The sequence below is a fragment of the Papaver somniferum genome, chromosome 8 (genome assembly GCF_003573695.1).
Source record: "Papaver somniferum cultivar HN1 chromosome 8, ASM357369v1, whole genome shotgun sequence".
Classification (NCBI taxonomy): domain Eukaryota; kingdom Viridiplantae; phylum Streptophyta; class Magnoliopsida; order Ranunculales; family Papaveraceae; genus Papaver; species Papaver somniferum.
The window spans coordinates 33,240,410-33,312,498 of record NC_039365.1 but is presented as its reverse complement, the minus strand read 5'-3'; the positions used below and the strand labels follow the sequence as shown (position 1 = coordinate 33,312,498).

The following is a 72,089-nucleotide window of genomic DNA, read 5'->3' as shown; positions in this document are numbered from 1 at the left end:
TTTCATCTAACAATGATTACTGAATGCTTTGTTACTAAGGTAACTTGGATTGCAAACCCTGATTTGAAAACTATATAAAGGAAAACACTAAAAACTGGGAAACCTAATCCCCAAACCTCCTGTGTGATACTAGTTGTATTGTTAGAGTCGATTCTCCTTTAACCTTAGGTTTCTTCTCGAGACCCTGTAGGTTAACGACTTGAAGACTTCATTGGGATTGTGAAACCAGACAGATACTACTTCTCTTGTAGTTGTGTGATCTGATCTTGTTGTTTCTATCGTACGAGTATAATTGTAAAATTGTCTTGAGATTTATTTTTCCGATAGGCAAGATAGAAAAGTAGTCACAAACATCTTCGTCTCATCGTTTGTTATTCCACAATATCTAGTTTCGCCATCATACGATTTAGATTATTGTGAGGTGATTGATAATACTAGGCTGTTCTTCGGGGATATAAGTCGTGTTTATCAATTGGTTCCTGTTCAGCTTGATTTATCAAAATACGGAACAAAAAATCTTGGGTATTTCTGTGGGAGACAGATTTATTCAATACGATAGACTTTTCTGTGTGAGACAGATTTGTTTATCAAGTCTTCGACTCTGGATCGTAGAAACTCTTGGTTGTGGGTGAGATCAACTAAGGGAATCAAGTGCGTAGTATCATGCAGGGATCAGAGACGTAAGGAGCGCAACTGTACCTTGAATCAGTGTGAGATTGATTAGGGTTCAACTATAGTCCAGTCCAAAGTTAATTGGTAGTAGGCCAATGTCTGTAATGGCTTAATACAATGTGGTGTTCAAACTGGACTAGGTCCCGAGGGTTTTCTGCATTTGCGGTTTCCTCGTTAACAAAATTATGGTGTCTGTGTTATTTCTTTTCCGCATTATATTTTGTTATATAATTGAGATATCACAGGTTGTGTGTTATATCGATCAATTAGGAAATCTAGCCTTTCGTTGTTGATTGAGATTGATTGATCCTTGAACATTGGTCTTTGGTACCGTTCAAGTTTACTCCTCTTATATTCAATCGGGCTCGCAGATTTCTATTTGCTGATTGCGGATTGAATTAAGAGTTAGAGATATTAAAATCTTTGATATACTTTATTCTAGATTGAGTCTCACTGTCTAGTTGATTCTCTATAAAGTATATTGGAGTAAGTCCTCTCAGATTTCCAAACGAATTGTTGGGTGCGGTTCATAGACCTCCGCATTTTCAACTGTCATAGGTACGAAGCCGCAGTACATGTACCCAGTACACGTATCGACGTAGCTATATGTCCATTGAAACTTTCCGGTACGCATGCCCGGTATACATACCATAAAAAGTATCTTGCTCGTGAACCAGGGATGGTACGCATACCTAGTATGCATACTGTAAAGGAATTGTTGGTTTTGAAATCGGTGTGGTATCCATACCCAGTACGCAAACCGAAAAAGTTATGTGAGTTTCTGAACTCGTTATTGTCATAAGGGTACACATATACGGTACATGTACCATGACAAAAATATTCACGAATAAGGTAGAGTACACGTACCTGGAACACGTACTTACCCCGTCGAATATATTTACATGCATAAAAAATATTTCTGTGAGATAATTGGCATTTGAATGAATCTCTAAAAAAGTACTATGTAGATATGATTGACACATTATAACCTATGGTTGTGATTTAAACTTAAAGTCTTAAGTGTTACATGAAAATGGTTAAGCTTATGGTTTAATCGGCTAGTTTCGGCTAACCGTCCGTGAATAATTTCTTTGTACACTGTTCGATTACGGTTCATCCTAACCAGAGTGTATATATTGTTATGTTAATTTGATTTCAAAGTATCATATAATGATAGATATTGTTTGCATGGTTCCAAAGCTATCTAATATTAAACCTAAAGCAACTTATACTTTGAAAGTATATATAAGGGAGAAGCTCAAGCATCTGGGATCTTTGAATCCCTGACACTATTATTGTGTGTCCTAGTTGCAAAACTAGAGTCATCATGTCCTTCAAAACCTTCTAGGGTTTAACGACTAAAAAGACTTCCCCTAGGGATTTGTGAAGCCAGGTCCAATTATCTTTTATCTTAATAGTCTGTGTATCCTGATCTTGTTTTGATTGTTGAGCTACTCACTCAAACAAGATAAATAGAAATCACAAAGTTCTCTTCGTCTCAGACTTTGTGATTCCACGGGTTTAATACATGTGAGGTGAACAGTAATCTAGGATAATCTTCGAGAAGCATAAGTATGGATTTTGAGGTTATCTAGACTTTGTATATTGCTATCGATTTCCATCTCACCTTGATTTATCGATCAAAAAGCAAATCACACATGTAATCTTATCTGTGGGAGGAAAATTGGTTTAAAGTCTACAATTGATTTGAAGCAATTCTTAGGATGTAAAGGACGTCATCTAAGGGAATTATTTTCGCGGAGTCCTGCTAGGATTCAAGAGGCGTAACGATTACGACTGTAACTGAATTGCTACGAGGGTTAATTCGGTTTCAACTACATTCCAGTCTGAATTTAATTGGTAGTAGGCTAGTGTCTTTAGCGATTTAATATAATTTGGTGTTTAAAATCCCGGGGTTTTTCTGCGTTTGCGGTTTCCTCGTTAACAAAATTTCTAGTGTCTGTGTTATTTCTTTTCTGCGTTATATTGTTTATCTTATAATTGAAATTTGACAGGTTATACATAAATCAATAAAAGTAAATACATTCATCCTTATTTGTTGGATGCGACTGGATTTATTCTTGGATATTGATCTTTGGAATCGTCCAAGTACTTTCACACGTAAATTAGGTTCACAGACTTGTCTCTGTAAACTTTCTGATTGTGAAAGAAAGAGATATAACTCTAAATATTATTCCTTGATTGAGATTTATTAAGTTGAACTCTCTGAATTGTATTTAAGTTTTCCATACAAGTTGCCTAACAAAACGTTTGTGGTGTATTTTGATACCCCCGCGTTTTCACTATCTATTCATATTATGTACCACTATATTTGTTGAGACAAGTCGTATGACTTTAGTATAATGATGAACATTGAAAAGAAGAATTCAAGCAATAAGGATTAGTCAAGTTAGTTCTTAAATTTCAAAAATTACTTTAGCAGTACACGAACTTGAACTTATAAGAATAAAGACTTGATTAATAAATCTCAATTAACTCGCGCATGCGAACTGATTTGCTCAGTTCGCGAACATATCAATTTTGAGATGGTCTTATATATTATTTAGTTTAACAGTTGACTAACTGATTTATGCAGTTCACGAACTAGTTTATTTTTAATGTTCCTTGTACACATTTTATTTTCAAGTACACAAACTGTTTTAGGCAGTTCACAAACTTGTCAATTCAAAAGGCTCATGAATTACGAGACGTCATTAAGTTCACAAACTGGTTTGATTGTTCACGAATGGATTTAGTATTGTGATAGTTAAACTCTAATTTAATCTTTTATTCTCCAGAACTACTTAACATTGTTCTCAGCAAACCACTTGGTGTGTAATATATATTTACGGTTTCACATACCTCCCTTGTGATTCAAAGCAAACTTTTCGTATGCCTACATGTAGAAATCTATATGGAGAAGTTTAGCTTGCTTAGTTACAAAGAAATTCGTAAGCATGGAAACTAGTTCATGAACCTAGATTTTTTTGTAAGATACCATGAGTTGTCCATCAATGTAGATAAAGGATTCCCTGCACACTAGAATCTCAATCCCGTCACTTCAACATCCTAGTTGCTGCTAGAGTTATCCTCTAAATACCTAAGTTTCCTATGGTGAAACTATATGAGGTTACGACTTTGAAAGACTTCACTAAGGGATTCGTGAATCCCGATTAGACTATCTTTTACCTGATAGTTCTTAGTATCCAAATCTTGTTACTATTGATCTTTGTGGTTTCCGAACTATAGATCAGGAACGATATAAATATAAATCACAAAGTACTCTTTGTCTCGGACTTTGTGATTTTGGTTTGTTTAGATTTTTCTTGTGAGGTTGAATTGATTAGGCATCTCTATAATTTTTGAAGAGAATAACATTATCTTAATTAGTCGTTGAATTTTCTTGATATCTTCTTTTCTTGAAGATCCCTTATAAGAACTTACATTTTCATACCTTGATTGAATATATTTCTTAAAGGAAGCCAAATAGGCTTTATGTTAAAGGAATAATAGTTAAAACGTATTCATTTAGATTGAAGCAACTCCTATGCCTATAAAGGGCGTTAGATAGGAGAATCGTGTTGCATAGGGTCTTGCGAGATCCAAGAGACGTAAAGGATCAAAACTAAATTGAATTACTCTTAAGGGTCAATTCAGTCTCAACAATAGTCCAGTCTGAATTCTGATAATAGGCTAGTATCTGTCGAGGCTTAATGCAGTATGGTGTTCGAGTTCTTGACTAGGTACCGGATTTTTCTGCACATTGGAAGTTTCCTCGTTAACAAAATTTCTGGCGTCGTGTCTTGTTTTTTTTCTCCACATTATATTTGTTGGAGAATTGCTTGGTTGAACACCACAAATTTTTCCATATCAATCTTGTTGTCAATGTTAGGTGATCAAAATTATATCTTGATTTATAATCTACTAAGTCAATTCTGAGACTAGGTTAGAATTGTAGTTGATTATCAGAGATCACCTTTGAAGACTGAAGATCGACGAAGACATTTGGAGAACTTCTGTATCAGGTATGTGAATACTGACCCAATCTATTTTACTCATTATACCATCATTCTATCTGTTAAGACTATGTCATATGACTTCTAGAAAAATTACAAAAAAAAAAAAAGTTTCGAGTCAAGCTTGTCTTGTGAAAAATCTCGAAATATGATTTAGCAAATAAGATGTTCAAAGAATCTTAACAATATTAGTTATATGAATTAATTTGTGGATCAATTGAAAATTTCCCATGCAAATGATTGTACCACTTGTGAATGTTTCAAACATCATAAGTGAGAAATATTAAATTGTTGATATTTGTACTCAGAGTAGTTGGCGAATCAGTTCGTAAACCATAGATATCTAAGTTACAGAAATGCAGGAAGGTCGGCGAACCAGTTCGCAATCCGCATGTTCAGTTGGGAACAGTTCACAAACCCGGTTGGCGAACTGCGGTGAACTGAATTTTATTTTGGATAAATAGGCTAGCAGTTGGCGTACCCAGTTCACGAACTGTGGTCAACTAAGTTCGATAGACTATTAGGGTTGGCGAAGCCAGTTCATGAACCGTAGCATCCTGACTCTTGAACAAACCCTACGGTTCACGAATCATTGTACCAATTCTCCCAAAAAAGTTTAACATATGCTTAAAGACTTATTATTTTAATATGTCTAGCATTGCTAGAACTCTCCTAAACACTTCTAAGACTTCATTGATCACTTAAACACTTATGGTGTGTGCATCATGATTAAATTGTTAGGTGATTAAATGAACATCAAATAGCTTTCAGTTCTTTGGTTAACTTGCCAAACCGAATAATCATTATACACGGTTTTGTAACTGAACCTATGTGTATACTCTTCTATTGTATTTTGAAGACCTAAAGTTTTTTCTTGATTCTCAAGTTATCTTAGCTTGAATTCTAAGCAACCCATGGTCTTTGAAAACTATAAATAGAGATGCTCTTTAAACTGGGAAAAACAATCCCTGACACTTTGTGTCCTAGTTGATTCTAGATTCGTCCTCTATCGACATAGGTTTACTCTGAGAAACATAATTAGGTCTACGAATAAAAGATTTCTCTTTGAGGATTCGCGAATCCAGTTCAGACTATCTTTATCTTGGTAGTTTGGGAATCCTGATCTTGCTTTTCTGTTATCGAGGTTTTCGTAATCTCTTTCAGAAAAGATAAATAGTAATCGCAAATTTCTCCTCGTCTCAGACTTTGTGATTCCTCAAGATAGATATCTAAATACTGATGTTAGTTTGTCTTTCGAAGATTGTTCTTGAAAGGTGGTTAAGATCTAGGATGTTCTTCGGGAATCGTAAGTTCCGGATTTGTGATGTTTACTAGCTTTGTCTATTGTAAACATATTTTCACACCTTGATCTTTGATCTAAACGAAAATCAAATAGGCTTATCTGTTAGAGGCAGATTGGTGTCAAAAGTCTTCACTTCGGATGAAACAATTCTTAGGCTGTAAAAGACGTCAGCTAAGGGAATCAAGTGCGAGAGCCTTGCAAGGTTCAAGATACGTAACGAGAGCGAATGTAACTGAATCGCTTGGAGGGTGGGTTCGCTCTCAACTAAATTCCAATAAGAAATATGATAATAGACTAGTGTCTGTAAAGGCTTAATACAGTTTGGTGTCCAATCTGGACGAGGTCCCGGTGTTTTTCTTTTATTGTGGTTTCCTCGTTAACAAAATCTCTAGTGTCTTATATTTTTCCTTTTCTGCATTATATTGTGTATCTTTATAATTGGATTTACACATATTTGTACGTATTTAATCTAATTATATACGTCCGTTTAATTGTAACTGATTTCTTATAGAATTAATATCTTGAAAGATAGATAACAAGTTTAATCACTTGGCAGAATTCCGATTAGATTATTTGGATACGATTAGATTGATCTTGGATATTGATTTTTGAGATCGTCCAAGTACTCTGCTTAACAATCAGGTTCACGGACTCTAAGTCTATATACATACTGATAGAGTAGAGGTTGAGATATAAACTCTATATACATATTGTTAAGGATCATTCAGTTGGTCTATTTTCTATTGTATTAAGTTTTGTCTATACAGGTTGACAGAAGAAAAAGTTGGGTGTATTTGGTATCCCCTGCATTTTCAATATTGTTTTATCTTTCTAATAGAAATATCATATATAGTACATTAAATAAATTACAAAGTTTTTGAGACTGTTTAGAACCTACAAGATTTATTCTTGAGAATTTGTATCCCCAAAGAAAGATTACAAGACTTGTTTGTTAGAATTCGGTTCTGTAACAGTTCAGGTACATACTAGGTTATTAGTTGGATATTGATTTTTGTGATCGTGCAAGTAAAACGTGTTTATATCTCAGGTATTGGATCTTTACTGTTGATCAGTGACACTGATTGTAACAAGTTTTTCCATACAAGTTTCCGAACAAAAAGCTGAGGGTATATCTGGTACCCTCTCTTTTTCAGATACAACAATGTATAAGCACTATAACTACTTTTATACTCTTGAATAGCTCTCCATGTAATGCATTTGTTCCATAAAGAGGTTTTGGATCTCTTCATGCTCTGCATGGATTCTATATTCAGAGCTTTGATTAAAGATGAACAAAACAATAATGTCCATGCTACAAAAGATTGTCCAATTGTTTTTTTTTTTTTTTTTTGTGTGTGTGTGTGGAGATGACTCCTTCCTTTTCCGTATAATTAATATGAGGAGGATAGGAATCTTTCTAATGCATCATATCAATTCAGACTGATTCCTTGTCAAGTTGTTAATCATGAAAAGTCATGTTCTTTTCGTCCAAAATACCCTAATGACGTTGCCAATGTAATTGATATTAAGAGGATGGCTCTAATGATAACGTTAGAGCATAGCTCGGTTGAACCCACCAAATGTTGGTATATCAAGGTTGGCTGTCATATTTTAGTATCAAATACTAGAGTCATAGCTCGGTTGAACCCGCCAAATGTTGGTATATCAAGGTTGGCTGTCATATTTTAGTATCTAGAGTCGCTTGATTAGATACTAGAGTCAAGTTCGTTTAGGTTAGACTAGAAATTCTAGGAATGTTGAGACATACAAATATTACTCCGAAGACCTGAAGAATGAGAAGAAGTAATAACTACAACGACGACGTCATCCATCCACTTGAGGTTAGTAATATTGACTTGAACTTGTTTCCATTCCTAACGTATCTTTCAAGTCGTGCTATATTGAAAACATAACATAAGAAGCTGTATATAAATAATACTTTGGTGGATAGACATGTTCATAATAGTATGATCATAGTATTAAGAAACTATATTACGAATAACGCTTATCTTTTGAACTTCGTAGATATGACATCAGCATAATCCTGTATATAGTTTTATGATTATGTGTATGGGTTAATGGTGAAGATTTCATCCTAGGAAACAATGTTTTATATTAGTTTAAAGGAAGTAGGTTCGTGAACTTGTTTCATGAATTGAAATGGAAATCAATAGGTATATTGGTTCGTCTATTCATTATATATTATCTGGATGACCAATATGTGTGAGTTGGTAGAACTGATATTAACTCAGGTTATGTATCTTGGTATAACCGATCACAATACCTACACTTATGATTTGGTATGACCGGTCCTGGTAATTGGTGTAACCGATCCTAAGTAATCACCATGAGATGGTATCATTGATCCTTGTAATTGGTGTGACCGATTATGGTAATTGGTGTGACCGATCCTTGTAATTGGTATGACCGATCCTAGTGACTAGTATGACCTATCACAAGTAGGTACCATGTTTAGGTAGAACCGATCCATGTGATTGGTATACCCAATACAAACCCATGTATGTGACTTGATAGTACCGATCACAAATAACCATTGTGACTTGGTATGACCGATCACATAATAGTCTTGGAATTCTGGTAGAACAAATTTTAAACTTGTTTGGAAGTGTGGTAGGACCGACTCCAAGATACAAATCCGATTTTTCATGAATTACATATTTTCTTCATGAACTTGTGTAGATTCAGAATTAGGATTTGATGTGTAAAGATGTCAACATACTTCGAACATGAGCATTAGCTCTTATCATTTATTGTTCAAAAATATTCTTTGGTATTCAAGGTGATCCTGTACCGAAATGAATTGAGAATCTTTCAATTAAGGTTTTTGGTTTTATATGCTTTAATTATCAGCAATTAATGCATATCTTTAGAGAATAAAAATTAGTAATGTGCATTTACTAATTGAATATTTTCTATACATTTATTGGAATTAGGAAAACCAAATTTAGGTACTTTAATGCATATCTAGAGAATATTTTTGGTTTTGGAAATTCCTTGGTGTCCAGACAACCTTGGTCTATAAATACCTAAGTTTGCATCTCTAGCAAACTATCCTAAGAGCCAGGCAAACTTCATTCTTGTAGTTTCTAGTGGAGCCGTATATTCGGAGAGGATAGTATCCTAATTAGGTGAAATCTCTTATGACCGCTTGTTTAAAGACTTCTGTGGGATCAAGAAGCTCTACGAGTACCTTTGGTGGGAAACTAGATAATTGCATTGTTATTGTGGTTTTCGATTATTGATTTGATTGACTAACGGTTGTTGAAACTTTGGTTGCACCTAGTTTGTTTATTCTTGAGAACCTTGTCTTCTGATATAGGGCTCACTCAAACTAGATCTAAGTATTGACGAGATCTTTAGAACCGTTGTTAGATCTAAAGACATCTTGTGATGATCCATTGTAAACAGACTCTATTATGTGTGCGATTGATCACAAGAAGATTCAAGTGTTGTTGTGCAGGTATTTGAAGGAAATAGAAGATTTGAAGACGAAAAAGAATTCTTATTAGTTTTCGTATTTTGTGGATTTAGTGCACAAACCTTGATCATCTGGGATCCAACTAGATACGATTTATCTTTGATAAACTTGAGTGATTAGTTGCTTGTGATCGGCAATTATCATTTGGTGGGATTCTTCAATATCCGAATCTGATAATTGTAAATCTAAAATCTAAATTATTGATTCGGATTGATCTAAACCCAACAAAGGAGTTTATTAGATTAAACATAAGAGATTTTGTCAAACTCATATCACAAAGATTGAATAGAGTTTTTACCAAACATATTTTGAACCATCACTATTTGGAATAAGATCCAAAGGAATTTGCATTCACGTGCGTGACTATAGAAGTCGAAGGCGCAAGGATACTGAGGGAAATAAATAGGTAGGGGTAGTCTGTTTGGTCTCAACTATATGAAGTTGGTAATTTATTTTTTATAGCGGTTTAATTATGAGAATATTCAAAACTGTACTAGGTCCGGGAGTTTTTCTGCATTTGCGGTTTCCTCGTTAACAAAATATTGTTGTGTCATTTACTTTACTATTCCAAAATTATATCTGTTTTATATAATTTAAAGTAAATGCACTTGTATGTTAACTAGGCACTTGATATTGATCCTATAAGGTTTCGGTTATTACCGTACCTATTATCAAGTGAACACTTTGTTTTTGTATTGTACAGATTTCATATCCATAGACGATCACGCAAAGTGTATTGGATTTTTCCACTTGACTTTTATATTTGGACTAACCATGTTTCAAGTGGACACCGTGTTGAAATATTCCTTTAGTGGTTGTTGCTTCAAGAGGTTTATACATGGTGGATCTTGGATGAGTTGTGATCAAAATAAAAGATTGTGGTGTATTTGGGTACCCTTGTCTTTTCAGATAAGTATTTTGGAGTGCCTCTTTTGATACCAAAATAATATTTCTCGTACTCTCTCAAGTTTCATGAAAGGTTTGAAGGTTCGAAATCAATTTTTTAGCCAACCTGAAAGAATTGTTTTGTCTCATCCTGTTCTTAGCATCTTTTATTTTCATCACAAGTTTGTCTTTTATATGCCTTCTACTCTTTCAAACCAAATGGATTATATTCAAACCATATATATTTTTGCTAGAATATAGAAAAAGATGGGAAAATACTGTATCAGAGAAAATAAAAAAATATAGTTTAACCTAAATAGTTATCAGGTGGAATTGGATAAGACAATCTGTTGTAATGAATAATGCTCTCCTTACCAAACTGGCTTGGAGTATGATTACCGGTCTTAAAGACTCGTGGATTAAAATTCTGAACGAAAAATAATTTCTTTTCCGAAAACCGACCCTGTAAATGATGAATAATCAAGGAATGACTCTTGAGATCGGAAAAATATCTTACAAGGTTTATACTATGCTAAAAAATTCATTTCTTGGGAGTTAGAAATAGAGAGGATGTTTGTATCTGGAAGGATAGATGGAAGCAGGAGTAACATTTTAGATAATAGATTTTCTTCTTCTAATCTGATTACTTTTAATTAGCTCATTATATACTAAAAATTGGGATATTAACATTATAAACACTCTTTTTTATAACAATATTATTAGAGAAATATGTAACATTACATGTGATATGGTTGCATGAAGAAAGGTTGTTCTTAGACATATCTCCACGAGATTTTCTTTCTAATCATATGCAGAGAACATGCGATTAAACAAGATTTGATATGAAGAGTATTTTGATGACATTGTTATTAGATGAATGAGTACTGAGTGTTAAATAAATTTTTAACAACTTATGTGAATACTCTTCAAGTGTACATGGAAGATTAGGTTGTCGGCAAGAAAGAATCGGCCTACTCACACAGGTGATTCGCCTTGGCGCTTAGTCTAGCGAGTGAGATGATACAAAAGAAGAGACAGTTTTCGGAAGATATGTTTTTCGGAAACCACGTTCTTTTATAGCAGACTTTTCTATACAATTATAAGTCACCTTAATATGTTTAAGATGATATCTCACAGAAAGATCGATCATTAAATGAGACCACCATTTACGAAGCCTGTTATAAGGCCATATGTGATTTTCTGAACAGTCACTATGTGATGACTGTTGGATCAGAATTTCAAGTTAGGAGGTTAAATAGAGACTAGACTAAGATCTGTATGGTGCATGCTTTTTATGCTGGACATGCCCATTTGAGTTGGAGAAACGCCATAGCATACACTTTGTGATGTATGTGCTAAGTCGGCCGATTGCGAGAGCGATGAATGATTCCCTTCTTTGTTGTTGTGTGAGCCACTGAATTGATATCCAATTCATTTACTCCTTTGACTTGAGTTTATGTCATGAAGAGGATACTTAATGATGCTACTTTAGCATGTTTTCTAATACGATGCAACTTCCCGTATGATGATATATGTCTAGGAAAGATATTAAGTTGAATTGGAACAATATGAATTTCTTGGAATAAAATTTGATGATACACCATGAATTATGACTCATAGCTGACCAATGTTTTTCATCTGTCGAAAATCATGAGTACAATTGATAAAATGTACATGGGTGTAATACTGCTTGCTAGAGGGATTAAGAGTGTTACATCAGGTGTAGTCAAATTTTCTGAGGTAATGAGATACGTACATTTCTTTGTGAAAGGTTGATGTCTCCACGCTGACTCGTAATGAGGTACTAGTATGGATCTCCCAGAATGAAGGTATCTCGGCGATCGCACAAACTATTTACTGATATGAACATTTTTCTCTTAGGACTGTGATTGAGAAGCATGTTGGCGCTACATACACTATGTGTGAGTAGGAGATGTTAGAAATTGGGCACCCATTGTGTGTGTACTTTCCCAAAGTCCATCTTGAGTAGTTAAGTAAAGTCATGTGCTTGACTTTGTCAAAGGAAAATTCCTTCTCCAACTAACTAAGCCATGGTCAAACAAGTGTCTTGTTTCTTGCCTCCATGTGGCTACTTAAAGATAACAAGTGTTTAATCACTTACTCCATGCTAACAAGTGTTAGAAATTTCTCCAAGTGTTTGGTTCTTCCCTGACACTTGCCAAGAGAGGATACTTGAAGTTTAAGTATAAATGGGATTCTAGTTTCATTTGTTGAAACATAACAAGAAGTAGAAAACACAACAACTCAATAGTAGTGAGTTTAGCAAGAGATAAACCATGTATGAAGATTGATCTAGAGAGTTCTAAGAGATCATTCAAAGCTAGAGAATTCTAAGTGAACATTCAAGTTAGTGAGATAGTCTTCAAGTATACAACATTAATTGTGAAGGATCACTCAAATCCCTTAGTGTCCTTTGGTGAGAAAGTTATGGTTTTATACGGTACTTAGCTTGTGGAAATAAATTTTGTGCTCGTTATCATGGCACCTATTCACCGTCGAGTTTGAAGGTTCAAGAGCATGAAATGCAAGTGATCCACCGGTTTCAATTCATCCGCATTTGGAGCGATTACAAGGTATGAATTAATAACCTGCTTCCGCATTTGATTTGTTCAACCTTCATATATATTCGTTATATGCCACTAACAAGAAGAAAAAAGTGTCGAATATTGGAGTATGATTTTTGAACATGGTTGATTGTTACATGTACTGTTTTATCGTATCAATATTAGCTTCTATTTACTCAGCTTATCAACTCTTCAAAGGAGTATGTGACATTGCACATAGAGCACGTTTTATCTCCGACAAGATGTCAGACTACTCCAGCTTCATTCTCGATCAGGTGAGGGTAATTCAAACTCTCTGCAAGCTCAAAATCATGGTCCAAGGATGGATCCGTGCCTGGCTATGTGTTGCTGAAAATTTCCTTCATTACACCATATGGTTTTGATATTTTCTTGGTTTCTTGCAGTTGATGGCATACCTTCTCATTTCATCATCTTTCATATTGATTCTCATTATACATCGAATTATACCTACAACATCAGCTTGGAAATCTTCGATTGTATCTGCGAGTATGTCGTGCATCACTTTCATTATCATCGCCATTTCTACACTTCAGTCAGGTTACAAAATTTGTAAAAGACTTATCTGGTGATTTATTCCTCCATTTCAAGAGGTTGGAATGAGTATACCTTAAAACCCATTCCTTTTTGCTGTGTATTGTATCAATCAACAGTTTTATCCATCACAATTACACTATAGTTGGAAATTTCTTAGCGGATAGTTGATATATACAGAAAATGATAAGAGAAAATATATTAAATTTGGTAGAAATCACCATTTTTATTTTATATCGGTAATTTATTCTAATAATAATGGTCGCCCCAAAACCCATCGTTTGAGTTATCCGATTGTCCAAGCATTGGCAACTGATGATAAACTGATACGTTCTTCGATCCCCTTCCCGCTGCAGTACAATTTGCCGAGACTTGATAATCACTACTAATTCGCCGAGACTTGATAATCCCCTATCGTCGGTAAAATAGTTTTGTCGGTCGGAGTTACTATTATAGCCGTACTTTACTTAGCCGTACTCCTCTATTTATTTCTGAAGAAGAAGAAGGAAGCATTGGAGAATCAAACCGGCAAAGACATGACTACATTTTGTAACATATAATCCAACTGTATGTACTCCCTCCGTTTCAAAAAGACCGTCCGCTTTGACTTTGTCAGAATATTAAGGAGACTATAGTATTTTACTTGACTACCCTTAGTTACTTACCTATTTTATTTTAATAAAAATGCTAACAATAAGTGTACCTAAAATTGTTAGGAGGATTATAAATATGAAATATAAAAGGAAAACCAAAATATATCGAATTTATGAAGTATAAACTTTATAAGGAATTCAATTTTTAGAGTGAAATATATATTTACTTAAAAGGAATGAAGAATAAATTTGTTTCGTTAATGATACATATTTCTTTAATATTTTAGATTGGGTCCCGTTAAAAATGAATTTATGAATATAATAAATTTAAGGGTATATTAGAGAATTTATTGGAAAAATATGACTATAAACAGAAATTGGACACAATATTGAAACATACGAAAATGGAATAGAGGACGGTCTTTTTGAAACAGAGGGAGTAGTACATTTTGCTTCAAAACTGATTTTCTTTTTGTGCACAACTTAATACGAATGTTTTGTAATCATTTGATTTCATTTGTCAATTTTCGATGTGATAATTGTGATGTATGTGAATTCTTTTATTACAAATTTTGTATATACATAAATATAAAAAAAAATATCATTTAAATAGTGTTTGTATATACTTATATACATTTTTGTGTTTCCAATGCATATGCATGAAAATGCCCAGAAGTAAATTGTACACCAGCAGCAAGGATGCAGTTATACTCCCTCCGTGAATGCACCCGAAGTAAATTGTTGATACAGGTGTATCCGTACTCCTTTAGGGAACTTAGTTAACCTCAAGCTAAGTTGAGGGAAGAATATTATTCTAGGAAGGAATCCTATAAGGTGATTCTACATTTACCACACAGAATGTTATACCACCGTCTCCAGAGTTCCTGCAGGGGTGAGCATGGTAATCTCACCCTTGGGTTTTGACGCGGCACTATTGAATCTATATATTGTGTATGTGGAAGGAATCAAATATGAGTCATCGTACCCCATGGCTTTGAAGGCGTGATAAAACAAGATATCGACCGAACTTCCTGTGTCTATTAAGATTTTGTTTATCACCCAAGGTAACTTATTTTTCTTTTCGTCCTCTTCCCATCTAGAGTGCAGCTGCATAGTCATGGAGATGACCAATGGATCTGTATGCATGCCCCCCTCCTATAGGAACATCTTCTTCTGTGAATGAAATCTTCCGCTTCTGCCATTCTTCTAGTGGTAAGTTTTTCATTAGATGCACTTCCTTACCATAGCAATCTCTTTTATGTACTCAGCTTAACACATTGTCATGAAAATCAGCTATATTCTTGGCAGAATGGATGATTGAATTTATTTGCCTCACACCTTGATCTATTTCAACGCGATGTACCGTTGTTGGATATTGTGGTTGGTTTTGATGGGATGAATGAAGTGATGGTTCCTATGGTAACTCATTACCAAAAATTGGTTTAACTTCCCCTTTTCAATCAGTTGTAACAAGAGCCTTCGCAAATTCGTGCAATGAGTGGTGCTATGACAATGAAATCTATGGTACAAGCAATATTCACCATTCCCCTTCCTGGTAAAGGTTCTCGCCCCATATTCCATGGTAACGGTATTTCTTCAGTCAGTACAATTTCTTCCCAAACTTTTTCTATTGAAGTGTTCAGTCTGGGGAGTTTTATATCTTCAAAGGGGGGGGGGGGGGGGGGGGGGGTTGTACGAACTTCTTTCAAACCTTTGATTGTTGTGGTATCCTGTTCTTCGATCATTGTTGAACCTTCCTCCTTGATTATTATATCTCCTTGATGGGTAATTGTAGGCATGAAGCCGATCTCCGTATTCTTTTCCGAACCATTCTTCATCGTGTCCAGACAAAGCTACTTCTATCACAGTATTTTCTTTCACCGGTCTTCCATGTCTAGTGCACTCTACACTGCCTTCCACTCGCGGTATCTATCTCGCGCTTCCCTCTTTCGTAGCTGTGATGACGGTCATGTTGATTTCCATTTACCTCTTCTTTTCTTTCAATGCAATGTATTCCTCCTGATATTCTCTCAGTTCTTGTATTATGATCTTATCTTTGAGTCAGAATATTTCTATGTATAGGAGGTCGGCTGCGTACATATAATTTATGAAGATGAGGATCAAATATCATTCTGAAAATCGTCCAGCTAATTCTCCGTATTTGGTTCTCCAGCGCGCAGTTAAACTTCACAAACTTTATCCATGTGCCTTCTTCAAATCGAATGCAGTTTCAATTCCCGTAATTAATAGGTTGTTGCTTATGTAACTTTTCAGGAATAGCCTTTGTAATTGTGTGAATGAGGTTATATATCCTTCGCGCAGATTGTCAAACCATGATAGGGCCTCTCCCGTTAAACTCGCAGGAACGTATTTACACATTACCGCCTTATACTGGATCCATTGCATTAATGTAAGGTTATAGGACTTCGTTTGTTGTATCGCGTTCCCTATCCCATCAAAGATGCAGGAGAATATGGGTAAGGTACACTTAGTGTGAATGGGTGCTTGTAATATCTCATGAGAAAATGGTGATCCTTCTGCTTCTTCTATCGCCTCCACCAACTTCATTCTTCCTCCTCCTCTTCTATTACTGTCATTCATCGTTGCTCTAAGTTCTTCAAGCTGTCTTAATATGGATTGGTTTGTATCAGTCTGCCTTATCTCCCTATGCCTTGGTTCTACTTCCTCCTCCAATCCTCTTGTTCCATCATGTTCCTTTTGAAAAAGCGGGGGTCTAACAACCACACCCAATATTTCGCTTAGCAATCTGTATGGACAAACTCCAATATACTTTCAAGAGAATCAACTAGACATCCAGAATCAATCTTTAGAAAAGTATATCAAAGAGTAATATCTCAATTCAATCCGCAATCAAACAAATAGGAATTTGCAAGTCCGATTAAATAAGATAAATAACTTGTACGGTATCACAAACCAATATCCAAGTGTCAATCAATTCAATCAACAACCCAAAGGAAGGATTCAAGAACTGATTGAGTTTAACGTACAACCTGTGATATTTCTGTAAACAAATATAATACGGAAAAGAAATAACACAGACACCAGAAATTTTGTTAACGAGGAAACTGCAAATGCAGAAAAACCCTAGGACCTAGTTCAGCTTTTAACGCCACACTGTATTAAGCCGCTACAAACACTAGCCCACTACCAATGAACTTCGGGATGGAATGTAGTTGAGTCCTAAGCAATATCACCTGATCAAGGTACAATTTCTCTCCTTACGTCTCTGAACCCCAACAAGATTCTACGCACTTGATTCCCTTAGCTTATCTCACCCAAGAGTTGTTACGACCCAAAGTGGAAGACTTGATAAACCAATCTATCTCACGAATAAAAGTCTAATTAGATAGATAAATCTATCTCCTACAGAAATACCTATGAGTTTTGTTCCGTCTTATGATAAATCAAGGTTCACAGGAACCAATTGATAAACCAGACTTATATTCCCGAAGAACCTCTTAGTATTATCAATCACCTCACAATAATCTTAATCGTATGGTAACGAAACAAGATATTGTGGAATCACAAACGATGAGACAAAGATGTTTGTGACTAATTTTTATCTTGCCTATCGAAGATTAAATCTTGAGAAAATCTTAGAGAAGATAGTACTCAATCACGATAGAAAACAGCAAGATCAGAACACGCAACCACAAAGAAAATAGTTGGGTCTGGCTTCACAATCCCAATGAATTCTTCAAGTCGTTAACCTACAGGGTTTTGGAATAAACCTAAGGTTAAAGGAGAATCGACTCTAGTCGCAACTAGTATCACATAGGAGATGTGGGGATTAGGTTTCCCAGTTGCTAGAGCTCTCCATTATATAGTCTTCAAATGAGGGTTTGCAATCAATGATACCTTGGTAACAAAGCATTCAATATTCACCGTTATATGAAAACCTGATTAGACTCAAGCTAATATATTTCAAACGTTAAATCAAACTTAGCTTGTTACACACAAATGAAATGTACCTTCATTTAGATATGGGTAACCGTACCTAAACGTATACACTATGTTGGCTCAACAATAGTTCACATGAACACTTTCATATCAACCTTATTCATCTTAATCACAACTAGTTCAAAAGACTCAAATGAAACTAGTTCATGAGTTGCTCAATTTTTTATATTCTCATAGAAGTATACAAGACACAGTTGAAGCAAAATCAGTTTGGTTCACTCGAGTCGATTCATGAACATTATAGCCACGGTTTGCAAAATATTGCATTCCTTATTACATTAATGTATTGGTTCATGACATAACCGATTTTAGAACATAACTCACTCACGTACGAAAACGGGTACGCACACCTAAGTAGCCGAACTTGGACTGTGTTCGACAGTACACAAACGGGTACGCATATTGTCACACATCCAAACAACAGTTAAAATCAGTACGCGTACGGGTACGCATACCAAAGTTTCTGGACTTCGACTGAGTTTGCCAGTACGCATAAGGGTACGCATACTCTAGCTCCCGGACTTCACCTGACCTTGACAGTATGCATACGGGTATGCATACTGCACCGGTCTTGGATCAACATATATGCAAGTACGCATACTATGTCTATAATCCAATTAAGGTTAAGTGTTCTAAACTCCATTTTAATCATTGAAACATTCTTAGAAGACAACAACAACTGTCTCACACAAACTATTAGCTTCAAAGCAATTTTCAAGTGATTGAATGATCAATACGAAATGTTCCGAGTCTACATCAAATGACTGTATCACCAAATCATGTAGAAGTTACCAGGAGATTTTTACATGATCATCTTTTGACTTTCGTGAAATATGTAATCGAGTTAAACTCAGCTCGAAATATCAAATGTGTATAATCGAATACTATATAGCTATAGGACTTTTGTCTCAAATAGGAGATAGAATAGAAATAGACTTTCCGAGTGATAGATGAGTTTCAGTCTCCACATACCTTTTGTTGATGAAGTTCCACAAGCTCTTCATAGTAGTTCTTCGTCTTTAATTGATGAACACCGTGAAGTCTAATGCTCAATTACACAATCTAACCTAGTCCGAGACATAGCTATAAGTAGACTAGAAATTAATACTTATAGTTTTGATCACTAAATTTGACAAACAAGCTCGAGATAGAAACACTTGCGAGTTCGACCGAGCAGTGCTCTAACAATCTCCCCCTTGTCAATTTTAGTGACAAAACTATCAATACATATGGATTACAAAATAAATAAAACTTTGTAGCTTCTCATCCAAATACTTGATCTCCTTGGTTCTTCAACATTACTCTAAATCTTCGTCACTTCCAAGTACTCCAGTGATTCTAAACGTGTTCAACTCATCATCATAGTTGTTGAAGATCCGTAGCTATAACAATGAGAAACCAGTAGCTCCCAGTCATTGTTATACAATGTCATAGTATTATTACACATCATCAAAGTTCAATTATATCAAAACTTTGACAACAATACTTTGGTGATATGTATCACTCCCCCTTAGTCAATACTTCATCTCACAATGAAAACCACTCCCCTTACATAATGATCTGTAACCACATGTATTTGTAGTATGAACTACACATTAATTCTCCCCCTTTTTGTCAATATAAATTGGAAAAGGTACGAAAACTAGTGGGATCATAATGAAATCTCCATAGAGATACGTCATGAACAACAGAGAACATATCAACTTTGTTTAGATGCAATCATATAGTCGAAACTAAATGCATTCATCAACGAGTTTATAAAGATACAAGAAAAATCCTACAATATTCCGCAGCCGCACTCCCCACAAAGATTTAGCAATTAAGCAAAAGTTCAATTAAGAACTATGCACCCTACCCCCCCCCCCCACCCCCCCCCCCCCCCAAATAAAATGTCATTCCCGAAAGAACAACAAGAGCGACCTCACTTTTACAACAAAAGAAGGATTTCATCGGACATAATCAAATCACATGAAACATGAATTTGTATCCAAAAAACTCGATTGAACTAACCGCAAAAGAAATGATTAATACAATTGTCCATGCTTAACATAAGAAAACTTACGGAGCAACACAATACTTTCTCAAAGATGTGGATCAGGGAAAGACCAATACTGCGGAATAATCAAAGATTCGTTCTATTTTTCATCACTATTTGCACAGTGACATATAATAGACTTAATCTTTGGTGCCAGAAATTCATTCTATGTCTCATCAATATTTGCATAAAGAAATATGATAGACTTAACTTTTGAGCATATATGGGACAATCACAGTTCAAGGACCTAAACACACATATCCCGTAACAATTTGCAATATATAAAACCAATAAAGATTAATACTGCAAAATCATCTTCCAAATAAACTTTAGAATTTATATAAATAAATCTAAAAACATTGCAAGATGAAAATCGTTGGCAATAGCTATGTGTACTCACAATAATTGCTATTCAAAACCCTAGTTATCCTTCTTAAAACACAAGAATAAATTCTCATAAGAAGTTTCCGAGACAAAATAGATAATACAAAAGTATTAATGATCATCATCAAAGTTACTTGAACTTATCCATATCCTCCTTGATTTTGGGAAACTTGGTAGCAACCACACAAAGTTGCTCTTGCACACATTTTACCTTGGAATTAATCTTACACACATCCCTTGGAATTTGATGAAGAAGACTCAAGGTTGTAGGATCACAAGAACCATCAATGAAAATACATCTTTGTCTTTTGCAATCATTTTCCTTTATACGTTTAAAGGCATAAGGACGAACAAGTTTGGGAGTTCCAATAGAGTTTCCAATGGGATCAATGGAATAGGTGCGACAAATTCGCTCAATCAAACAAAGATAGCTTAAATTCTTGTTGGAAGACGTCATTGAAACCATTTGAAGAAAGATGAATCCACAAATGTCGAGACTTGGAGTACCCAACTCAAGGAAATAGACCAACTCCGCAAACTCACGACTCCACCGAGAGTTCTCAATTGTGGAGGGACAAAGATTAGATATACCAAGTATTCCAAAAGACATCAAGGCAAGACTAAGATAATTAATAGGAAATTTTCCTTCAATCCAGTCAACACTTTTACCACAAAGACCATTAAAAATGGTTTCATATGATGGTCTTTCTCTACTTGGTCTCGGGAGGCGAAAAATTGCCCAATGGGATTTTAGTAATCCTTGAAATCAACTCTCTATTAACAAGAATTCTTTCTCTATTTATCATGGTCTTGAATTCCATGTCATCAAGATCAACATCATGGATGTTAGAATTGAAGATTCTTGTTAGAGTGTCAAAACCTTCACCAAGACCATTAAAGATGTTCCTAAGATTAAATTTTTCAAAACAAACCAAATCTTCTTTATGACCACTAACCATATCCAGTTTCTTTTCTAGAATGAAACCACTAGAAGAAATCCTTTCAAAGATCTTACTACTAGAATCATTGACAAATCTAATTCTAATAGAATCTTGATTTTGAGGTATAGTCATGCTAGAAGATGATGAATCCAAGTTTTTTTAAACCTTCTTTGAAACCTTGAAATTTCCCATGAGACCTAGAAATTGAGAGTACAAGGAGAAGGAAGAACTTACTTGATTTTCTCCTTGAAGAAGAATAAAGCCCTTAGTCACTTTTGAGTCTCCAAAGATGAATTTTAATGGAGATGATACATGAACCCTAGAAAAGTTCACGTACGCGGACTAGACAAGGAAGAAGAAGGGTAAGCATACCATACTTCTTATATACCCAAAAATGGGCTTGGACCCGTTCATGAATGATTAAAGATTTTTTGATGGTTGTAGTAATGAAGGTTCGAACTCTAAGACTTGTGAAGGTGAAGGATTTTTAGATTTATAAAAATTATATACAAAAATATTGACAAATTGGTAGAGAGGTACTGGGACTAATGATTCGGCCAATCTTCATAACATAGGGCTCAATGATTTATTCTCAAAAATAATCGCTCAAAACATATATGGACTCTTATTTTGCCAAAGTAGATTCTCAAAACATTGATTGTAAATGTTAAGCATGGAACATCAAAACACCTAAGCTAAGCATGACCCATCTAATCAAATAACACCCAATTTAATCAAATCATATTTCAATTAATTTTTAATGCAAAAGTCTTAAAAAGAATTAATAAAATTACCCATGTATGAAGCTCGGCCTCCTCCGTCGTCCCAGTGTTGGGGTTTAACTCATCATTTGCTCTCAAAATAATTTATTATGGATCAAAAATGGTTTACAAATGATGAGAATATGAGAAATACAATAAAACCAGAGAACTACGACCCTCAGTGATAAAATAAGACTGCTGAACCTCTGTCGCAAACTCTGTGTAAAATAAGACTGCCTGATTACGACCCACAGGTGTTAGTCGTTACTACTGTAGAAAAACGACTGCTGTTGCAGGTCCGTTCTTCGTGTTCTTCATGTTCATCATCAGCAGCAGCATCAGAAACCGAGTTTAGGAAAACTCGAATTTCTTCTTCTCTGGCTCTCCTCAGCCCCCCAGACTCTCGACACCCTCTCTGCTCAACCCCAGCAACCTATTTATAGCCAACATACCCATCGAATCTCGCTCATTCACTCCATACAATTCTCCATTACTCAGAAAATATTTTTTTCCATTTTCTTCACTGTCAGTCGAGATATGATCTTCTCCATCCCCTCTGCCTGCGCATATGAGATGTAATGCTTCCATAGTTGCATAATCACTTAAGAAGATCAGATATCTTCCCCATTTAGTCCACAAAACTTCCCAAAAATTCCTCTCACAGAGAACTCGAGCGTATCTTCCCTGTTTAACTCTCGATTGAAAGTTAGCGGATTATAGCCAAATTTAACTCATTCAAACGCTCAGAATAATCTTGTTATACTCAATAGATATGACCCAATTAATTCCAGCCATTTAGTTTCTCCACAAATCCATTGAAAAATCAATTTGAAAATCTGCCAGGGAGAGAATATATTTTCTCGCCAAAAATAAAATTTGAATTATGAGAAGAAAAGTGTCCTCCCCCTAATCCTGTACGGGTGTCCCTTTAGCAATTAGGGTGGAAATAGTAATTTTGGGGTGGAAATAGTAATTTTTCTGGGTTCTTCTCGTACATTTCTGGACGCTTCCGGTGCATTTCTGAGGTGCCACCGGTACATTATCCTGGGGTATAAAACACTACTTTTCGAGCTCATTTCGCCGCAAAGGCTTATTTCTCTAAAAACATCTACAAAAACACAAAATAACACAATAAGTACTTAATCGATTCTAACAATACAGAATATTGAGAATCAACTAGACAGTCAGACTCAATCTTTAGAAAAGTATACCAAAGAGTAATATCTCAATTTCTCAATTCAATCCGCAATCAAACAAATAGGAATTTGCGAGCCCGATTGAATAAGAGAAATAACTTGGACGGTATCACAAACCAATATCCAAGTGTCAATCAATTCAATCAACAACCTAAAGGCCGGATTCAAGAACTGATTGAACTTAATGCACAAGCTATGATATTTCAGTTATATAAACAAATATAATGCGGAAAAGAAATAACACAGACACCAGAAATTTTGTTAACGAGGAAACCGCAAATGCAGAAAAACTCCGGATTATATTTAAGTTTGTCCATACAGGTTTCCTAAGAAAAAGTTGGTGGTGTATTTTGGTACCCTCGCGTTTTCAATTTTGTCCATACACGTTTCCGAACAAAAAGTTGGTGGCACACATGGTGCCCTCTCTTTTTGAGATACAACAATGTATAAGCACTATAACTATTTTTATATTCTTTAATAACTTTTCATGTAATGTATTTGCTCCACAAAAGGGTTTTTAGATAAGGATACCCGTTGTCTACTTATATCTTCATCTTCTGCATGGATGCTATCTCTAAAGCTTTGATTAAAGCTGACCAAAAGAATAGTATCCATGATATGAAGGCTATATAAAATTGTCCAGTTGTTTCTTTTTTTTCTTTCCAGATGACTGTTTACTTTTCAGTTGAGTTAATGTAAGGAGGTTAGGAATCTTGCTAATATAATATATCAGTTCAGTTTATTTTCTGGTCAAACTATTAATTATGAGAATTCATGTATGTTTTTTCTCCAGAAAGTCCCTAATAATGTTAAGAATGACGTTGCATTGGGGTTTTTATCCAACAACAATAGAGCTTTGAGACCCGCCAACATTCTTGTATATAGTTGAGAGAATGGCTGAGATGTGTGTTTCGATGTTACAGGCATCTCACCCTTCACAGGTGATGGCATCCGTACCTTCACCCCTGGCCGAACTATCTCTAAGGCGATCACACGCAAACACAAGAAACACCTGGATAAGTGCCTAGCTAATGGATATGGCTTCGGAATCTTAGGTTCTCAACCTTGGGTGAGCTAAGTGAAGATATTGTGATCCTTTTGAAGAGATTGAAGAATTGTTTAAAAATTCAAGATGCTAACGGTAATCGGAATTGCTATACAAAAGGGGTTGGAGCTCAGCTTATTGCTAGGCTTCCAACCAACTCCTAATAAAACTTACTCTATTATTAATAGTGGTTGCTAATTGGAGAAAGCAAAAACAAAATATAATAATCGAATATAATATATAGAAAGTAGTACTGGGAGGGGAAATTTCAGCCTTCGGCGGACAAACTTTATCTGTTCGGACAAACTCAATCCGCACGGACCAAAAAAAACGCGCGGCTCTTGGTAATCCGTTATAAACAAACCAATTAAAAACCCATTTGTTCATCCATTTTTGTGACTTGGTTATCCCATAGTGGAAGCAAAATTGGCAAATCTATAAGTTGCCAATTCCACATAAACTGCTTTAACTGTATAATGAATTTCTTAAGAGGAAACTATGTCTTTTTCTATAAAGAATCAAATGCATAAATGTATCCATGTGCTTCGTCTTTTACTCTTCTGATGTGTCCTAATCAATTTCCACTAAAATAAAGGATTTTGTGATTTGGTTTTCAGTTGAAATTCGAAACCATGCGTCTGTGAATGATCAAGTACAAAGTAACTAAACCCTTTATCTAAATTGTCATCAAGAACATTCAAGTCAGCATTTATAAACTAAACACTTCTAAAGCTAGCTTTTGAATGCATTTATTAATGGATAAAATCTCAAATAATGTACTCCCTGCGTCCTATTATAAAGGCGTATTATAAAGGCGGAGTTTTGAAAATTTCATGACCCATTAAATACTAGACAGGCGAAAATCTAATTTTAAAAAGATTTTTTTTCTCATGTACCCTTAATTAAATAGCATGACAGTTATCACAACCAAATTTATTATATATCTAGTATTGGAAATTGGACAAAGGGTAAAATAAAAAAATCAACGGATATTTATAAAATCAAAAAGGTTTTTTATTCAAGACAAATACACTTCTCCTCCTATATACACACGGGACGGAGGGAGTCCAACTTAGCTGCTTAATCTTGCAACTTCTTTTTTTATGAACATATATACTCAATTGACTAATAATAAAATACATTCAAACTTTGATTTCAAATCTCCAACCTGTATCTATCTATAATCATCGTCATCAACTACTCATAAGAAGTTTAAAATGCAAGAAAATGCACAGATGAGCACCTTACATTAGCGATTAAATCAGCAACATAACTAAGAATAATAATATACTGGAGTATCTTTTTTATAAGTATTCAAAAGTCTTCGAAAGAAGATAATCATTGCACCGTCTGAACGCAAGATTGCATTTGGAAATGTGATAAACTTGAAAGCTATTTAAACCCAAGAGATAATCAACACACCACACACCAAATTCAAACACATAAATCAGATCAGTCGAGATGTCAAACGGATGTGAAGCAGGTTAGTAATTTTCAATTTATGAGTTTCATACTCACGGTAATGTACAATTTTATAGCTAACCAGTACTAATGAATCATGATCTGATATATATTGAACCTTAATGTTACAGGTAAGAATTCATGGCCAGAGTTAGTCGGGTGCAGTGGAAAGACTGCTGAAAAGACGATCGAATCTGAGAATCGCAACGTAAATGCAATTGTGATACTAGAGGGTAGTCCTGTAACCATGGACTTAAGGTGCGACAGGGTTCGGGTCTTCGTCGATAAAACTGGAAAAGTTGTTCAAACACCTGTAATTGGGTAAAACATGGACTATATGCATGATATGATATGAATTTCCGGCCTGTCTCATCTAAAGTTTTTACTTTGGTATATGTATGAATTAAGTCGTTACTCCATGTATACTTATCGATGATGTTATTAATTAAATAAAAATTGGCCGGATCGTGTCATTTTATCAAAGCTCCATACTTATAAGACTGTTGCAGCATTGCTTATAGATCGATGAAAACTACTGCAAAAGAAATACATATAGATATAGCATTGAAGCAAAGACAATGGTCACATGGACAAAGTTGTCACTCCAAGTAGAGACACCAAAAGATAAAATTTCATCCACCTTGGCCTTTGCTTGCCATGTTAAGTGACAGATGGCACTTGGTTGACAGATGTGTCTAGCCACAAACGTGGTTTTGTTGAACTAGGTGGCTTCACTTTGACACCATGCCGTACGACATATCATTTTCACTCGGAATCCGATTACGTACATGGGTGCAATACTAATCAGTATTCTTTTATATTGTATGACAACATCGTACGGCACATCATTTTCTCTCCCACGAAGTTTCAATTGAACCAAAGTTTCTGCAATTTTTTGCTGGCGAATGCCATTATGATCCTCGAGTTGCTCATATTATGTAGATTATGGGAAAAATAGTAATCACAGTTTTTGATAATTTGTAGGTAAATATAAAAAGTGTAGCAGCTGGAATTAGTTCCTTTGTTCAGGCTTCTTCTACCTACAAAAATGCAACCTTCTGTTTTGGTACAAAGAATAGTTTTAAAAACCACCTTGTCAGGACTATTAACTTTGATGCACATTTATTTTGTTAAAGTAAAAATGCAGGTCTTGGTCTAATACTTCCACATATTTTTCAGGCAATCGACACAGGATTAGATGTCAGCCAGCTTAAACACTAGCGCAGAACGGGCAGAAGCACTTGCAATTTAAGAGAGAGTCAAATGGACGCGGGGAGATGGGAATTAAAAATCTACACCTTGAAAAAGACTATCATTACGTAACCGCAACAGTCAATGGAAACAAAATAACGGTTAAATGGATTACAAATAGTCTAATTATAGACACTTTAGGTGTTCTAAATAATAGTTACATTAATTAGATGTGTACCTATGAATAAATACCAATGATGTAGCGCATCATTGGTATCTATTATGAACTTGGATTGGTTAAAAAATCTACTACGAACAAAACAATGTACTTCTTATTTCTTATTCAAAAATAATCTGTAGCTGTGGAAAATCCTACAAATACATCCTTATAATGATAATAACCCAAAAGTTTAAGTCATATTTTTCAACCTAAACGTTAATGATATTTTTCACCACTTTGACACTTAATTATAAGATCGTTCTGAAATATTTATAAATAATGTATATTGCTCTTGTAATGGAATGGAGAAATACAAAGATGTAAACTAAGTTTTGAGATGGAACATGTTTCTCCTTTTACTGAAAACTTTCTTAGCTTACCTCTCTTCATTATTCCATCTCTCCATCATTTCTCAGTCCTTATATAGACAAATTTATCAATAGAAGACAATCATGATTCACGTGTAAGATCATAGTTGACTGATTCTGTTTCAGTTTGTCTTACACGCCAGGCTTTTGGGAGCTGTCTCTATCTATAGCAATGTTGCTTGGTTCTTAGCGCTTCTTCTGATGGAGTTTGTCTTTATCGCGTAATTTTTATTCGCACTCTTTTCTTATTATCGCGTGACTACTATTCGCCTTGTTTTCTAAACATTGTTATGTCTTCGTGCTTAAGGATGTTTTGTCCAGAGCGAAGTTACATATTTGTCCAATCTTTGTGCTCCTGCATGCTTTGCTCTATGTCTCTTTGCAGGTCTCTTTCTTCACTGTTATCCCTATAAAATCTTTGGCGATTTCTTCCTTCTCTCTGGTTCCTTCTTCCTCGCTTTTCTTCTTCTTCGTGAATACCTCTCTTAGTATTAATATGCCTGATCGCCGAACGGGACCAGCATTCTTCCTGCTGTAAAGGTTTCACCGACATGAAACCTTAGTCCTCTCCTTTCTGCTATTTTTCTATCCCCCAGAGTAGTCGTCGAGCGATTCGTCCTTCTTGGTGCTCTTTCCATGATCTGTGTTTGGCGTTTCCTAACTGTAATTATATAGTTCTGATAAAACTCCTTATACTAAACGCTGAATCGTATGATTCAAGATTCAGATCTACGACTCAGTACGAGTGTATTTTCTACATTGATTCAAAGATTAACAGTTTTGGTGGATCCCAAAAAATAACTATTCAAGGATTGAAATTTTTAAACCGAGATGAACTTTACTAAGATCTACGAAAATCTAGACATCGAACAACAAACTCCATGTTTCTAGCGCCAAAATGTAGTTGTGGAAAATCCCAAAACTATACCCTTATAATTATAATAACACAAAGTTTAAGTTATATTGATCAACCTAAACATTAATGATATTACTCACCACTTTGATACTTATAAGATCTTTCTGAAATATTTATAAAGAATGTATATTCCTCTTGCAGTGGATTCAAACTAAGATTTAATCACAACAATGGAGAAATACAAAGATGTAAACTAAGTTCTGAGATGGAACATGTTTCTCCTTTTACTGAAAAGTTTCTTAGCTTAGATCTCTCCATTCATCCCTCTCTCCATCATTTCTCGGTCCTTATATAGGAAAATTTATTAATAGAAGACAATCATCATTCACGTGCAAGATCATAGTTGAATGATTCCATTTCAGTTTGTCTTACACACCAGGCTTTTGGGAACAGTCTCTGTCTATCGCATTGTTGCTTGGTTCTTTGCGCTTCTTCTGGTGGAGTTTGTCTTTACCGCGTAATTGTTATTCGCACTCTTTTTTATTATCGCGTAACTACTCTTCGCCTTGTTTTCTAAATATTGTTATGTCTTCGTGCTTAAGTATTTTTTGTCCAGAGCGAAGTTACATATTTGTCTTGTGCGATATTTCGCCCTGACATGATTAATGTACCGGGACTGTAATCCTGGGAAAAATTTCGTAACATGCAGTCCTGGTAGGCTTCATAGGGGACAAACAAACCCCCTATAAATATCTGTGCTGGGCCTCCAAAATTGTGTCTTACGAGATTTCATCCGGGATGCGCCCCAGTCAACGTAGAATCACTCTTTTTTATTTAATAGAGTAAGAAGTTATCTTTCGTATTACAAAATATAAAAATAAACAAGTGCAGATTTCACAACAGTGAGGGAGGATCCTCTTCCTTTCTTAACGGTGGCGGAGTTGAAACTGATATTCGGGGGATATATTTTTCTCACAAAGATCTATGTGCCTATTAAAAATGAGCACATTACGAGTCGTATAACACTACTATTTACCACATTGAAAATTGACAAATTTTCGAGCGTTGAAATTGAAATTGATAAATAGTGAGGTCTAGTATTTCGGAATATGCTCATTTTTTTTAGGTATATAGAGTTTTGTAAGAAGAACATATCCACAAAATATTAACTTCAAATTTGTTAAGGTTTAAATTTTATTAGTATAAATGTTAACAAAAATGTGAAATAATGTGAAAATAACCACGAGAATGGATCTTCCCTCTACAACTCTTTGCACATAAATCAGTACTCTGTGGCCTAACTGTATAATGAATTCTATTATACGGAAACTTTGAAAGAAAATCGAATGTATAATGCATCCGTGTTCTTGTCTTTGACACTACACGAAATCAGGGAATTTGTAACGCACGATTTTGTAACGGATTTTTTTAAGTAACGTCGTATCGACGTTGGTAACTTTGTAACGTTGGATAATCGTTGCAATAATTGGTATCTGTTACAGACTTTCGAGAGGGTTGTGGGTAATTACCTTCCTATCCTCAACTTAAACTGGCAAGTTACATTGTTACCCTACATTACTACTATTAGCGCCTCTATTATTACTATCAACTCCCAATTTCATATCACCTCAAGGGCTGCCAGCCTCTCAACGATTCTGGCTTTTTTCTCCAACATTTTTTTCCCCATTATAACTCTTCATTTTAATTAACGAAAATCAGAAAACAGAACTAAAATTAATGAAATTAGTTTTTCATTTTTTTCCCATTATAACTCTTCATTTTAATTAACGAAAATCAGAAAACAGAACTAAAATTAATGAAATTAGTTTTTCATTTTTTTTAACTGTGCGAAAATTAAAAAAAAAAAAGTGTCGAGAACAACTGAGAGCCTGAGACATTTCTCCACCCATTTCCCTTTTCCTCTCCGTCCATTTTACTCCATCGATTTGAGCTTCGAAAACATCGATATGCAGCTTCATAGAACTTCATTAACAACACTAACCAGTCAAATTTTTCGTGAATCATCAATGTAACCCTAAATTTAAGTTGCATCAATCTCTCATAGAAGTTTTGACACTGATTCACAATCTTGGAAGTGCAAATCTGGGTTATCATCATCTAAGGTATTTCATTTATTCGTTTTTCTATGAATCACAGTTTTTTCAACATTTGGGGGTTTAATAATTTTACAAATTGGAGGTTAGAAACTATTTTTTTTTGAATTTGAATGATGCAATTTCTGATGGTGTTTATGAACATCTATATCTTTTAGATTTATATGTGATTGTAGATTTTAGATTTATGGTTTTTGTGTTTGTTGAGTGTGATTAAGAAGATTAGTATATGCAATTGTGGATATTGCAATACATTGTATTATGTTTTAAGAATATCTCAGTGTACTATGTAGGTTTAGTTGATAATTAGACTGAGTCAGACATAGTATTTTACTTGTTTGTAGGATGTCACAATTTGTTCATAGGACATCTCCTTTGTTTGTAAATGGGTGAATCAATCAATTGTATATTGAAGCAATAGCTCTAATGAGAATCCCAACCAGTTTCAACAATTTAGATGAAAACCAAAGAGAAGCTATTGTTCATAATTTGTTCCCTTTGCCTAGTCTGATTCTAATTCTTTATGAATTTATTGCCAAAGTAGTTTATTGGGTCAGTGGTGAGAATACATTAGAATTAGATGTGTATATGCCTCCACCAACACCAAGTAGTTTTGTGGGGTCAGTGGAATCATGTAAGTTTCACAGGACTCAATCTTGAATCAAGTTATTACGGCTTTGACAGATGATCTACATCTTGTTATACCTTTTGTTGATAAACTTAGACTCAGTCATAGTGTTTGGGTGTAGGATATTGTTAACATTAGTGAATCAAGATTGTAGTATGTTTTGAGAAGCAGTTTCTGCACTTTAGATGAAAACCGGAGAGAATTAGGATTCATAATATGTTCACTTACCTTGTACTAGGATTCTAGTTCTTGATAGAATTCAGATAATGCTTTAGTAAATTCATAAATCATATAATACATCTAAACATACCACAGTTTAATATACCATTGTTCCTTTCATTAGAAATCACAAAGACATCTCCAGCATACCAAATGTAACCCACTATATTCATATCAACACAAAAAGAAACCGAAGTTGCAATTTCATTAACCAGATTTACAAACACCATCATTATTACTGATCAGATCCCTAATTACTAAGTAGTTCCATTACAATCAAACCCATTTACAGGATCAACATCAAAACATGACCCAAAAACCTAGTCTGTAATTCCCTCAAACATCTGAGAGATTAACTATTCATACCAGGAAAAACTAGACTATTCGAACCCCCCTGAAAACACTGAACACACATACTACTAAAAATGTTAGCAGTTACCATCTGCATAACAGTATGAAAACAAGCCCATCTGTTAAAAAAAAAACATCGGAGATAGCAAAAATAACCAAAAGAAAACCAATACTAATTCTTTCAGCAGCTTCAACAATATGAGCAAAATGATGAACAAACACCTACAAGATTTCTTTGAATTTTCACGAAGAAGCACTTAGTCCGATTTCACAAAATCGAAGCTTTCCCATTAAAATCTTGTTGATGTTCTAGGGATGATTATTCAGAATCATCACCATTGTTCTCATTGCTATGCTGACTGCTTGAAGTTTCAGTTGCACTATCATCATCGTCGTCGTCGTCGATGCCCATCTCATCATCGCTGTACTCATTGCTATACTGACTGCCTGTTTCAGTTTCACTTCCATAACCTACATCACATGCATCTTCACTTCCTTCATCATCTTCATTCTCTTCCTCCAAATCTCCAACCTCAACTGGTTCACCATTCTCATCAAGACCATCAATTGTTTCTATATCAGAATAAACATTCAGTCTCTCATTCATGGTTCTTACAAAAATCCGAGGGATTGCTTTTTCTGTTAAGTATCTTTCATACCATGCATACTCAATCTTCTTTTCTCCCTTCCTCATTTGTTTCTCTGTCTCAGAATTTCTCTCATGATCATCACTTCTCTCAAAATCATTTTCTTTCTCTTCAGAATCACTTTCGGTTGCGCTGCGGGTCTTTCTCCAAACAAATATTCCCCCCCTCATCTCTCTCCTCTCTTTCTCTAGCTTTCCTCACATCTCTTATAATTTTCTTACTCTTCCATAGTTCATATTGTGGAGCATTTTCCTGACGAACTCTTTCGTACTCAATCTGACGATTTGTTTTATCAATCTCTTACTGCAGAAATCCCTCAAATTCTCCAACTCCCTAGTACATAGAGTCTTGGAAACTTTGTTGGCGAAGTTAAAAGGTGCAGAAGGCTGATTATCTCTGTCAGCATTGTTTCCTCCTTGATCACCCATTATCTCTAATCTATGTTTTTTTCTTAATTTCCTTGCCTATTTTAGAATGATTTTTGTATATTTTGGAAATTATCTGTTTAATTTCCTTTTGTAGAGAAGATGACATTAATAGTCATTTAAGGCATTCGGTGGAACGTCTCGTCCCTTAGCAATTCACGCCTGTTCAAAGGCATGCACAACAAGTCCTAAACCCATCATAACTCCTGCACACCAACATTGCTAATGGGAGTGTACCAAATTAGTGGGGGGTGGGTTCCAAAATCATATAAGAGAAAACTGGTTTTTCCTTGGGGATGGTACGCCCCCCACTAATTTGGTACACCCCCATTAGCCTAATTGTAGACTCTTCCGATTATCAATATCTAATAAAACTACTATTAAGGGGTTGATAAACAGTTCAACCAAACACTAATTATCATATTTGATGTTTTGGTAGATACTGAAGAGCCAACACCTGTTGAGAGACATTATGTGGCGCTGGTGTAATGCATCTATAATGGAAGTGTTCACACCTGAAATGGCTTAACATTCATGAGATTTGTTCAGTGTACAAAAAATGGTCAAACATAAGAGGTCATACAAAACATGTCAATAAGCCAAATAAAATCAGCACACTTGTGTATATTTTGCATAATTATTTAATTTATTAATTAGTTAACAGATGGGCCATATCTTGAACTGCAGCATGGTCTGGTTCAGGCATCATGCCATATATCAATACCCTAGTCCCTGAGTCCTGACCAAAAACAATATAGGTCAAGAAAAATAAAATCAGCACTGTGCCACATAATGCCTAAATTTTAAAGAAGTTGTGTATAGATGGGCCATATCTTGAACTGCAGCATGGTTTGGCTCAGGCATCATGCCATATCTCAATGCCCTATTCACTGAGTCCTGACCAACAACTAACTAATCAATTAATGTCAAACAAATTAGGTCAAACAAAATAGGTAAAGCAAAATAAAATCAGCACACTTGTGTATAAATGGGCCATATCTTGAACTGCAACATGGTTTGGCTCAGGCATCATGCCATATCTCGATACCCTGGTCCCTGAACAACAACTCAAATGAGCCACAAAAGTCTACCAACAGTATGTCCGGAACAGCGCCTGAGACATAACTCATTATCAGTTCATCTAATTCCATTGATTTGAGCTGCAGAAAACTTCAACAACAACAATGAATGAATCAATCAATTCTTCTGTAAAACTTCGATGTAGCCGTAGATTTAAGTTTAATCGATTTTTCATAGAAGTATTGACACTGATTCATAATCTTGGAATTGAAAATCTGGGTTATGTTCATCCAAGGTATTTCTCGTTCATTCATTTGTGGGTTTCTTAGAGATTCAGATGCAGAAAACTTCATCAACAACAATGAATCAATCGTTTCTTCTACGAAACATCGATTCAAGCCTAGATTTTAGTTTAATCGATATCTCATAGAAGTATTGATAGTGATTCATAATTTTGGAAATGAAAATCTTGGTCATCTTCATTTAAGGTATTTCTCACTCGTTCATTTGGGGGTTTAATGATTTTATTACAAATTGGAGGTTACACACTCTTGATTTTGAATGGTACAATTTCTGATGGTGATTATGAACATCTATATGTTTCATATTTTAGGTTTATTTTTATGTTGTTGTGAATTGTATCCTGTTTTGAGAATCTTTTGGTGATTATGAACATCTCAATTGCATGCTTTATACCTCCACCAAGTGGTTTTATATGTCAGTTGACAGATAATCTTAGACTCAGACATAGTATTTGGTTGTAGGATGTCAGCACTGGTGAATAAAGCTTGTATTCTGTTTTGAGAATCAGCATCTCAGGAATCTTTGTGATTTTTAATCATTGTCAGATTGTAGAATTAGGTGTGTGGGTTGTATATGGTAAATAGGGTTGTGTCAATTATGTGCAAGTCGAATATGACGCAACCAACACAAGACAATTTTTGTTAGTCATGTATTGACAGAAGATATAAAGATATAAATATCAAACATATATAGATGTTCGTAATTTGACCCTTCACCAGATATTTTTTTTGACCCTTCGCCAGATTTTAGATTAAGACTAGGTGCGTATATGCCTCTCCATCAAGTGAATTAGACTGGATAGAGAATCAAAGATGAAATTTCAAACATGCTGCAATTTTCAAAGATGCAGGGAAACTATTAAGAAACACTAAAGTGAATTGTTTTCAGTATGCATTTGTTTTCATTACAGTTTAGTCTTGTACATGTTCCAGTTCTTTGCATTGTAGTTTTAGTTTCTAGATTACAACTTGCATCTCTAACATTATCGACACATAATCATCGGAAAATATATATAAACTGACTTCATCATATTGCATTTCATAAAGTTACAACCTTTATGTTCATTCAGTGTTGAGCAACATTTGACAACAACACTATCATGTTCATAATATCCAGTTACACATAAAAAATCCAAGTACCAAAAACAAAATAAAAAAAAGCAAAATAAACACAACTTTCCCCTGTATCATCTCCTGCATTTTCAGACTATTCAGTGACTTACCATTTTCCCTTCGATAAGGCTTACTCGTTATACCCGATCACTCAGAATCAAACTCTTCCTCCTAATCAGACTCTTCTTCCTCATCAGACTCTTCATCTTCATCTTCATCTGACTGCGCTTCGAAATCGGTCTTTCGGGCCAAAATTTCATCATTAACCCCAAGAATCTCATCTTCGCGAAAAACCTCAAGTGACTCATCTAGGTCAAATGCAGCTTCATAACAATATGTGTTGGAGATATTACTGACACTATGAAAAACGACAACTGGCTCTTCATCTTCGGTATCACTTGCATCACTATTGCGCTGCCCATATTATTTTGCTCTGCCGCCTTGATCTCCGCCATTTCCGCCGACATAATACTTTTCTCCTGCATTGCATAGTACTTTTCCTTCTCTTCTTCATCTTTGAAGGGATCGCGGAGACGCTTCTTTGGAAAAAATCTCTATCAGTTTCTTTGGAGAAATCTTTACCGGTTTCTCTTGTACTTCATTTTCCGTAGCATGCATTTCTTGCCAGAGAGGATCGAGTTCAATATCACTCAACAAGTCACTTACTCTCTTTTGTACTTTCTGGAGATCATCCTTGGTCATCTTCCCAATCATCTGCATAGTAGCGGATAACCTTTCTTGTCTTTGCCTCTCTTCCCACTCTTTTAATTGTTGTTCTTCAGTCATGGGGGATTTACCCTTTCGTCTGTGTCGATCATCATCCCCAGCCATTTTGATTGATTAGATTTAGAAAAAAATTCAGAGAACAGTTGTCTCCCTCTACAAATTTTCTCTATGAAATTATTTGCTCTCTGACCCTTTGGTTTCCCCCTTATAAACTAGTCTAACCTAAAAGACACAACAGTTGGCAACAGAAATAAACTCTAAATTCTTGCAGGGTCACGCCTATTCCCAAGAGAAAACTTTAATCGGTAATAACACCTGACAATAATAACTGCTAATTTAGGTCTAACTTTAGAAGGTTTTGTTGTTGAAAACTTGAATGGGAAATTTGTAACGGCACCCCTGCTATGAAGAGTAAAAAATGCCTATAAAAGGTAATTTGGTCATTTTCCCAGTCGCCTGAAATTTGTTGTCGGCGAGGGTAATTTGGTCAATTTCGCCTTCGCCAGGAAATGTGCTTTCGCTTTGGTAATTTTCGGTGTTGCCGGAAAATTTGCTTTCACTTTCACCGGAAAATGTGCTTTAACCGCCGCCGGAAAAATTCGAATCACCGGTGTCGGAAAATTTGCTATCATCGGAAAATTTCCTTTCGCCGGAAAAATTTAAATCACCGTTGCCGGAAAATTTTCCTTCGCCGGAAATCTTGTTTTCGTCTTACATTGAAATTTGCTTTCATCTTCGCCTGGACGAGAACATCAGGTCTGTATATGGTAATTGTAACCTGAGTTCAGTAATAATTTGCAGTTTCATCCAATCTGATATATTTCACACCTCAAACCTCACCGGGACGAGAACATCGGGTCTGTATATGGTAATCTTGCAACCTGAGTTCAGTAATAGGTTGCAGTTTCATCCAATATGATATATTTGATACCTTAAACCTCATCGGTACGAGAACATCGGGTCTGTATATGGTAATATTGCAACCTGAGTTCAGTAATAGGCTGCAGTTTCATCTAATCTGATATATTTGACACCTCAAGCCTCGCTGGGACGAGAACATCTGGTCTGTATATGCTAATCTTGCAACCTGAGTTCAGTAACAGGTTGCAGTTTCATCCAATATGATATATTTGACACCTCAAACCTCGTCGGGACGAGAACATCGGGTCTGTATAAGGTAATCTTGCAACCTGAGTACAGTAATAGGTTGTAGATCCAATCTGATATATTTGACACCCCAAACCTCGCCGGGACGAGAACATCGGGTATGTATATGGTAATTTTACAACCTGAGGTCAGTAATAGGTTGCAGTTTCATCCAATCTGATATATTTGACACCTCAAACCTCGTCGGGACGAGAACATCGGGTCTGTATATGGTAATCTTACAACCTGAGTTCAGTAATAGGTTGCAGTTTCATCCAATCTGATATATTTGACACCTCAAACCTCGTCGGGACGAGAACATCGGGTCTGTATATGGTAATCTTGTAACCTGAGTTCAGTAATAGGTTGCAGTTTCATCGAATATTATATATTTGACACCTCAAACCTTGTCAGGATGAGAACATCAAGTCTGTATATGGTAATCTTGCAACCTGAGTTCAGTAATAGGTTGCAGTTTCATCCAATATGATATATTTGACACCTCAACCCTCGCCGGGACGAGAACATCGGGTCTGTTTATGGTAATCTTGCAACCTGAGTTCAGTAATAGGTTGCAGTTTCATCCAATCTGATATATTTGACACCTCAAACCTCGCCGGTACGAGAACATCTGTTCTGTATGTGGTAATCTTGCAACTTGAGTTCAGTAATAGGTTGAAGTTTCATCCAATCTGATATATTTGACACCTAAAACATCGCCAGGACGAGAACATCGGGTATGTATATGGTAATCTTGCAACCTGAGTTCAGTAATAGGTTGCAGTTTCATCCAATATGATATATTTGACACCTCAACCCTCGCTGGGACGAGAACATCGGGTCTGTTTATGGTAATCTTGCAACCTGAGTTCAGTAATAGGTTGCAGTTTCATCCAATCTGATATATTTGACACCTCAAACCTCGCCGGTACGAAAACATCGGTTCTGTATGTGGTAATCTTGCAACCTGAGTTCAGTAATAGGTTGAAGTTTCATCCAATCTGATATATTTGACACCTCAAACCTCGCCAGGACGAGAACATCGGGTATGTATATGGTAATCTTGCAACCCGAGTTCAGTAATAGGTTCTTGTTTCATCTAATCTGATATATTTGACACCTCTAACCTCGCCGGGACGAGAACACCGGGTCTGTATATGGTAATCTTGCAAACTGAGTATGCCTCGTTTTGTTTCCGATTATGTGTTTGACCATAAATTTGACCATCTTGACCACAAATTTGACCAACTTGACCACAAATTTGACCAACTTTATCTCGAACGGGACGCCTTGGACCTAGATATTTTGAGATAAAAAGAAAATCTCTCCTCAATTATTGTACTCTTCTCTCTTGTCTGAAACTTTTGGCTCTCAAATTTCGTTTCCCTCTCACTTTCCCAATCTAATAACTCTTTTTGATATCCATTCCCTCATAAATTTGAAACCCTATCTGATTTCCCTGTCAAATTTCATTTCCCTCCTATGACTCAATAATTTCAAGTTTCCTCCTGTTTTATTAAAAGGGTGAGACGAAGAACTCTGACCTTTTTCCCATCTTCATTCAACTCTAAAGAGTGAGACGAAGAACTCTGATACCCCTTTACTCACATCTTTCACTGTATCTCATTCAATCTCAAGGTGTTTTCTTTGTGCCTTTTAGCTACGAATATATTTATCAAAATTATTTATTTTTCTCCTTTAGGGTTTCAATTTGTTTAATAGATCTGTATGAAGATCACTGGTATGTTTTAGATTTGTACTTTTCCCTTTAAAATTAGGTTTTTCATGGTTGTAATTTCAATAGATTTTAACAAGATATATATTTTCGATTTTTGTTGTTGTTGTTGTTGTTTACTGCTTAACATCCATACTGTTTACTGCTGAGCATCCACATGTAATGTCTTTCAATAGATTTCTGCTTTACTGCTTAAGGTTTAGTGATTTTTAGTGGTTTACATTACTTTCAATAGTTTGTTCTAATCATATTCTTTATATGCTGATGTTTACCACTTTACATTCTTTTTTCTCTTGGATGTTGTAATCTCTTTCAATAGATTAAAACCCAAATAAGGTTTATTCAACTGTAATCTCATTCATCAGATTGCTACTCAAAATTTATGGTTGTTTAGTTGTAATATGTTTCCCTTTTGTTCTGTATGTGGTTTGTTGTTGCGATTCCTATATGGACAGTGTTGGTCTTGTAAATCTGTCTAAGCGTTTGAATAAATTCATCATTAGACAAAATCAACTTTGTTAAAATGAATTTATTCCAGCCCTTAGAGAGCCTTGCAAGATTAGTATACACCTACATCGATATGAGTTGTATCCTTCGAAGGTGCAGGTTTTCTTTTCTATTTTAGGTTTGTTTACTTACCTATTATGATCTCTTCAAATATATGTTTTACATGACTCCTGCCAACAGGTTCAACTTACCACCGTAGATTTTTCAGAGTGGATACGTATTAGTCGCTAGGTTTGCTATAAATGAAGGAGATCGATGCAGCTAACCTGACAAATAATACGTTTTCCTCTCTAATTCCATTGGTGACTAAAATCTTATGATAATTAGTTTCCATTGTCATTATTTTATAGTGACTGCAATACTCACTTACTACCATTCTCTTTTTGTTTTCTGAGAACTCATTGACCGCAAGACTTGAAGTTGGATATGTGTTAGTGTCGCAGTACCATTTGAAGTGAAGAACAAGATAAGATACTATTGTCTGTTCCTGCGTTATCCAAGAGCTGGAGTAAATGAAGTTTCTTCAAATGATTTTATTCCGAGCTCTTGAACAGGTCTTGTACGATAGGTATACAAGAACGAAAGAACAATATATTCATTTTTATGCCAGAAAAAACAACACACTATAGAGAGTTTTCGTAGAGAAAACATATTGTTGTATATCTTAATTTTCCGTAAACTCTATGTAGGTGTGTTGTTTATGTTGGAACAAATCAAGCTCACCTTATTGAGATCGATGCCGCAAACCTGACAAGTAACCTCTTTAATTTCAATTGGTGAGTAAACTCTTAACACATTAGAGTTTCTTGCATTATTTATCATTATTATGGTCTCTTTCCCTTGATGAAAATTGGTTGATTCTTACTACTCTTCCCTTTGTTTTGCCAGGATTCATTGATGCGATATGACGTTTTGCAAGTGTGGCAAAAATTCATAGGTAACAAGTGCATATCTTGTTATGTATTTTTGCCACCATTTACGTAGCTTGCAGAACCAGTGTACACCAATAAAATAGATGTGGTAGTTTTGAGGTACCTAGAGATGTGCTCGCATAGCCGTTATATGAGACAGTGTTGATGCGAAGGTGCAGGTTTCCTTTTCTATCTCAGGTTTGTTTACTTACCTGTTACGATCTCTTCAAATATATGTTTTACATGACTCCTGCCAACAGGTGCAACTTACCACCATAGATTTTTCAGAGTGGATACGTATTAGTTGTTAGGTTTGCTGTAAATGAAGGAGATCGATGCATCTAACCTGACAACTAATACGTTTTACTCTCTAATTCCATTGGTGACTAAAATTTTATGATAATTAGTTTCCCTTGTCATTATTTTATCCTACTGAAATACTCACTTATTACCATTCTTTTTTGTTTTTTGAGGACTCATTGACCACAAGACTTGAAGTTGGAGATGTGTTAGTGTCGCAGTACCATCTGAAGTGAAGAACAAGATAAGAGACTGTTGTCTGTTCCTGCAAGGCTATTCAAGAGCTGGAATAAATGAAGTTGCTTCGAATGATTTTATTCCAAGCTCTTGAAAAGGTCTTGTAGGATAGGTATACAAGAACGAAAGAACAAGATATTTATTTTTATGCCAGAAAAAACAACTCACCACAACGAATTTTTGTAAAGAAAAAATATTACTGTATATCTTAATTTTCCGTAAACCTGATGTTGGTGAGTTGTTTATGTTGGCACAAATCAAGCTCACCGTATTGAGATCGATGCCGCAAACCTGACAAGTAACCTCTTTAATTCCAGTTGGTGAGTGAACTCTTAACACATTAGAGTTTCTTGCATTACTTATCATTATTATGGTTTCTTTCAATTGATGAAAATTTGGTTGCAGGTTAGGTATACAACAACAAAAGATCAAGATGTTCATTTTTATGGCAGAAGAAACAACTCACTGCATTGAGTTTTTGTAGAGACATATTAATTGTTAATTTTCCGAATACTCGATGCATATGCGTTGTTTCTCTTGGCACAAATAATGCTTACCTTATGAAGATTGATGATGCAGCAAGCCTGAAGAGCAACCTACTTAATTCCAGTTGGTGAATAAACTCTTACCACGCTAAAGTTATGTGCATTACTTATCATTATTATGGTCTCCTCTAAATGAAAATTTTGGTTGATTCATACTACCATTCTCTTTGCTTTTTGAGGATTCATTGATGCAAACACCTGAAGCTGGAAAAATGATGAACAAGTGAGACCATGTTGGCCTTGCAAAGCTGTACAAGCGAGGGATTAACTTGTAACCAAGATCAAGATTCTTGAATTAAGTTTATCCCCGCCCTTGTAATTGCATTGCAGGACATTGATAGAGAAATATAATTAGAACTGTTGATGTGCAAGAATACCTGGACATGTAGACAAGTTGGAAGATATGAGACAGTGTTGGTCATGAGAAGCTGTGGAAGTAGGACAACTGAGAAGTAACACATTCTCGTCTCTAATTCTTATGGTGAGTAAACTCTTACTACAACTTTTCAGACTTTTTCATATGAACCGTGTACGTGAATTTCCATTTACAATTCTGTCAAACAAATATAAACTTTTGATACTTAGGTTGTCAATGTTCAAATTATTATGATTGAATGGTATTCAACAATGAAAATGTATGAAATCCAGAATGACAATGCACATGTAACTGAATGATTCTTTGTCTGTCCTGCGAACATCGTTTCCAGATTGATTGTCACTAATTTTATTGTTTGCAGAATCATGTAAAACGAAATGCCCAAATTACTGAATGAATATTTCTCTCCTATGAGATTTGTTTCTAATTTCGGATGCTAGAATTGATGGCAAGAGATGGTTAAGGCTACTATGATGTCAATGGACAGATTCTTTTGGCGGATAACAACTTTTTTCATCCAAGGTATATATAATGCAGAACAACACTTGCTTATATTTAGAAACTGCTGAAAAACACAACCCTTGTCATTTGATTATAACCATATATGGAACCATGCATTTTTTAGGCTTAAGAAGTTCTTCTCATGTAAATATGATACTCGTATATACTTTACATATGTGAATGATTGAGGAGTATGTATTCCAGAATAATTGAATGAATGAATTCCTTATGCTGCTAGAATGAGAATGTATGTATTGTGGAATGAGATTGAATTCCAGAATAATTAAATGAATGAATTCCTTGTGCTGCTAGAATGAAAATGTATGTACTGCGGAATGAGATTGAATTATGGGTTTCAGATTCAGTATTGCAGGTTTAGAAATGAATTGCAATGCAGCTTCGAAAACTAATTGTATTGCAGCTTCAGAAATGGATTGCAGGGTCCAATTATGGGAGCTTATTTATAATAGTATAAAAAAACGTTTTTTTTTTTTTTGAAAACTATTTTTTTTTACCAACGTCGAATCAACGTTATAATATCTGTTAGTAATTAGCACACCTGGCAAATTAATTACTGTTACAATGAATTGTCAACGTCTAAAGCCGTTAGTCTATATGTTACAAGCGATAGACACGTCGCAGACGGCAAACGTTACAGTCAGCTGTTACGAATCGTATCATAACAACAAGCTATTATATCTGAAATGTTACAATCAATCATCAACGTTTGAAGTCGTTACTTTAAACGTTAGAATAGATTAACACTTGTCGTACGGCAGCCGTTACACTGAACTATCACGGTTTGAATCGTTACAATAACTGTTAAACCCAATCTGTTACAATAAACTAAACAACGATTAAAATCGCTACCGTATCTGTTACAAGGAAGGACATGTGGCAATAAGTCAACCGTTACACACAAAGTCGCCGTTACAGTATCTGTTACACCGAACTGTTACAGACCAACCATTATGATCTGCACAATAATGGCTATCCGTTACAACAAAATGACATCAGATAAATCTTGTGCTGGCTAGATAACCGTTGGTGTATTTATTCCAATGAATGAAATCGTTATTTAATAAAATTTTATTTTAACGAAATGAACCATTGATAAAATATTGTAACACTAATAATAACGGCACATTTCCAACGTTTTTTTGACGTTACAATATAAAGATACTAACGTTTTTTCAACATTACAAATTCCCAGATTTCATGTAGTGTGACCCGTGACTATATACTGTACTCTTCTAACGTGTCCTAATCAATTTCCATTAATATAAAGGATTTTGTGATTTCGTTTTCAGTTGAAATTTGAAACCATGCGCTGTGAATGATCAAGTACAAACTAACTATTATCAAGAAAATTCAAGTCAGCATTTATAAACTAAAAACTTCTAAAACTAGCTTCTGAATACATTTATTAATGGATAAAATCTCAAATAATGTACAACTTAGCTGCTTAATGTCGCAACATCTTTTTTTATGGACATATATACTTAATTGACTAATAACAAAAATACATTCAAACTTTGATTTCAAATCTCCAACCTGTATCTATCTATAATCATCGTCACCAACTACTCATAAGAAGCTTAAAATGCACAAATGAGCACCTTACATTAGTTATAAAATCAGCAACATAATTAAGAATAATAATATACTGGAGCATATTTTTTTCCTTCTAAGTATTCAAAAGTCTCTGATTGAAGATAATTATTGCACCGTCTAAACGCAAGATTACATTTGGATAAACTTGAAAGCTATTTAAACCCAAGAGATAATCAACATTCCACACACCCAATTCAAACACATAAATCAGATCAGTCGAGATGTCAAACGGATGTGAAGGTTAGTAATCTTCTTATTTATGAATTTCAGTTCATACTCACGGTACTGTACAATTTTATAGCTAACCAGTACTAATCAATCATGTATTATCTGATATGCATTGAACCTTGATGTTACAGGTAAGAATTCATGGCCAGAGTTAGTCGGGTGCCGTGGAAAGACTGCAGAAAAGACTATCGAATATGAGAATCGCAACGTAAATGCGAAGGTGATACCAGAGGGTACTGCTGTAACCTTGGACTTCAGGTGCGACAGGGTTTGGGTCTGGGTCAATAAAGCGGGAGAAGTTGTTCAAACACCTGTAACTGGGTAATACATGTTGCGTCTGTAACAATAAAACACTCAGGAAAGATGTTAGAAAGATGTAAGAATAAAAGGATTAATTTCTGGAAAATAAATAGACACTCAATTGGACTGCAAACAGAGGACAGAGTCACGTGTTCAACACGCTGTCCTTAACACGATATTTGACCGGTACGCCTCAAGAATGAGTGATGCATATACCCTGTGGTCAAGTTCGTATCCAGGATAAAACTGCCAGTTGCAAGCACTGTTAGCACTACAGTACTTGCCCACTCTTACGACCTCAACAACAATTGCGCATGGAATGAAAAATAAAGGACCACACAGGGGGAGAAGACGAAAAGAAGAGGATAGTAGCTCTTCTGGACACAAAACGAAATGAGAGAAAGTGATCGCTTTATATAGGGGAGAATAGAGAGAGGTCTCATAAACGCGCATTAAAACAATTTCAATTAATTCAGATTTTTTCCAACGGTTTGAAACGTTCATGCGTCATTATGTTTGATATAAAACGTTCATGCAAATTTAAATTTGAAATAAAAACGTTCATGCAAATTTAAGTTTGATATAAAACGTTCATGTTGATATAACGTTCATGCATAGACATAAAGTCGCCCAAAGATTTATTTTATTTGAAATCTTTTAAGTATTAATTCAAAAATTCAAAAGAAGTTTTGCAAAAAAAGATAAGTCTTGAACCCACACCCGAGCCCGAACCCGGCCCGCACGGACGGCGTCGGCGTGAAGCACCGTGTGTGAAAATGTGTGATTGCACCAACTAGCCCATTGCCTAAGTCCTCTCCCTCGCACAAAAATGCTAATGACCCAAGGGCCACTCTAATATCAAAATGTTCAATACTTATGGAGAGGTATCATCTTTAGTTTTCCCTACGTGGGACTAAAGGTTCATTCACAAATAGTGAAAATGAGCTAGTGTCCTTAGTGACCAATAGATCCTAAATTCCAATCCCACCAAGACCAAAAACCAAACTATTTTATAAACTCATTTTCTCTAACAATACATGCACTATATGCATGATATGAATTTTCCGGCCTGCCTCGTCTAAAGTTTTAATTTTGTAAGTTGTTGTATTTACTATTATGGATGTCCCTAATGTTATTAAATAAAAATTGGCCGAATCGATTGTGTCACTTTATCGAAGCCCCATACTTATAAGACTGTTGCAGTATTGCTTATAGAAGAAACACAGAAACAGATCGATGAAAACTAATATTCCTGTTATCCAGAAGACTACCTTCCATTGCATTACGAAAGAAGAGTTGTCAAGCGTTGAGATAGGATTCTTGGTCAAATCATTTGAGTTGTGGTTGCACTTGTAGTATGTGTTTGGACTAGTGCAATGGCTTCCTGATCTTAGCTTTCTTAGTCACACATTTAAAACTTAAAGTTGTTCTTCCTTGATAACAAGTGGAGACACAAAAAATAAAATTTCATCCACCTCGGCCTTTGCTTGCCATGTTAAGTGATAGGCTGTCAATGGTACTTAGTTGACAGATGTGTCTAGCCACAAACGTAGTTTCGTAGAACTAGGTGGCTTCACTTAGACACCATGCCGTACAACATATCATCAGTTTCCCTCGGATTACGTACATGGGTGCAATACTATCTTAATCTGGTATTCTTTTATGGAAAATAGCCAATGAATAGCCACATCTGTATGTTTAAACCATCTTTCAGTACCAAATTAACATAGTCTTGGAAAGAGAGGACTGTTTAGCTTCACCGTGGGAAAAGAAATCTTACGATCGACTTCATCTTCATAAAGCCAAACACCTCTCAGAGTTACCGTTTTCCTGCCAATTATCCAACTTACATGTCCAAGGACCAATTTATCGTCTACTTGGAAAACTACGCAGCCCATTTCAAGGTAAATCCATTGTACAACCGGCTAGTTGAACTTGCAGCTTTTGATGAATCCACCAAGAAATGGTGTGTGAAAGTCGGGAACACGGATTCCGACTCTGAAGAGGTTTTTAGTGCAGGCGCCCTATACCGTTACATCTCTCTTGTACTCTTGTCTGATTTTTCATTCGGTCACTCTACATCTCCGGCAAGGATACTTCCGATGTTTGGTGTACAGCTGTTGAGCCAGCCAGATATGCATGTCAATCTGAAGTATCTTGCCGGAGGAGAAGCAATTGCAACAAAACGCGTCAATACACTATAGTTTTCAGCATAAAGGTTAAAAAGTTAATCAAAAAATTCCATCAACAAAGAGGTGAATGATCAAATGAATCGAAAAGAAAAATTGAATTTGAATACATACAATTCCTCAAAAATAAACCAATCACTACATACATTCATAAACTTAAAACAATGGAATGGAGCCTTAGAAAATATAATCAGTACTAGTAGTAGTAGTCATCAGAAAACATGTCCGCAGTGATTTCTTGATCAGTAGAAGTTGTAGTCCCAAAATCATACTCTTGAGGATCAAAACCAAAGACTAACTCATTAACCATCTCTTCATTCAGATAATCATCATCAACAATGTCATCATTACCAGCCGGTAAATTCATCAACGCAAGGGACTTATCTTCATACGAAGATGAAGAAGAAGCTGTGTTATTGTTCATCTTTAAGTCATTAGATCTCTGTGCAACACACTTCTGGAGTTGTTCCATATCACTTTTCATCTGTTTTAATTCATCCAAACTCAATCCATCAACATATGTATCCCACCAAGATTTATCATTACCAACCCCCAAATCACAATTTATCAGAGACTCCAAGAAAACCCCTCTTTTCTTTTCAGCTTCTAATTCTTGCTCAACTTCCATATACCTCCTCTGTTCTGGATCGTTATGATCTCTCTGATGAATTTCAGATGCTTCACCATTAACAAATCGATCGAGTAGGAGATCAGGATTCCCACAAACATATGGTTTTCCCGCAGGAGAAAAGGCAATCAGTGCTACTTGTGCACCAGTTAAAATAGATAATTCAGTCGCCTTCTTGAACAAACCCTTTCGTCTTTTGGAGAATGTAACTTGTAATCTTGATTTGTCTTTTATTTTTTCGATCTTAATCCTCTTACGACCATCTCCTCCCTTTTTCTGTGTCTTCATCTCTATCATCGTCACTTGATTCATCATCATCTCTTTAGTTTTTCTTCAGAACAGAGCGTTAACCAACAAATACAAGTAGGGAGTAGTACATGGAAAAGCTACCTTATATAGGAACTGATATGCCGAAAAAAGGAAACCCAAAAATAGCCGTTAAGAATTGCTAGAATTAGGAAAACACGGTAATGAAAAAACAAAGGGAATTTTAAACCTGAGAATAGAACTGAGAATAGAAGTTGATTCAAAAGTGTCCAGTGGAGAAGTGGTAATTGTTGGTGCTGGTCCATCAGTATGTTTAAACCATCTTTCAGTGTCAAACATAGTGTTAGCAAGAGAGGACTGTTTAGCTTCACTGTGGGCAAAGAAATCTTACAATCATTTTCATCTTCGTAAAGCCAAACACCTCTCAGAGTCAGCTTCCTGTCATTTTCTGCCAATTTATCCAACATACATGTCCAAGGACCAAGGCCTAATTTATCGCTTACTTCGAAAACTGCGCACCTGTTTCAAAGTAAATCCATTAAACAACCTTCAAATGTCGGGGCTGCAACATACTTTGCTCCAAATGCCGCGGATGCTATATTTCCTAACACATCTGGTCGCCCAACAAGTGCAAACTTGCATTCATACGAGATTCACAAAAACGGTCTTAAATACTAAAAATTGCCTTCAGACTGGCATATAAAAGAGTAACTCAGCACAAAGTAAGTAATTGTCATACAAGGATAAACTACAACTATTTAAAGTAAAAATGTAAAATACGGATGACCTTTTATGCTCCTCATGTTTCACTCTCATCTTCTGTGCTATTTGATCTGCAGTTATCAAACACATCATCCCATGGGAATTCCTCTTCCACAAAATCAGATTCAGAATCTTCTGACTTGTAAGAGTCAGAAGAAAGTGCAGCAGCCGCACTAGACTCAAGGTCAAGGGAACGCCAGCAACCTTTGTTGATGAAACCCTGAGGGTCCTTTCTAATATCTTTCAGTATGTGATTCCAGTCATGCTCCTTCTTGTTCTCATAGTATTTGACATTTAACATGTCGAACCACTCTTTGATGGCAGCGACTGATGTTGAGGGAACTGAGTTGATTTGGAACACATTACGTGTGAAGTCCTTCAATACGATTGCCATATCAGTTTCTCCGGGCCGTAGATGTGCCAGATTAACAAACTCAATCTCTGTCAACGCAACCACAAAGAAAGGTGTTTTTATGATTCCAGCTAGGCAAAACTTGTCAGGGCGAAGACTCCTGATGACCCATGAAATTCGTTTCTTTTTGCTTGGGAATTCCACTTAGCTTCAACTCTTTTGACAAACTTCTGGAAATCTTTGTTTTAGTCATATTTCCAAATCTTATCTAAATCTTCGGCAGATCTCTTCTGTCCCACAACGGTCTTCACCAACTGGAATAGGATATCATTTGCTTCTAGAGTCCCCTCCACATTGATGGGTACAAGCAAGTTGAAGTGCAAGAAAGGCGCCATCTCCTCGTCTTCAGATTGGAAAAATGCATGCTTTACATTCTTATAAATAAAATCTATCTGCACAGTGGGACTGGAGATTGTATAGTGGAACTCATTTACATGGGCTTCAATGGTACCTTTGTTGGTCTTTTTCTCTTGCTCTTCTACAGAGTAACGAAGTGCGACGTCAGTTAACTTCGTAATCTCAGAATTGTGTTTTTCCAACTGCAGGTCCTCTTTGTAGGAGACTGGAAGAGTGGGAGATTTTTTAGCATAACACTCTTCATTTTCCTTGGGGATATTACACTTAGCCCATTCAGGATAATATTCTTTGTAGAAGAGCTGACCCTGCTCCAGCCTCCTGGCAGTTGCATAATTTACAACCCCACCCAGTTTGCCTGCTCATACCTGCGTACCTCCTCCTGATACATCTCTGGGTTGTCAGAGTGGCGAACCATTTCGTCAATTTGTGCTGGACATCGTCTACGACATCGTTTCATATGCTTGCGGAAGTTCTTAAGTTTGATAGCAGCATTATCTTTGGTTCCTTCGGAGGATTCATGTACATTAGCCATCGAATAGAACGCGTAAAACCAAATCTCTGTCTGGAATCAAAAATGAAAAGGAAAATAAAAATTCTTATGCAATTTGAACAAAAAAACATTTCATGAATCTTTTGCAAGAATAAGAGAAAAAACAATTTAAGAGTAAAGATTCAAACTTTATGAGACATCAAGTATAATTACGGCTCCTTTCGGCAACGATACAAGTATAGAGATTAGCTTACTAAACTTTATCAGACTACTATTAAATCATATATTGTGACATTCAACTTTAGCAGTGAATTTTCTCATTCACCGCAAATGCAAATATGCATTGGTTTTTTCTTGTCATATTGATCATGAAGAAACTCATAAAAGCTGATCACAGTTTATGCATTGGCTATACTACAAATTTCCCTAATTTCCATCCCATAACGCTTAATTCAGCTCAAATTCCTCCAAATTTCCCTATATTCACTGTGTTCTAAACCAGATTAACACTATCATGAACCAGCATATTCAAAAATAAATCAATTCCAACAGAAAAATCACCAAGGAAAACATGCAAAAATTATAATAACCCAAAATTGCCTAATTTCCTTACCTCAATATCTTAAATAAGTTCCTCTCATCATTTCATACGCTTGGCGAAAGTTCTTAAGTTTGACAGCATCATCATCTTCGGTTCCTTCCAATGGTTCATGCACATCATTATCCATTAAAAACTAAATCTCCATCTGGAAACAAATTGCAGAGAGTTTCAAACACCTAAATCGATTCATAAGGAAATGAAGGAGAAACGAAAAAATGATAAGTAAGAACGGGATCTTCATTCTTGGATATTTCTCCCCGCCAGGTTGGATTCTTTTTGTATGGGCTTATGGAAACATTAGATGGGTTTATCCGGATAATCCTAGAACGATTTTTTGGGGGCTACTCATAAATGGAGGGGGACTCCTAAGTGATAAGAATGTCTACCCTATACTTATAAGGAGTGTCTTAAATTGTGGAAATGATTAACCTACCTTTAATCTAATTAAAATTAAAACTAATCTAGTAAATATACATATACCTAATCTAAATCATTAACAAAATCAAAATAAAAATCAAGGCATACCTTCATCCGTAACCGTCAAACAACTATAGCCCAGCTCATTCAAATAAAAACTCTAAATGAAGCCACTAAAACATTCTGCTTTCTTTTCTGGTCCCTTTGGTTATCCAGAAATGATGTAGTATACAATCAAAAGCAAACAAACCCAACAACCGTAATGCAAATGGCTATCAAGCTTCAGCAGGAATATAAATGGGCTCAACACAACCTCCCACCGGTGCTACCTGGTATGGAATTATCTACAAACCCTGCGCACAGGATTCCACGCTCAACCACAATTTTAGTGGGATGGAGCAAACCTTACATAGATTGGATCAAAATCAACACAGATGGGGCGGCTAGAGGTCATTCGGGTCTTGCAGGAGCGCGTATCATCTGCAGAAACGATGAAGCTATCACAATCTTAGCAATCGCACAACCTCTAGGGATAACCACCGCCATCACGACCGAAACTTGGGTCATGATTATCGCGACAAGAGCGGCTGCAAATCGCGAATGGCCAAAGGTACAATTCGAAATGGATTGAGAAAACCTTCTGCGATTTTTAAACTCAACAATCGAACCACCTTGGTACTTAATCAATATGATAGCGGAAATCAAATCTAGAATGGCCAAAATTACACATTTCACCGTAACGCACAATTACAGGGAAGGGAATCAGACAGCAGACGGACTAGCAAACAAAGCGGCGGACGACAGCACATTAGCGAACCTATCGACAACCATCTGGGATCATATAACACCATCGTGTATTAGTCCTATTGTAATGGAAGATTCTGTAGGTACAAAGCATACCCGTGTAATTTCATCCTAATCTTAATAAATCTTATGCTTCAAAAAAAAAAGATCCATTACTTTTAATTTTTCACAAATTCGTTACTATTAGAGGGTTCACTTTCTTCTCTTCTGTCCGCTTCATCGTCTCGATTCAAAGAAATTTCCACAAACTAATGACTTGTGATTCATTTTTGGTTGAAAAAATGAGTAGTAATCATCAAAATGAATTGAAAATTGAAGTTGCAGAGAGAAGTTCGGCTAGGAATTATGTGAAACAGTTTTTCGAACTCAGCTTTAATGGAGTTTTTTCTTTCAAAAAAAAGTTCGGTTACCTCGTAAAAAAAATTTCCTAGCCGAACTTTGAGTTCGGTTGCGTCGCAATTTTTTTCTCCTAACAGAATTGTTCTCTGAAAACATACATATTGAGTTTGGTTACGTTGATTTTTTTTTCCCAGACGAACTTTTAATTCGGTTACGCCGCAACTTTTTTTCATTTTTTTCCCGGCCGAAATTTTAGTTCGATTACGTCGGATTTTTTTTCTTCTAACCGAACTTTTCTATGAAAGAAAAAACTCCATTAAACATGAGTTCGGTTACCTGTGTTTTCAGAAACATTAGCTGAACTACACTTGCAAATGAGTTCGGCTACCTGTTCTTCAGATGTCGTAACCGAACTTTTTCCATGGTCGAAATCAATTTATAAATTTTTTATTTTTTTGAAAGTTTTGGCCAATTCAAACAACATTAACTAAATTTGAAGTATACCAAAGTACCCGAAACCCTCATTTCGAAATCAACCATCTTAAAAAGAAAAAGAATAAAAAGAGCCAAACCCTCTTCTTCTTCTAAAAACACCCGACTAATTAATCTAACCTCACTAATCACTAATTAGTTTAACTTAATTATTTTAACCAATCCTTACATTAAATAATCATTATCCTAACTCATTTAACTAAAAATGGTATGTTTGGTATAAACATAAATACTTAGATAAGGGGTGACCCAAAATTACTCCAAATACCACTCAAAAAATGAAGAGTATCACCCCTCCATTTTTGAGTAGTGCCCGAAAAATCGTTCTTCTAATCCTACTATCTAGTTAGTCAGGGAATGTCCAAAAGGCATTTGGAAAGTCTATATTACCCTTCCATCTTTAAAAACCTAATTATCAAAAATTAATTTTTTTTTATTTTTTTTGATGTAAAGAGGAATATATATGTAGCGCCCCCAAAGCTAGCAGCTGACCAATCCAAGAGATTAGCTAAACAAAGAGGCACTAATAATCTAAATCATATACTTAAACATCCAAATAAGAATCTGCTATAAAACTTAACCCAAAACTAACCCCGCTCAGAAATATATATACAAGAACTTCTCTCAAATGATACATATACAATAGTCATTTTGTTTGTATATAGATTAAACAGTATAATAAACATAACAGAAGTTAACTAATTAACGGAGTCAGCTCCTCAAAGCTTTCGTTGCGCAACTCTGATCTGCCTCTGAAACTGAAAGTGGGAAAGGGTGAGCACATCATCCCTAGAAGGGGTGCCCAGCAGGAATAACATTTTAACTTTAAAGAAATCATGAGCAAGATTTGGAAAACAATACATGTTCTCCCAAACATCAAAGTGACTAAGTCACTGGAAATGCACAAACATGTATATGGACAAACTCTTTCTTCAAACAATATATATTAGTGATGCCGGGTTTTTCCACACCTATATAGCCATATTGATGCCGGGTTGTTCCATACCTAATAAGCATAAAAGCTGATTCATGTAGATATAAATGAAGGAGTGTATCCTATATACCACAGGTGGAAATTCTCATTTCCCATAGTAATTCATATTGACAACAAAACATTACATGTCCTTTCCAATTCATGGAAATATTCAAAGAATCAACAGAACAATCATAATACAAACTAAACAACGTATGAAATGCATAAATAGACAATGCATGAGTTTGTTAAACATAATCTTTTGTAAAAGAAACAAACAATGGTTTCAAAAGAGTTAAAAGTATTCCCACCTCTTTTGATGATAAGCCACGCCTACCTCGAGATCCACGATCCACTGCTTCGTCCTTTGAATCGATCGTTGTTAATAAAGACTAATTGTTAATCACACAACCATTCTAAGAATTTATCCAATAAACTCATACAAGATTCATAACACAATATCATACAAGTCTCTAGTTATAAGCCAAGTCAAATAACTAACGGTTCTAATTTTAATAATGATTCTATAACCTGGTATTAAGTAATTTTGGGATAACACAATATCTACTTATCCAAATAGGGTCAAATTGGGTATCATCGTAAATCTCTCGAAAAACCCTACAACTTTGCAGAAGGAACCGAAAGCTAATTCGGAACATAAAGGGTCCAAATCATCAAAATACTGAATCTGGCTCTAAATCTAATCCACTGGGCCTCACCCTGACCGGCCCATTAACCAATTTGACTGACCCACGACCCGGTCCGTTACCCACTTGGTCCACTTGCCTGAGTCATAAATCTGACTCATCTTACTCGTTGACTCACTGAGTCGACTCGGATAATTTTACAAACACCTGACTGCAAAAAGATTACTTGTATACAGCACAAGCACCAATCTTTCGAGGTCTATAAATTTCTCAATTGTTATCCACCACCCCCAAAACTAGCAGCTGACTAATCCAAGAAATTAGCTAAACAAAGAGGCACTAATAATCTAAATCATCATCCTTCTGTCATTGCCCCTATTAATCTAATAACTTGTTCAAGTTTCCTATTTGATTCTTACTACTTTCTCTATGTGATTAACACTCGTCTACCCATCAAATAAATCTCTGACTACCCTCCAGTTATCATTCCTAATTCATACATAATCATCTATGTCCCTTTCTCAAGATATCAAACTTTCTTTCTCCCATGACAACTCTTCTGTTTCTTCAACTATTATTATTTCCATCCAGTAGTCTATATCGACAACACCAGCACCTTTAATTTGCATGACTCAACTCTCTCTCAACCCCAAACTACAACAGCCAGCTACTACGATGTCCCGATAATAACAAAAAAAAAGATATACATTGAATTTGTTTGATTAGTTTAGATTTGATAATTAACTTCATTTACACCCCATTCACACCAGTTATTATCACCAACCCTCAAAGTCAGCTAAGGGCTAACCGTTTTCTAAACATAGGACCAGTCAACGAAGAGGTCCGGTCAACGCAACTGTCAAGGTACGGTCAAAAAAGTCAACGGAAGTTTGACTAATTTCCGCTCTATCTTCTGGGTTGCGTATCTTCTACGTCCGGTGTCCGATTGATGCGTTTAATAGTCCATTTCGCATAACTTTTCGAGACTTATCTAACGATGCTAATTTCTTATCTAAATCGTTGTTATATTAATTCTTATTAATTAAATGTTAAACTAATCGAGTCATTAACAGATAAAACGTCTCTTGACTGGTCTAATCGCGTTGACGAGCTTGAGGGTCCTTACATTCTCCCCACCTTGAAACATTTTTGTCCTTGAAAATCGAACCACCCTTCTGGTCTTCCGAAACTCCCCACCTTAAAGAATAATCTTATCTCTTGTCTAAGCGCCAGCAACATAAAATAAGGCACAAACCTAAATGGCTTTCTACAACTAAAATTTGTAGCTCTAGGTTCAAAATACTAATTTCCATTTCCATAAGTTACTTGTTCTAATTACAAGAGAAAATACTATATAATAAAATTTCTAAGTAAAATTTGGGATCTATCAGTCCACTAATAGAAGCAAGTTCTCCTTTTACGAATGGTAATCCATGCATATAGTTGCCCTATCTAGGCTGATCAGACCTGACAATGCTTTCCTACGGCCAAAAGACAACACAAACATATCAGAATTACAAACTTCATTATTCCCCAGTGATGGATTATTTAAGTGTCATTCAATTAACACTAATTAATCTCTAAACTTCTATTAAAATTTCTAAACGATAATGTAATTGGTTTCATCCTACAATTTTAGTTCATTGCATATACAAACAATCAAACAAACAAATTAGTCAATTAAATAAATCTTTAAATTATTGGTAGCTTTTAGTGATTAAGATTTATCTCATAACCCAACCTATTTCTAACTAATCTATTTCACTAACTGGCACTGGCTATTCCTATTGTCGCCCATATAAGATCTAATAGTGAGCTCTGATACCAACACTGTAACGCCCCCAAATCTAGTAGATGACTAATCCAAGAAATTAGCTAAACAAAGAAGCACTAATAATCATAATCATCATCATCCTTCCATCATCAACCCCATTAATCTAATAACTTGTTCAAGTTTCCTATTTGATTCTTACTACTTTCTCTATGTGATTACCACTCGTCTACCCATCAAATAAATCTCCAACTACCCTCCAATTATCATTCCTAATTCATACATAATCATCTATATCCCTTTCTCAAGGTATCAAACTATCGTATCAAACTCTCTTTCTCCCATAACAACTCTTTTGTTTCTTCAACTGTTATTATTTCCATCCAGTAGTCTATATCGACAACACTAGCACCTTTAGTTTGCATGACTCAACTCTCTCTCAACCCCAAACTACAACAACCAGCTACTACTCTGTCCCAATAATAACAAAAAGAAAAGATATACATTGAATTTGTTTGATTAGTTTAGATTTTATAATTAACATCATTTACACCCCCTTCACACCAGTTACTATCACCAACCCTCATAGTCAGCTAAGGGATAACAAATCTAAACATAGGACCAGTCAACGAAGAGGTCCGGTCAACGTCAACTGTCAAGGTACGGCCAACAAAGTCAACGAAAGTTTGACTAATTTCCGCTCCATCTTCTGGGTCTCGTATCTTCTCCGTACGGAGTCCGACTGATGCGTTTAATAGTCGATTTCGCATAACTTTTCGAGACTTATCTAACTATACTAGTTTCTTATCTAAATCTTTGTTATATTAATTCTTATTAATTAAATGTTAAACTAATCGAGTCATTAACGGCTAAAACGTCTCTTGACTGGTCTAATCACGTTGACGAGCTTGAGGGTCCTTACAATATATAATTAAGAAATATAGTACAATAAATTTACAAGATCATTTTTATCAAAAATATTAGATATTACACTATATGTAGATATTCTTAGATGAGGTTGTACTGTCCTGTGCTAAAGATGCCTTAGACGAGCTTCTTTTGCTATGTAATCCATCGCATAGTTGTATTTCCTACTTATATATTGTACCTGAGCTTGTGGGAGATTTTCCAAACTTGTTTGAGTCTTCTGTATAATATTTTCCGTACTCCAATCCGGTACCTTGCATTCCCTGTTGATTGTATCTGCCAGCAATTTGCAATCAGTTACTAAGGTAACACTGGATAAAATATTTTCACTGAGCCAAGTAGAAGCTTTTAGTAAATCTTTTGATTCTGCATGGAGATCCGAGGATGCCCAATCCGACCCTTCTGCAGTGTGCGTGAAAGACCCATTATCCACAGAGTAAAGTATAATAATTCTATTTTGCTTCTTCTTCCCCACTTCCTCTTCTTAGTCGATTTTTTTTCAATTGAAAACCATTTTATCGTCTTCGACAAACCTCAATTACGGTTGCCTGAATGCATGTTCTTCTCCCTTTCCTCTTTTTAATCAAATTATTTGAGATCCGACAAACCCATATTTTTCTTCATCTCTTTTTTGTGTTTGAAATGGGTCAAATTGGTTGAAATCGTAGAAAAACATTATGGTTGCAGATTCACTTATGGTTAGGTGTTTTTAATTTCCTAACCATAAAAGATAAGAAAAAAACACACACAAAAACATTAACGGTTGGTTATATAACAATGAAATATACAATCGTAATCATATTTCAAGAATTTAACCCAGAAAAGCTTGAACTCGAAATTTTCTCTTTGCACTAAAATCATACGACATAGTCTCATAAGATATAATGGTAAATGTAGTGAGTAAATAGGATACATCATTCTTCACATACCTCTTTGTTGATGAAGTTTTGACAAATGTCTTTGTTTGTTCTTCAGTTTTTAATCTTTGAGGGTTATTTATTGATGTCTGATACTTAACTATCGTACCATAATCCTAGTACGAGACTTGACGTTGGTGAAATTGAAATCAAGATATAGTTTTGTACATCTAACATTGACAACAAGCTTGAGATAGAAAAACTTGTAATCTCGACTGAGCGATGCTCTAACACTTTCCGGTTAGTTTCCATCTTTTATTTTAGGATATAATTAGATTTGTTTCTTGATATGGTTAAAGATTTGCAGAATATAAGATTTTTAGAGTGAATATTGAAAAATACTTTTATTTCCTTGATTCCAAAGAAGGAGACGATTGAAGAAATAAAATACTTGAGGTCTAGGTTCATGGTGCTTACAAAATTGTGTAAAAATTGATTGCTGAAAGGTTCAAAACTTCTTTACCAACTATTATATCTTCTCAGCAGTCGGCTTTTATTAAAAATAGATATATTTTAGATGGGGTTTTGGTGGTTAATGAATTGATAACTCTTGATTAAGAAATCGTAAGCATGGTCTTCTTTGTATGGTTGATTTGGAAAAAGATTTTTCTCAAGTCAACTGGATTTTTTAGATGAGATTTTGAAGAGGATATTTATTAGTTGCAAAAAAATTCGACAAGGATACCTTCTATCTCCATTTATTTATTTGGTGAAGAACTAACTTTCATGATTAAACAAGTGAAATGACGAGGGTACCAAGTGCACCACAATCTTTTCGATATCAACCTATAAGTCTGATACCTTGTGTGATCAAATATAGACAAAGACTTTCAAGAAGATGACAACAACAAGGTATACACTTGGTATATAGATTAGGTATCGAAACCGAACCTAACTATAGGGATCATCCCAAGTGTTTGGATTAACGTACAATGTGTTAAGGTAGTTGTTCCATGTACTACCTTATCGAAACCGAACCTTAATGGTATCACAACCATTTACTTCTTCTGCAACTGTTTCTGCTTCTTTTCACCAGACTTTCAATGTAACTGTTAGCACTGTGAACAATTCTAGCAAAACCATTAATATTGCCCAACCATCATCAAAAATACAAAGAAAGCCCAATTCCAAATATCAGCAATATTTAGGGGTAGACATCCTATTTATATGCTTTACTTTTTGTTCAACAATGGTTTGTTTTATTTAGTGCAGACATCTTATTTAAAAACTTTTACTTTTTGTTCAACAACAATGGTTTGTTTTACTTTATATTTCTTTGTTCTAGACAATGTTTCCTAGGTAATAGCATGCATATTAAGATAGTTAATGGAAGACATATTAAAATTTTTTTTTTTTTACTTTACATTACATCGACTTCTATAATACTTTAAGGTACATTTATTCAACGAGTTATCTCCACTTTATATGCACCTTATCTTCGAATTGTGCACAAATTTGATCTTCGGTATGCCCAAATCGCCTTCATTTTACCTGAAATATTGCATCCTACACCCATTGAAAATATTTACATTTTTGACATTTTAGGTAACCAATACCAAAATTCCATAATGTACCTGCTATCTTTAACTCCCCCATCATTGTAGAATTGCATTTAGGGTTGATACAAAGAGTCTGTGACCAAGGACATTCATCAAAGTCATGATCACCCATACAAACATAACAACCTCCTTTATACTGAGGTGCTATAAATTTAATTGCATCAATTGAATCCTTAAACCATTCAAAATGGGAGCACATTGGACTAGAGCAAACCAAGAACTTTTTCCCAAAATTAACACAATTTTTTACTCTTTGAAGTTTACGAATACCATTATAAGGAATAAATTTACACCTTGAATAAAACCAAGGACAATCAACTGATTCATGGCTTTTTTTGCTACAAATTTCACATTCCTGCAAATTGTAGAATGTAAACCAAAATTATATAGGAACCTTAAATATGAATCAAAATTATTCTAATTGAACTCACCTTTGTTACATATGAGCTAGAAGCCATTGTGTTGATGCAAAAAGGATTGATTTCTTTGTTATAGTTGCAAATATACTCAAAAGTAACTCTAGATCTCAATTTATAGAAGTATGACTGGGAAAAGTAGAAGATGACCGTTTGTATTAACGGTCGGAATCCGTAGCCGTCCATTTGAAACAGATTGCCACGTGTCATAGTCTTGGAGCATAGGACACGTTGGAAAGTTGGTTAAAAAATGTTATTTAAGTATAGCCAGCAAAGAAATTTGTAGCCGTCCATTTGGAAAAAATTGCCACGTGTCACAATTTTGGAGCATAGGACAGGAATTTTTTAATAAAAATGTTATTTAAGTAAAACCACCAAAGAAATTTGTAGTCGTTCATTAAAAAAAAATGTTCCACGCGTCACAATCTGGAGCATAGGACATGCGAGTCATTTCCTGAAAAAGGAAGGTCAATTTAGTAATTGAAAGTTCACACAAGTTTCTCGCATGCTCTTTCTTCTAATATCTGACCGTCCACTAGATTACCACGTGACATCATGAGATTTAATCTATACGTTTGGGGTTATAACAGTCTTTTTTTCATACGTGCGAGTTCACATGTGTGGTAAATTGACCTCTTAACTACCACCAACGGCTAAATTGACAAAATGTGGCATTTTATCTTTTTTTTTTTTCAAATTTCGGGGTATTTTGGCCACTGTGCCATCCAAATTGGGGCATTTCAGCTCTTAGTCCTTCTTTTATACTGTATGTTTCTTTATCCTGGCGTTTTTAGGGGCCACTCAAAAGGATTTAGGGGCCAACAATAAAACAAAAAAGGTCACCCAAAGGGAAAATGTAGCCATCCCTTATCTCGCGTAATTCGTAATGGCGAAATTACCCTTATATATTCGGAGGATATGATAACATTGTTACCCTCCGAATGCAATCGGAAGTCAAAATCGTTCCCATTCTTCCGATTATACGAGGTGCAGTATTTCTTGGTTCGTGTTTTGGATTCAGCATTAATCGGGAGTTAAATATATTACAAAACCTACCGATTATAAGTTGCCGCAAATTCAAATTTTGAAAGCTACCATAATCGGTAGATATGCTAAATCCAATACCTACCGATTATTGGTTTCTCCACATTCAACTTTCGTCAAATTAGCCGTTGGAGTTTTTGGGAAAAACAAAAAGAGTCGTTGGACCCTAAACCTATATAAAGAAACTCATATCTATCACCCCAATTGCACCAAACTCTTTCCTCTCTTCAGTTTTAATTTTCATAACAAAAAACATGGATATTGCTTTTGCCGAAGAAGAAGATTGTGCTATTTATAGAGCGTGGGTTGTGGTAACTACTCATGATCTTGTTCACAAGCTCCACAAATCGGAATCCGAAGAGCAGATATGGAACTGTATCTTAATGGTATTTGAGGCCTTAGATGGTAATCGAATTCGAAGATCATCCAATGACATTAAGATGAGAAAGAATGCGCTAGATAAGGAGATTGACAAACTTGAAGATGAGGAACGGTTTGTTAGGAACGCTTTTCCTTGGTGGACGTATGAAAAACGAGTAAGTATCTCTGTAACTCCAATTCACATTAACAAAAGTTAGTACTAACTTGTTACTCATTCGTAATTTCAGAGAAATCTTGCGGATCGCCGGTATGTGGACCTCTACGGGAAACGATTTGAACATGAAGGATGCTACAAAATCAAGAGGGACAATTTCTATGGTCACTGGAAGTTATGATCTGTTTTAATACTTTTATGGTCAATTAGGAGTATGGATTTAGGTGCTTTTGACGAAATTGTAAGGTTAAGGCCGTTTGAACTTTATGTAATGGATGTAATCGGAGTATTATTAATATAAAAAAACTAGCCGATTATACGAAATCGGTAGATTATTTTGTTAAACAACCTACCGATTGTAATATTCGGTTATTTTAGTCAACTTTCTTTCCGATTATGGTGTTGTTTGGTTCCAGGAAACAGTTTTTTTTGAACTTGTATTCGGAGGATAATGTTTTTGTAAAGTTCCGAATGTACGATGGCCCAAAAATCAGAATTTGGAAAAACTTATACTTTTCAAATTTTGTCTTTGAAATAATCGGACGTTAAATTAGTTACCAAAACTTCCGAATATGGGATGTCTAACCTTCAATATGGGCCCTTGGAACCACCTGGAGCCATGGCGTGGTTTGTTTTGAACTTGTGATATTCGGAGGATAGGTTTTTTTAAAGTTCCGAATGTACGATGGCCCAAAAATCAGAATTTGGAAAAACTTATACTTTTCAAATTTTGTCTTTGAAATAATCGGACGTTAAATTAGTTACCAAAACTTCCGAATATGGGATGTCTAACCTTCAATATTGGCCCTTGGAACCACCTGGAGCCATGGCGTGGTTTGTTTTGAACTTGTGATATTCGGAGGATAGGTTTTTTTAAAGTTCCGAATGTACGATGGCCCAAAAATCAGAATTTGGAAAAACTTATACTTTTCAAATTTTGTCTTTGAAATAATCGGAAGTTAAATTAGTTACCAAAACTTCCGAATTTGGGCTGTCTAACCTTCAATATGGCCCTTGGAACCACCTGGAGCCATGGCGTGGTTTGTTTTGAACTTGTGATATTCGGAGGATAGGTTTTTTATAAAGTTCCGAATGTACGATGGCCCAAAAATCAGAATTTGGAAAAACTTATACTTTTCAAATTTTGTCTTTGAAATAATCGGACGTTAAATTAGTTACCAAAACTTCCGAATATGGGATGTCTAACCTTCAATATTGGCCCTTGGAACCACCTGGAGCCATGGCGTGGTTTGTTTTGAACTTGTGATATTCGGAGGATAGGTTTTTTATAAAGTTCCGAATGTACGATGGCCCAAAAATCAGAATTTGGAAAAACTTATACTTTTCAAATTTTGTCTTTGAAATAATCGGAAGTTAAATTAGTTACCAAAACTTCCGAATATACCACACAAATCATTGTCATTTGAACTTGTCTAACTTAGTTACCCAAACAAATTTCCGAATGTACAACAAAAATCATTGTCATTTATCTGCTCTTCTTTACTTTACGACGTGACTACCTCCCAGTCCTGCACGACCACGGGTTTGAGCACCATCAGTTTGAGCACCTTCAGTTGGCAGCTTCAGTTGGAGCAGCTTCAGCGCTCGATGAAGCTCGAGTTCTTTTACCCGTCTTTGATACTGCCACCTTGGGCTGATGCCTCTTCGTGACTTTCTCCCCAAACTGGGCAGCATAATCTTCGTTATCCATATTATCAACTAGATCTCTAGCCTCTTTGATCTTCTCAGCTGGCATGGGATCTCCGCTCTTCAAGCATGCAGTTAACATTTTGGAAACACGCTTGAACCTATTCACCTGTTTTTTATACGTAATGACATAACATCAAACGGTAATTACCTAAGATTTATAGGAATAATATAAAATGAACAAAAATATAAGAACACACCAGTCTATCATAACCAGCTGGTTTGTCTTTGATGATACAATTATAACTTGAACCCGCCGCAGTAGTGTTGGATTTGATTTCACGGATAACCAAAGGATGTGATACCTTGTTATACCAACTCATATAGTCTGGAGAATTTTCATCACCTCGGATGGTTCGTCTACCAGTGTCGATAATGAAGTCATTCCTCTTATCCCAGTTATCAAGAACAGTAGGTGGGCCTGTGTGAACAATGAGATTGTCACCACTAGAAGACACAACTCCAACTCCAATTTGTAGTAATCCCCCATTTTCTCCAGAGGTTGATGTTGTATATACCCGTGTTGTCGCATCACCCTAGAGGGGTTATACATCACATATCCTGTGGGGTGCCACAATGGTCCAAAATAAAGGGACAAGTCCGACCGAAATTTATATGCCCACTGACTCGATCTTCCTTGTATGGATCAAAGCATACGTCTGAGGCCTTCAATTGGTCCAAAATCTCCCTCATGCGAATCAACTGCTGCTCCTTTGTCCTAGAACGGTTGTCTTCAAATATATACTTTGTTCCTCTAGGAGTACCTTTGCACCACCCCGGGTTCTCTCCGGCCAACTTCAGGATAGGGAAGTGGTCATAGATCCATGCCTATATACATAAGAAACCAAGTTTTAGTAAATAGATTGTGTATATTCGGTAGTAATTTCCAAACATAATTTCCGATTATATATAATCGGAAACAAAACTGAGTAGCTATCCACCGAATACACAACATTCGAAATAATATGGATCATTTCCTACCGAATATGCGTCATTTGGAGTTCAGTAACCTATAGTTTTCTGGCCTGTATATTCGGTTATATCAAAAAATATTTCCGATTATATAATCGGAAAACAATTAAGTACCTAGCCACCGAATAACCAACATTCGGAAAATAAGATGGATCAATTCCTACCGAATATGCGTCATTTGGAGTTCAGTAACCTAGTTTTTCTGGCCTGTATATTCGGTAATATCAAAAATATTTCCGATTATATAATCGGAAAAAAACTAAGTACTAACCACCGAATAACAACATTCGGGAAAAAGATGGATAATTCCTACCGAATATGCGTCCTTTGGAGTATATGCGTCTTTGGAGTTATGATATGCATCATATGTATTGTCTAATAACTATAGAGTGAGTTATAGAGTTAAAGAAAAAACCTGCAATAGAGCCATTCCCGGCAACTTGGCAGGTTCCTAGCCTCGAAGCCTTTCTCAACTCTTCCATCAAGAATGCTAGGCATGCCGTGCCCCAAGAATAGTCACCGACTTCATGGAGAGGATCCAAAAGTTGTATAAGGTTGGCGTCGATCCGGTTGCCAGAAGTATTGGGGAATATGACACATCCCAATACACAAGGAGATATGTGTGGCAGCGTGGTTCACTTGCTCATCAGTTAACGTTCCATTCTTTTCCTTCTCCAAGGTGCCTCGAAACATATTCATCAAAGCTGTAATGTTGATCTGTCTTGTTCTGTAACTTGCATGCCTCCTAAACTCTGTGTTGTTGTCTCTTCATCCCAACCTAAGCACTTGTTAGTTAGAGAATAAAGTTGTGCCCAACTTAACTGCTTTGTGTAGTTAAACTTCACAGCTGTGCCTTGGTCGGGAAGGTTAAGAATCTGCACAACATCATCCGGGGTGATCGTCATCTCCCCAAACGGCATATGGAAAGTATCGGTCTCAGGATACATTCTCTCCACGAACGCCGATATGGCCACACGATCATGTTCCAACAATGAATTCTCGGCGGCATTAGCTAACCCCGAGTTGGCAACAATTGTCTTGAACCTTTCACATTCACCGGATAAAGGCCACGCAAGCATTTTTGTTGGTGCGGCGGTAGGTTTGAGTAGACGGACCGCATCTTGATGATCCTATTAATACATATATACAAGTATTACGATATAACACATAGACAATACATTAATAAAAAATAGTAATTTTATTACCTCGGTTTCATATATTTCTCTGGCCCATGAGTCTTTGTATCCAAATAGCAATTTTCCTCCATCCGCTGGTAGTCCAAGGATTGTGCCTGCTGGAATACCCTTCTTCTTCAAGTGCTGAGGGACAAGATGTGATGCTTTCTTAGCAATATCCTTCCTTACAACATCTTTTCCTTTTTTGGCTTTTTGGGTACCACTTGGTTGTCCTTCTTCTTACTCTTGCCACTGGATCAACTGGTTCAACACTTGGTCCTGCACTTTGTTGAGCGGCTTGTTCAACACTTGGTCGCACCCCTTGTTCACTGCCTTGTTGTTCAACAGTTGGTTGCACTCCTTGTTGACTGCTTTGTTCTTGTTCGCTTTGTTGAGCACCTGAATTATCTTTGGCACTCCTTTCCCTCCTAGCACTAGCTGTCACTTTCTTCCTCCCTTCTCGACTTTGTCTAAACAACAAAGAAAGGAACAATATTTACAAACTATACAATCGGAAGACAAAGTATGGAAATATAACCCGAATGTACACATTCGGACGTAAGAAGACACATATTGTTCCCGAATACAAAACAATCGGAAGCTAACTAAACATATTTGCAACCGAATATACATCAATTGGAGTTCAGAAGCTGTAAATTTTTCATCCTACACAATCGGAAGAAAAATGCACCTCTATAACCCGAATGTACAAATTCGGAAGTAAGAAGACACATATTTTTTCCGAATGAAAAACAATCGGAATATAACTAAACACGTTTACAACCGAATATTCATCAACTGGAGTTCAGAAACTCTAAAATTTTATCCTACACAATCGGAGGTATAAAACATTATATTGTCTTCCGAATAAATACTGGCCCCAAAATGGGATTTTTCCTATATCAAATTTTGAGATTTTTTCAATATATATTATAGTAGTGGTAGTGTTCTTCCGAATACTTTGTGTCTACTTAAATATATTCGGTAGCCAAAAAATTCATTAAACTACCGATTATTAGCAGTTTGTATCCAGGAAGATATGGCCACCAATATTCGGCAGATAATCATCAAATCTTTCTCCCGAATACTGTCGATGTTCTTGAAAAATGAAGAACACGACTACATTCGGAAGTAAATGAGCATGCATATCGTCCGAATCTGGATAAATAACCGAAAACCCTAGAAATTTTTTTTCTCGATTCGACGAATTAAAGCGAAATAAACCCCAAAAATGATAGATTCTTACCTAATTGGGGCCATTTGAAGTTGACGAAGTGTTTGAGTCTCGGAATCGCCACCACCGACTACATTGTCGGGTACTTGTTCTTCGCGTTCTTCGCGTTCTTTTTCATTTGCAGCAAGAATTTCTTTATTTCTTGCTAAAATTTCAATGTTTGGATCGATACCCCGAGCAACATTTTTGGTTCTAGGTCTGTGGGTTTCATTTCTCTTATCCATTGTTTTATAATCGAATCGACGATGTTTTGATTTTACGATTCGCGGCGATGTTTCGGTTGAACGAAGAAATTTTTTTTTTCTTCCACAATCGGAAGATAATATGAAACTGGAAGAAGAAGAGTTGAAATGAGTAGAATTGTTTTTGATTTGGTTTTTATACAGTTTTACCAGAAGGGCATTTATGTAACTTCAATATCATATAGGGTACCCCTTAACTAGAGTCTTTGGATGGGTATAAATTGATGGCCCCTAAATTCTTTGGGATGGCCCCTAAAAACGCTAGGTTCTTTATGCACCAGAGGATTTAAGTGGAGATCCAGATAAAGCTTGACAACATTGTACGGCACATCATTTTCTCTCTGAGGATGTTTAATTGAACCAAAGTTTCTACAGTTTTTGCTGACGAATGTCATAGCTTTGGGAAAATTGACTCTCATCCCCTGTTTCCACTCATCTCGCGTGCCCATAAGAAAAACAAAGCTTTTCCTTCTCAAACCACTAGCAAAACCAACCAAAACAGCTAGAAAAAATAGCTAGCAATAGGGGCCATTAAGCAATTACATACGCGATTGAAGCAGCAGATATATACCAGCATTGAGCAAGAACAAGAAGAAGCAAGCAGATACAAATCACTATATATATAGTGCATTTACTGAACATGAAACAAATGGTTAGAAATAAACTCTCACAAAGAGTGGAAAGACCTCTCAATAAAAAAACGTATATTGATGAAATGAGATCCTACCGCACTATCTAAATCTTAATATATGATACTGCGATTAGGCATATCTCAAGCATACATATATGTGCACAACAAGCAGCAATAAGCAAAGCACAAGAATAAAAATGTAACAAAACGAGTTATAAACAAAGCACCGCATCAGCAGTAAGCAAAGCGTAACGAAACCAGCAAATGGCATTAGTGTGTATGATGATCGCCGAGGCCGGTATCACTCGGATAAGGAGAAATAGATTATAGATGAAGCACCTCTTGTGATGTTGCTGAAAGAAGTTGATTCAGAGAAGTAAAAAGAGACGAAGTACCTCTTGTAATGTTGCTGACAGAAGAATTATTATCATTCAAAGACGAGGATTCAACAACTTGTAACGGAAGTAGAAGAAGTAAGAAGGACATGTACAGAATCATTGTTTGTAAAAACTTCATGTTTTAGATGAAAGGAAAACAAGCTAGAGAAGTTAGAATTCTAAACTGCAAGGACAATGCAGAAGCAGGGGAAACTTATACAACAGGCTCAAAACTCAGAAGTAATAGAGAACCAATTAGGAAATTACCATGAAGATGTTAAAGTCTGTCACCCAACCTGCATCAACCTATTTAGTGCATGCAACTAAGTTTATACTTTCACTATTTTCATCTCTTTTTCTTATTCACGGCAAGAGTTCTTAATGACCGGCTTTATTGTGTATTAGTAATTGGTTTCTGCATTAAAACCTTTGTTTCTAGTCACTATCTCTAAGACAAATAAGGAAGCATAGTAGCGCACTAGCACATGGTAAAACTTGTTTTTTTTCAAAACGGTGACTTTTTCTCTTATCATGGTAAAATTGATGATGACTACCACCACTACCTAAATCTAAATTGCATTTATAACCTTGTCATGTTTGTCCTTTGTGTTTGTGAAGAAATAGTCTATGAGAAGAAGATCAATGTTGATTCGAAAAGATGGAGTGGAATTGATTATGTGATTCTTATGGCAAGGTGGTGCAGTATTGGTCTTCGAAAAACGCGTGGGAAAATTTCGTTAATAATATGAGTTGTGTTTTGCTGGCGCTAGGATTCGAATTTGTGACCTGAAATAGTCGCCCGTGCCCCTAGTTATATAGTTTGTTGGGTGTTTACATTTCCCTTGTGGTGAATCAAGACGGCTAGAAATTAGGCCACTGCCCCTAGTAAACCAAAATTATCATTCCCCGAGATGGCGAGCTACAATTGCCGTCAGTGAAGTGAACTATTCATGAACGACGGCGAAACGTCTCTTTCACTCACTCTACGGACATAGATTGAATATCAAAAGGAAATCACAAAATCTTTTAGGTTGTTGTGGGTGCCATATATATGTGAAAATTATATGAACATTTCTACAAATAATTTGATTCTGTGTCTGAATCCATTTGCACGATGAATTACGTTCTATTCATTTTGGACAAACCATATTATGTACTCGCATAACTTGTCTTTCTTTCTCCTACAAAGTGAAGAAGATTATGACAAAGAATCGATTATGGTCTCACTAGAGGGACACCAATAATTCTGGCATCATTCGGGGGACACCACACCTCCCAACAATTACTTCAAGTGTAATCAAACTCCTAGTAAGAGAAGAATTCTAAAATTTTCAAAATTCAATTTCATAACTTTTTATTATTACATAACATCCTAGAAGAAACCACTTATGTGACTAACCGACTGATAACTACAAGATAACTGCACAAGTTATTATCCAATAGTACACATAGCACATACGTACATAGGAATATAACATTCCTTTCCCCTGGAAAAAAACATTGTCCTCAAGGTTGTAAACACCAATCATGTTTTCTTGATGAGGTTGTTGTCTGTTAAAGGTGTTCTGCTAATCAATCTTTTGCAGTTTTTCTTGCAAATCAAATCTTTTACACTCTGCAAGTTAGGAGATCTGTAAATGATGTATGGTTTCAGCCTCTTCAGTAAATCCATAATGTCTTGACGACGAGGACAATGTAGATTGATATGAACTTCTAAGAAGTGTAATTTCTTTTTCCTTTTGAAAGGCATACCATTGGTACGAATGACAAACAACTTTGATTCTTCCATGAAACTCTTCTTTGATTTACTTTTAACTATCATGTTAACATACTGCATTAAATCTTTAGAGCATACATCTTTTTTGTTCTTTGTATCAAAAACCTAACAACATCAACAAGCAAATTTATCTCGAACCTAAAGTCAAAAAAAAAATTGAAGAAAGGAATTCCAGCAAAATTATTCTCCGAAGTTTTTGACTGAAAAATAGTGTTTAAAACAGTGTTTTAAGGTTTTGGCACTCTTGGAATAAATCAAGGAAGATATATCAAATTGCAGACCAAGTCCGAAACTTGAAGTATTTTTTCTCTCTTTCGATTGGAGTAGAACAAATCTACGCTTATTGACAGAAATCTAACAAAAATAAACAACGAAAGTCTTACATACCGAACAGACACAATTATTTTCTTTTTTTATGGAACAAAACCAAAAACTTGAAACCTAAACTATAAAAAATATAAGATACTAAGATAGATCGGATATTTCCATGTAACGTAAAAATCACTTCAGTGAAACAAACATCAAGAGGTAAAGCGGAAGATGAAGACCTTTGTGCTTTGCGGAATATCCAAACCTACTCTGATACCAATTACTATGTACTCGCATAACTTGTCTTGCTTTCGCCTACAAAGTGAAGCAGATTATGACAAATAACCGATTGTGGTCTCATTAGAGAGACACCAATACCTATGGTATCATTCGAGGGCACCAGACCTCCCAAATATTACTTCGAGTGTAATCAAACTCCTAATCAGAGAAGAACTTTCAAATTTTCATTATTCAATTCATAACTTTCTATTATTACATAACACACATATATAACATCTTAGAAGAAATTACTTACGTAACTAACCAATTGATAACTACAAGATAACTGCACAAGTTATTATCTAATAGTACACATAGCACACACGTAATAGACAAAACGAAAACTTAATATTGGTTAACTAACTACCGGTCCTAGTGGAGATCCTTGGGATGGGTCCTAGTGGAGATCCTCGGTAAGAGTACTACTAGAGATCCTTAGGATCTGTCCTAATAAAAATACTTATTTAAGGGATCAATCCTAAAATATACCATTTGACTCCTTTTCAATTGCGAACAAGTTTCACAAGTCTACTATTTAAACCATGGAAACATAGTTTTTGAGGTAATCAACCCGAAAATCTAACATACTTAATAATAGCAAATTACAAACAATGAGGTAGACAAACAATATTCCTATGAACTTTCATAGACTTTTAAGTTTAGTGACTCCCAGAGATTCTCTGAAAATATATAGATTTCAAGTGATTATCTGAGAGTATTTTAGAGAGTCTTTGTGACTTGTAGAGACAAAAAAAATGAGATTTGTAGGGACAAAAAAATGAGACTTGTATAAAGTTTATGTGATTTGTAGAGAAAAATTGTATAATATCCCCTGATTAATTCCAAACATTGCCGATTGTTCTATTATTCACGTTACAGTAATAATTAAAGTAACATGACTACCTAATAAAATACGTGTCAATTGTAAAAAGAAATCTCATTTCTGTCATATGCCAAATTTTCATTCACTTTATTCCACTCGTCCCACATTTTATTTTGTATACTATCTCACCACTAATTTTCTATGTGAAATTTTCCAACAACTTAAAATCGGAAAAAATAAATAATCATAACTTCTAAAATATAAATTTTAAAATCGATATATATCACAAAGGCTCACATAGCCGATTTTAAAATATATATTCTCCAATTTAAAAATTCACTTTATTCCACATTTTGTCTTATATTACCCCTTTACAAGTGAAAAAAATGGCTCTCTCCCAAAACCAAAAAATCTCCAATTTTCCAAGTCTCCCGATATATCACCTCTTTAAGAGAGATTTCTACCATGCCTATTTTCAAGAAAAAGTCTCTCCAAATCTCTGAAAACAACAAATCAATGGCTTTCAATTCTCCTTCGAATAACAGGAGTATTGGAGTGACTCTTATAAAATCCTAATCCAATAACATGGAGTTTCAGAGATTTAAATGACTTGAAAAAAGTCTCTAACCAATAACAAGAAACATTAAGAAACTCTCCAAAAGTATCTATGGACTAACAGTAGATTTGTGAATTCCCCAGAAGTCATTCAAAATCTCATTTGACTACCTTCCTGTAAATAATATTGTCGTGGGGTAGTCAAATGAGATTTATATAAACTTTCATAGACTTTTTATTTGAGTGACTCCTGAAAAACTCTAAAAATCTTGAGATTCCTAGTGATTCTCTGAGAGTATTTTGGAGAGTTTTTATGACTTGTAGAAACAAAAAACAAGATTTGTAAAAAGTTTATGTGATTTGTAGAGACAAAAATATATATAAAAATTCAAAACATCTATTATTTTTTTATTATGCACGTTATAATGTTAATAAAAGTACCATGAATACCCAGTAAAATATATGGTCACTGTAAAAATAAATCTTATTGATGTTCTATGCCTATGTTTTCATTCTTCTTTATTATACTAATCCCAAATTTTATTTGCTATGTTATGTCGTCACTGGTTAGCATGTACTCGTTGTTGCGTCTGAGCTTGATTTTGGGAAAGATGGCCCGTTCCTTGGTCATTAGCTCACCAAAAACAAAAAGTCCTACTCCTAAAAACAAATATTCCCCAAATTTCAAAGTCTCTCAAAATATCACCTCTTGAGGAGAGATTTTTACGATGCCTATTTTCCTCAAAAAATCTCTCTGAATCTCTAAAAATAACAAATCAATGACTTTTAATTTTCCTTCGAATAACAGGGGTGTTGAAGTGACTCTTACAAAATATTAATCCAATAACATGAAGTTTCAAAGAATCTAAATGAGATAAAATAAAATCTCTAACCAATAACAAGAGACATTAGCAGACTCTCCAAAAATCTTTATGAATTAATTGTAGATTTTGAAACTCTCTAAGTCATTTG

The 72,089-nt window shown here is 35.5% G+C and overlaps 1 protein-coding gene across 2 annotated transcripts; it reads right to left on the bottom strand.

Moving 5' to 3' along the window:
• Positions 1-46,741: 46,741 nt before the first annotated feature.
• On the bottom strand, positions 46,742-50,422 carry LOC113306958 (agamous-like MADS-box protein AGL29). Of its 2 annotated transcripts, XM_026555876.1 has the most exons (3): positions 50,208-50,422; positions 48,361-49,666; positions 46,742-48,092 (listed from the first exon to the last, which is right to left on the bottom strand). In XM_026555876.1, the coding sequence occupies exon 3, from the start codon at positions 47,622-47,624 to the stop codon at positions 46,875-46,877; it is 750 nt and encodes a 249-aa protein (XP_026411661.1). In that variant the 5' UTR covers positions 47,625-48,092; positions 48,361-49,666; positions 50,208-50,422; the 3' UTR covers positions 46,742-46,874. The 2 variants fall into 2 exon arrangements, with proteins under 2 accessions (XP_026411661.1, XP_026411660.1); XM_026555875.1 differs by having other exon boundaries at positions 46,742-49,666.
• Positions 50,423-72,089: the final 21,667 nt, after the last annotated feature.

Excerpts from the sequence above, each read along its gene's own strand:
- LOC113306958 (XM_026555875.1), bottom strand. The coding sequence starts at position 47,624 with ATGATGATGAATCAAGTGACGATGATAGAGATGAAGACACAGAAAAAG.